This window comes from Sciurus carolinensis, chromosome 11 (assembly GCF_902686445.1).
Source record: "Sciurus carolinensis chromosome 11, mSciCar1.2, whole genome shotgun sequence".
NCBI classification, from domain to species: Eukaryota; Metazoa; Chordata; class Mammalia; order Rodentia; family Sciuridae; genus Sciurus; species Sciurus carolinensis.
Window position 1 is genome coordinate 91,777,255 of NC_062223.1, and position 72,089 is coordinate 91,849,343.

The window sequence follows — 72,089 nt, forward strand, 5'->3', positions numbered from 1 at the left end:
GATTAATCTTAAGTTTAACAATACCACTTTATTGCTGAAATCTTTCATCATTGTTACTTCAATTTAAGCAGGAGAATGCAGCTTATATTATGAAATTCTTATGAATAATTAATTTTGGAAGTCTTAACTATTTCAGAATGTACATCATTTGTCATCTCAACTAATACTGTAGATTTTGACTATTACTAAATGTGTTTTGATATTGTATTGATGTCACATACCCAACTTTGTACCCCTTACAATAATGACAGGTGCACAACTGTGAGTAATTTTAGGATAGAGAGAAAAAATATGAAGTGTAGATAGAGGGAAATAAATAAGAAGTATAGAAAGCAAAGTATTTCTTGCATTAAATATTATGAGATTGCCCCTCCATATGAGTTCTAGGAAGTATCCCAGGAATTTGCATTCCAAGCATTATTTTCTAAGTGAAGGACTTTGGGAACCTAAAGTGAATTTCTGAAAGGTCAGTTTTTCATTGCTTATGGTCATCTGCCTTTCCTTGCTCATACCCTTATTGCTGACATTTAGCAAATCATGGACAATGTTTAATTAAGAGTCTTGCTTGGCATTCACCTTTAAATTCTTATATTTTATCTGTCCCTTAGCATGTTTGTAGTGCCACCATCTCAGAACCTTTAAGACATATCATCTTGATTTTTTCCACTCTCTAAGGAAATAAATATTCTAAAATAAAAGGCAGGCCATTGTGAGAAAACTATTTATACTTCCACCCACCATCAGGATCACTACATACTGTCTTCAGGGTATCTTTTCCTAGCCTGTATTTTCTGACTAGAACATTAGCATAACACAAAGCACATTTATAACTCAATCACTCGGGATTCTTTCAGCCCAAAGTTTCTCAAACCCTAATGATTTTGGTGGTTTATATCTAGTCAATTAGAGAATGAGAAGAAAGCTGATATTGAGCGAATCAATAATACCAAGAGCAAATAGACAGTGAGCTCAGTACTCACCTAAAGAGAATTTTGTTTAGGATGAGAATTCAGAGGGAAAGTTTGCAAGTTGTTCAAAGAGAGGTGTCCCAGTATGATTGCCCTTTAAAAGTTACATTTGGAAATATGAAATAACTAAGGAACACTGGCATTTTGTTAAAATATTCAATAAATCAAAGAACCAAAGTGATAAGAGAGATGCTAACTTATTTTGAATTCCAATAAAACTGACTTTTTGTTCTAATGATTCCCATGGATGCTCTTTATAAAGTATACAATTTCTTTTGCCAGAGTGCTATTTTGTCTGAAAATATTAGAAAATTTATTTTTGATATTTTTTGTTCTTTAAAAATGAACAATATTTTGTGTTTAAAAGATTTATATTAAGTACTGACAGTTTCTAGATATTTAAATGCAATTTTAGACTCAAAAAACTCTATCCTAAGTCTGCTGGCATTTGATTTGACAAGATATTGACCAAAGTGGAACTGGGGTCATCACAACTGAATGAAAATAGTTAAAACTCATTTTCTGTAAAGTTATTCTTTGCCCTCTACCTATATCCTCACAGTTGGTAATTATCAAAAGTTCATATCTAAGAACCTGCTAGCAAATCCAGTCATCTTGACACAAATACTGCCAAGCAATTGAAGACCGCTTCAGGACTGTAGACATACACGATTTGGATCAATATTTTAACACTGAACCTCATTACAAAGAAGATCTCTAAGATAACAAAAATGCTATTATTGTGGGTCAAGTTTACTGAAGGAAATTAATATTAAGATTGAAGAAATAGAAGCAAGAGTGAATAAGGAACATATATTTTCAACAGACATTTTGTTCTAACAGGCCTGTGTATAATGTTTAGTGGTTTTATACACAGCAATGCTGATAATTTATCAATGGAAGAGGAGACAGACCAAGAATACCTGCTTTTTAAATATTGCTTTCTTGGTGCTGTGATTATAAATTCCTGTTATCCCTATAGTTTTGTTGCATTTCATTAGGATTCAACTGATGTTACTATACATATCTTAGGAAAAATATCTTCTGGAAAAGTGACTAGAAGTTGAGAAAAATCAATAGACTATGATTAAAGACTAATTTCAGTGAAAATACCAAAGAAATTATGTCAGAGGATCTGGTTTGGGAGACAAGACACTCAATTAGGAAAAGATGATTGACATGAATAATTGTATGAAAATGATGACATGACTGGTGTGTTGTGGTTTTTGTACTACATATTCTTTCCTTTTTGCATATACATCCCTGGTTTCTCTTCTAGCATGCCCAGATTTCTTCTTCTCAGAACAACAGTCACATTGGATTAGGGCCCAATTTAATGACCTAGTTTTAAATTAATGACTTCTTTAAAGACCCTCTCTTCAAATATAGTGATATTCTGCAGTACTGGAGGTTTAGGAATTAAATATAATAATTTTGGTAGGAATCAGTTTAACCTATAACACACATATGTCAAGTTTGGGAAAAGTTTTCAAAAAGAACATTAGCAATCTGGGATCTAGTTTTATTTGGGTCATTCTTTTTCTTTGTGGCCTTCAGTACACTGTGAAACCATTTTAAACCTATACATAAAATGAACTAGTTGAACTAGAAAATCTCTGAAATTTTGTAATTAAAGTTTTATGTTTGGAAAAACTCTTAAAAATATGAAGATGCATCACACAGTCATAAATCATTTGATATCATGAGTTAGCTTATTTTACAAACAATTGTGTTTTCCAAACTATTTTTGGGAACATTGGTGTCTCATGAGACACTAACAAACAGATGTTACTAAAACATTGATCTGAGGTCATACAATTTCAGGGAATTCAGGAAATTATTTTAACATAGGACTTCTTTAAGCTTTTAGGTAAGCCAGTGCACACTGTGGAAGATATGGGAGCTTGTCCATTGCTCTTTACCTCCTGAAGGAACATGGTTGTCTTTCAGTGTTACCTCTCAATCTGTGTGACTTTTATAAGGAACAAAATCAGTTATTTTATTGAAATAAATAAGCCTTTTCTCTCCAGCTGTTTGTTTTTTATTTCATTCTTTTATGCAAAGTCATTTTCTGAGAACTTCTACAATATAGGGAATGGTCATTAAAAGTACATATTGAAGAAATTCAAATAAAAATTAATACTAACCAGGGATAAAATTAATACTAACCAGGGATAAGGAAATAGAAATCCAGGAAAGAAGTAAATATTGCTTAAATTTTCTTGATTTCATAAACATTTAATGCTTCCCTTAAAGTCATAGGACATCCTGGAAGGATATAGAAGGGTCTCATGATTCCATAGGAAAAGTGGATGGAGAAAAATTAGTTCTGAACCCATAGGAACCTGAGGACTGTAATCAACTCAGTCACTAATCTTCCTTCACTCCTTTCCATGGGGAATTTGAAAGGTGACAGCATAATGTTTAAGAGTTCATTGAAAAGACTGGCAGTTAATTGAAAAGACTGGAAATGGCAGAGTAGATCGGGGTAGCAACCCTTACCTCCTCCATAGCTCAGAAATGAAGTAGTAAAAGTACAGCTGGCAAGAGGCAGTAATAGTTTTAGAGTGTTTTTCTACTCTAAATTAGACACCTTGGGACTCAGAGGAACTTGGAATTTGGTTACTGGAGCAGAAAACAAGGACAGAATTCCTTGACCCAAACCATAACCAGGGTAGGTAGGATCTGGGGGAGAGGTAACAAAGACAGGGTAAGGAATCAGACTAAGTTAAAATGGGACAAGAACAGCAAAGACAGAGAAGGATATCATAAAGTTTAGCCCAAATTATGGACTGAAATCTGTGCTTGGAAGAACAATCATTTGGTCAATCCACAGCTACCAGCACCCCTAGGAGAATTAAATCAATACCGTTTCTTTACACCTACAGATAGTTACAAATAAAACCATAGGGAATGCCTCTGAAATGGTTTGTCTTGGCAGTCTGTCCATAAAGAACTTGTAGTGGGATCTCTGTTAGCTGAAGACTACCAAAACCTCTCCCTCCTCATTGAAGACAAGGGAAGTGGGGAGGATCTGACCTGGGAGCAAATCATTCCCAGGGAGTGCTAACCCCAACCTAGTGCTCCCTTACACCTCTGCAGGAGCTCAGGAGAAGATAGGCCAACTGACATCCTATCCCCCTCACAGTGAGTGGGTAAAATGTTAATGATCTACAGTAGCCAGAGAGGCTTCCATACCACTGACTGCCCACAGAGAGCCTGCATTCACAGGCCCTAGAGTTGCAGACAGTTACCAAGTGCTTAGAGAACACATCTATAAAGAAGGTCCAGTGGAGGGGAGTAGGCATTCAGCAATTCACAAATCCCAGCTGTAGGAGCTCAGACAAAGGCAGGTCAACTGACACTCCACCACAATCGTGGGGATGGTACCCTGGTGATTTACTTTAGCCAGGTTGGAAGCTTCTGGAAAACAGGATACCCACAAAGAGCCTGCATTCACAGGCCCCACAGTTGCAGACAGCAACCAAGTTCTATGGCACTATAGAGAAGCCCCTGTGAACTGGAGCAGGTTCTCAGTTTTCCACAGTAGTCAAAAACAGCCCTGAGTCCTTCAACCTGTGCCCCTGCATCCAACAGAAATAACCACAGATGAAGAACCCTATAAGCACACATCTCAGGTCTCTAGGATGATGAATAAGCCCTGGCTGGTGAGAAAATCATAGCAACCAGGGAAGTAGCTCCTCTGCCCCAGCACCTCTAGGAGGGTCCACAGCTGTGCAACTCAGAGTTGACAGTTAACTTAATTCTCATTTAGACTCAAGACACACAGAAAACATTTTCTGAAGATGACCCCAAGTGGATAGTGAAGAACCTTGGTGCATACTTAATGGCACCAAGGGACTTACAGAGGATTGTTCAATAGATACTAACAACCACCCATTGTGTCCAGATACAAGTACACAAAACTGTGTCCTGTGTACTCCAGAGATAAAAGCAGTTTCTCCCCACCACAGACCACCTAGTGCCACATTGACGAAACTACAATATCTCCACCTTATACTTCCACATCCCACCCTCTCTGAAATATACTTGGGGAAGCCTACACTACATTTGATAGCACAGGATACATGGAATTTTCTTCAGGAGAGCACAGAAGGCTGCACTCCCTAACAGGAAGCAACTTGGCTGGTACATCACATAAATTAAAGGACTGTCTCCTCTTACCCATAAGGAAACTAGTAAGTCATGTATATTTAAAAAGAACAAATAATAAAAAAGCAAGTCAGTAAGTACCTGAACACAGTAAAGATCAGAAGGATTCTCATAAAATTGTATCAGAGTTGAGATGGTGTAATCACTGCCTCCACACTCAAAAAAACTTGGAGGTAGAGGTAAGGAATGGTGGGCATTTTCTGAAGGTCCCAAATTAAGATGAAATTCAAGTCAAAAAGGCTCAATAAGAAATATTTCCACACTAACATGGAATATCATACATAGCTCTTTTGTTAATTTTGATCATACAAATATTACTTTTCATACTGAATCAATAGATATTTTATATTATTTGATATTGTAGCCCTCAACCCAATTGTTTTTAGTTATTTTTAAATTTTTATTTATTTAAAAAAAATTTATGGACTGCATTTTGATTCATTGTACACAAATGGGGTACATAATTTCGTTTCTATGGTTGTACATGATGCAGATTCTATATCATGTTTTTAGTTCTTTTAATGTTTTAAAGCATTAATTGGAACTATTCTATCTTTGCTTTTTTGAGAATTGCACTTGCTCTTTTAGTCCCTATTTTCCCTTTTGTATTATATCCTCTTGCCTCAAATACCCCCCATTATTTCTTCTTTTAATCTTATTTGGTATTTTTTTCTAACTTTTCTTTTTTCTTTATCCATTTTTCCCCATACTCCCATTTTAAGCCTCTCAAGTAATAGTAAATTTTCTATATTTGATAACTAATTTCTGAACTATTCAGGAATATTACTATAATTTTATTCTTGGATTAGAGCAAATGTGGAGAATAATTTCAATAAGTTTTTCATCTAATATTGAACAGTACATGGCTTTGATCTGAAGTGATTGCAATTAATTGAGTTGGATATCTTCTCTCAAAGTGGTGCTGAGATTGGGCATAACAGATAACACATGGGAGTATTAATACTTGGATATTCACCTATGCTGAGGAACTTAAGAGGAGAAGCTCACTAAATAGCCCTTGAGTAAAAGTAGAAAAGAATATCATCCTAGAAGATGGGTATACATACAAATAATTTGAAAAAGTAAGGGAACAAGTCACTCCAAGCAACCCGCAACTCAACAACTAATCCCATTGACACCACAATAGAGAAAATGTCAGATAAAAAATTTAGAAAGTCCATAGTTAAAATATTCAGTGAACAAAAGTAAGATAAAAGGAATGAACTAAGAGAATAAATAAAGGAAGTGAAAAATCATTTTAGTACATAGAGATTCTGAAAAAACACCAAATGGTATTGACTCAATAAATAAAACGAAAAAGTCAGTTGAAGCATCACCAATAGATTTGACCACATAGGAGACCTCAAAGACAAGGTATATGCTTTTGAAAAAAAAATGTTGGCAATAAAGAAAAGATGTTAAGAGACCATGACCAGAATATTCAATAAATTGGGATAACATCAAAGACCAAATATAAGAATCACTGACATTGAAGAACACACAGAATATTAACTAAAGGAAGGCACAAACATTTTAATGGGTAATATTGGGAAAATTTTGAAATCCTAGGAGTGAGATGAAGCTCCAAATACAAGAAATATTTAGTACCTCAGACAGGCAGGAAAAAAAATCCTCTCCAAGACAAATTGTAATTACAATGCCTAATATGTAAAACAAGGACAGAATTTTAAAAACTGCAAGGGAAAATGGCTGGTCATATTTAAGGTTAGGCCAAATTGACTTTCTACTGATTTCTATGAGCAGACTTTAATGTCAGGAGGGTTTGGAATAATATATACTAAACCTTGCAAGATAATGGGTGCCAACCAAGATTGGTATAGCCAGTAAATCTCTCTTTCATAATTGAAGATAAAAGAAAATATTTCCATGGTAAGCAGAAACTAAAAGAATTCATAACCACTAAGCTAGCGATACAACACATAATCAATGAAATATTTCATGGAGAAGAAATGAACAGGAAAAAAAGAAATCAAATTTCTTTTGTTAGTTGATAACATGATCCTATATCTAGGATACCCATTAAACTCCACCAGAAGGTTACTAGAACTGATAAACAAATTCAACCTAGCAGGATACAAGATCAACACTCATAAATCAATAGCTTTCCTATCTACAATAATGAATCTACTGATAAAGAAATCAGGAAAATTATTTTATTGATGATAACCTCACAAAATAGGGTTGGGGCTGGAGCTCAGTTGTAGTGCACTTGCCTAGGATGTGTGAGGCACTGGGTTTGATCCATAGCATTGTAATAAAACAAAATAAAATAATTGGGAATAAATCTAACCAAGAGGTTGACAGACCTCCATAATGGAAGTATAAAACACTGAAAAAGAAATTGAAGAAGACCTTAGAAGATGGAAAGATCTCCCATGTTCTTGGATAGTCAGATTTAATATTGTCAAAATGGCAATACTACCAAAAACCTTATACAGCTATCCCCATCAAAACACCAATGGTTTTCTTCAAAGAACTGCAAAAAGCAGTTCTAAAATTTACTTATTACTCTAAAATTCACTTATTACTCTTAAAATGTACTCTTATTCAAGAGACCCAGAATAGTCAAAGTAATGCTGAGCAAAAAGAATGACACTGGAATTATCACAATACCTGAGCTCAAATTATACCACTACTGAGCTATAGTAACAATAGTATGGTACTGGCATCAGAATAAACTTGAAGAACAATAGAATAGAATAGAGGACACAAACTCACATAAATACAGTCATCTGCTATTCAAAACATGTCAAAAATTTATGTTGGAGAAAAGATAACCTTTTTTAACAAAAACTACTAGGAAAACTGGAAATCAAAATGTATAAGAAAGAAACTAACTCCCTGTCTCTTACCCTGCAAATCAAAGTAGATCAAAAACCCAGAAATTAGACCAGAAACTTGGGAATTGCTAGAAGAAAACATTGGGTCAGTGTTCTAACATATTGGCAGAGGCACTTGTGAGAAATAGAAAGTCCAGTGGTTCATTTTCAAAATACAGTATTTAGTTTTAAATGCAAATTTACTTGGGATGTAAGAAAGTCAACTTGGAATGGGTCCACCTTTTGACCCAGTTATCCTACTCCTCAGTTTATACCCAAGGGACTTAAAATTAGGATACTATAGTATAGTTAGAATAGAGATCATCCAGAATACTACTACTAATAATACTGATGAGGTTGCGAGGAATGTGTTACACTTGTACATTATTTATAGAACAGTAAATTAGTATAACCACTTGGGAAAACATTATGGAGAATTCTCAAAATACTAGGAATACACCACCATTTGACAGAGTTATCCCACTTCTTGGAATCTATCCTAAAGAACTAAAATCTGCATAATAGAGTGGTACAGGCACATTGATGATTATGGCAGTGTGGTTCACAATAACCAAGTTATCAAACCAGTCTAGGTGCCTGTCAACAGATGAACAAAAAAAGAAAATGTGATACACACACACACACACACACACACACACATGCACACACACACACACACACAATTGAGTTTTACTCAGCCATAAACAATAAAAATATGACATTTGCTGGTAAATGGATGGAAATGGAGAACATATGCTAAGTTTAAGCCAGACTTGGAAAGCAAAGGATTGAATGTTTTCTGTCATGTGTACTTTCACAGCAAAACAAAGAAAATAAAAAGGTTGGGGGAATCCCATGAAAATAGAAAAACATAAGGGAGATCACTTGATGTAATGATTAATTTGAATTGTCAACTTGATTGGATTAAGAGATGCCGATGATTAAGAGGCTTCTGGGTGTGTCAGTGAGGGCATGTCTGGGAATGATTGGAATGTGTAATAATGAACTGGAGATCCACCCTAAGTGTGGGCAGCATGACTCAATATGATGGTGGCTTGGATGGGAAAAAATTGGAAAAACAAGGAAGCAGATGTAGATGCAAGCTTGACTCTTCTTGAACGGATTCTTGATTGCTTCTTCTATAGTCTGAGAATATCGAACTCTCACTTCTTCACTCTTCCAAATCAGACTCTGCCAGTGATTCTCTGCCAGTGAGTTTCCAGAACACTTGGTCTTGGACTAGGGTAGCACTGTTGATCCCTCTTGTTCAGGGGCTTCTGCCTCTTGGATTGTGCAGCTACTGGTTCTTCTGGCACTCTAGCCTGCAGATGGTCATTGTAGACTATCCAGCGTCTAGTCGTGTCAGTCAATCTAATAAATCCCCTTTTGTAATCATACTTACTGTTGATTCTGTTCCTCTAGAGAACCCTGACTAATACAGTTGAGTATGGGAAGGGAATAGAAGGGGAGGGAAGAGAATTGGAAAAGGGAGGAATTGGTGAGAAAATTGATGAAATTATGTTATGTATGTGTATGAATATATGATGGTGAATTTCACCTTTGTGTATATCTATAAGGCACCAAATAAACCCAAAGAATAAATAGAATGAAGACTAGTAGGATAGAGGAAAGGGAGCAGGTGGATGGAGGAGGAGTAGAAAAGAGGAGGTGCTGGGGACTGAAATGGAACAAATTACAGTCAATGCATGTATGACTATGTCCAAAAGAGCCCCACTGTTTTATATAACTATAATACACTAATAAAAACATTTAAAAATTGTCATTTGGTGCTGTGTTCATTATGGGGCTGATGAGAGTAGTACTTATTAAGAAAGTGTCTATTTCCTGATTGAACTCAGCAGGAAATCCTGTACCTAGTACTCTCGCTTGAAAAGGTAGACAAATTATAAAGTAATTTCTAAGTATATTTGATCATGTTGTGTGTGTGTGTGTGTGTGTGTGTGTGTGTGTGTTGTGGGGTGATGTAGGAGAGACAGAGACAATTTTTCAATAGACTATTTTTAAAGCAGCTTCAGGGTCACAGGAAAATCAAGCAGAAACTACAGAGTTCCCACATGGTCTCTCCTCCAACACCTCCAACACAGTCACAGCTTCCTCACTGTCAACATCCCACCCTAGACTGGTATATTTGTTACAACTGGTGTACTACACTGACACATCATTATTACCCAAAGATTACTTTAGGGTTCAAATGTATAATCATGTGTATCTGCCAATTTAGTTTCACATGGAAATTTACACTTCCATAAAAATCCTCTCTGCTGTGCTTGAAAATTATTTTTGCTGGTATTTAGTGGTGTTGCAATAGATACTGTCTGGGAAATGCTGCTTCATAACAACCATTGTCTATATGATTGAATAGGTAAAAGGCTTGTTTCTGCTTTATTGAAGTTCTCATGATGAATGATTCAAGCATTAAAAATATATGCTACTTCATGATTTGCTACAACTCTCTTGACAAAGTACAGTGGGTCTCGTGTTATGCTTTGCTAATACAAATTTAGTATTTAGGTGGCTTGCACATCTAAGTACCTAACTTATTGCCCACTTACATTTGGTAAGTACTTTAAAGAAATGTTTATTTAGACTTTCTGTAATGTGAGAGTTTGCAGCAAGAAGCTACTAAAGAGATTAATATGTTCTCTTTTTAAATTGACCCTCATGAAGAATTTTATTTGCAAAAACACAGGATGAGCATAATCTTTGGAGCAAGAGGTATGTGATGTGATTATAGAATATGCTTCAAATAAACTAGAACATGAATTTATATCTTCAAACTTAAGAGAAATAGACTGATAAATGTTATTAACATGCTTTTTATTTCAAGAAAATTATATGTCATCAAAGAAAGGTACAAGTCTTTCAGAAATAACGTGGAAAATATTTATAAGAGATATGGCATGTCTTAAAGAAAATTTAATTCCAAAGTAGGAAAACCATATGAATTAATGGGGACTCTTTTGCCAGTGGGATTTGATTTTGTTTTTAAAAGTTTCAGGGAAGTAAGAAGATAATAATATTAAACTTGACCCAGGAACTTCAGTACTTTTCCCAACTACATGATACTGGAAAAATACAAATTCCTTTGAGTTTCTGTATCTATGCTTATAAAAGGAGGAGACTGGGTTAAATGATCTTCTTGTGTTTGTACTGTACACTTTCTTATATTTTTATCCAAGAGAGTAGAGAATATTAGTAGAACCTGAACATCTTATTCTACAATTTGTCCTTCTTCACTCTTTCCTATTTTCCTTCCTTCTTTCTTTCTTATTTTTGTCCTTTCCCTTATACAAATATTTGTAAGTTTTTCTACCAGGTTCTGGTCTCTATGTCAAGTGCTGGCTTGATAGTGATAAATAAGAAAAGGCCCTTAACATCAAAGAGCTTTTGTTTTAGTGAGAAGTATAGACAGGTTAAGTGGAAATTATAATACAGTGTGACAAGTGAGCATAGTGGTAAATACCATAGGAGAACATAAAAGGAATAACTAACTTTTTCAGAAAATTAATAAAATGGAAACATTTAATTTTTTACAACAGTATGGTTGAACATATATTTAAAAACAGTGAAATACTTTTTTTCCAGTTTGCTAAATAGACTACCCATGCTCCCAAGCACCTCTGCTAACACTGTGGTCACCCAATCTTCTCTGAAAGACCTCCCTTCCCCACCTTGCCATGACTTGGTAACTAAGGGGTTAATATTTGTTATAAGAGCCTTTTAGGATTCTATTTTGATACTGAACACTGTGCCATTTGATTAGTCCTCGGTGACTAAGCCAAGTTTGTTAAACATTTTGAATACCACTCTTGTTTAATTGATCATCTTTTGAAGAATGGATGTATGAAATCTATTTCGGCAAGCCAGCATGTCAATGCACACCTGTAATCCCAGTGACTAAGGAGGCTGAAGCAGGAGGACAGCAATTTTGAAGTCAGCCCCAATAACTTAACAAAACCTTGTTTCAAAAATAAATAAATAAATAAATAAATAGTACTAGTGGTATAGCTCAGTTGTAAAGCGTCCCTGGGTTCAATCCCCAGTAACCACACTACTGCCAAAAAAAAAAAAAAAAAAAAAAAAAAAAAAAAAAAGGAGTTTTAGGAACAAAAGAGAAAAGAGTGGGAGAAAGTGAATTAGTGTTTTAGACAAAGACACCACCGAATCTATAGGTCTCTTGGTGTAAAATAGATTACTGTGTTTATGAATCTGAAAATAGTTTAGCAATGCTGGATTATGAAGGAAGTTGTGGGAGAAAATTCTAGTAAGCTGTGCAAGGCAATTTATAAGTTAGGCTAATTAATTTTTACCAAGGAAAAATGATATCATTTGTATATTTCTGAAGATGGCATCACTGCGGATAAACTAGGAATTCAAGGAAAAATACTGCAGAAATGTCTACACCAAGAATACAAATAACCCAATCAATAAATGAGCTAAGGAAATGAGCAGACACTTCACAGAAGAAGATCTACAAGCAATCAACAGATATATGAAAAAATGTTCAACATCTCTGGTAATAAGAGAAATGCAAATCAAAACTACCCTAAGATTTCATCTCACCCCAGTTAGAATGGCGATTATCAAGAACACAAGCAACAATAGGTGTTGGCGAAGATGTGGGGAAAAAGGCACACTCATACATTGCTGGTGGGGCTGCAAATTGGTGCAGCCTCTCTGGAAAGCAGTCTGGAGATTCCTTAGAAAACTTGGAATGGAACCACCATTAGACTCAGTTCTCCCACTCCCTGGTCTATGCCCAAAGGACTCAAAATCAGCATACTACAGTGATGCAACCACATCAATGTTTATAGCAGCTCAATTCACAATACCTAGATTGTGAAATTAACCTAGATGCCCTTCAATAGATGAATGGATAAAGAAACTGCAGTTTATATACAAAATGGAACGTTATTCAGTCATAAAAAAGAATAAAATTATGGCATTTGCAGTAAATGGGTGGAGTTAGAAAATATCATGCTAAGTGAAATAAGCCAATCTCAAAAAACCAAAGGTTGAATGATTTCTCTGATAAGTGGATGATGATACATAATGGGGGCGGTGGGAGGGAGGCAAGAATGGAGGAAGAACAGATTGTATAGAAGAAAATGATGGGTGGGAAGTGGGTGGGGGGAAGGAAAAATAATAGAATGAGATGAACATCATTACCCTATGTACAAGTATGATTACGCAAATGTTGTGACTCTACTTCGTGTATGAACCAGAGAAGTGATAGTTGTACCCCATTTGTGGGCAATGAATAAAAAAAAAAAGTCTGAATACCAATGTCATATCTATACCAAAAAATGGTGTTTTAAATAAGGACTGGTATCCTCAGATTCATGTGACTCTTACCAGCTCATGCCAGAAGTGCCAGTATCTACTTTAGGACCACAGAAATTGTAGTGTATAACTTTTGGGACTCTTCAACTTCTAGCCATCACTCCAGAGGGGAAGGGCATCTAGAACACAGACAATAAGTTATCTTCAGATTTTAGTCATTTTGAACTTGGTATTAAGACTGCCTATGGGAGTGAACACAAGAAATATCTAGATCAGTCTGAAAAGAGATCTTTTTAAGGGCCTTTATATTAGTAGTGTGTAATAAGTATTTGTGCATGGATAAATGAATGAGAGGAGATATTCTCAGGTATAAGGTAGGAATACATATCTTTCCTTTTCTTGATTTTTTTTTAACTCATGAAAGAATCCCTACTTGACTAACACTCTTAGCATCTTTTGCAACTTTTCTTTTCCTTGGTAGAAGGGGTGAGTGACTTAATATTTTTTGTGATTCCTGAGGAGTAATAATAAATCATGAATTGCCCAAATAATAATCCTCTCTCTAGTTCTAGGTTTTTATTACTACCAGCATGTAAATCATTATCTCTCACATTTCCTGGGCAGACTATTTGTTCTGAGGGGCTGGAAGGTGAAAGCCTGCAGGGAAAAGTTGGGAGAGACCTTCCCTGTTACCATGTTTTCATGTCTGTGTAGAAATTTTGTCTAACTTGGAGTTGTCTTAGGAAGCCCGATTGCTAGCATGTATCAACTACCTTTTCCAGAATCACTTTCATCAGTTGTAAAGGTGATTATTTTGCACAACGATTGCTGCTCTTTTTTTCCCCATTTTTTAAAGAATTGGTGCATTACAGTTGTATGTAATGGTAGGATCTGTTGATTTGTTGTTATATAGTCTTACATGCACACATTATAACAATATGAATGCTCCTGTATCATTGCCCATTATATCTTATATCTCAATTGGTTTAGAAATGGTCAAAAATGAGAAGACTATTCATTATATTACTTTCAAATGCTGTGATGTATTATTCTCACTCAAGGTGTAGAAGTAAATTTTCCTATTAAATTTAGAAAGGAGATTGTTTATATGTTACCATAACAACATGTTACTTTTTACTTCATAAGGTCATAAACTGCTTTAACAATGTTTAAAAATCCTGTGCAATGATCAATGGTTAAAGGCTTCCCAGCTTTGTAAATTGAAAGATCACCAATATAATTATCTTTTCTCAAGGGAAAAAAATTGCCAGGGAGAGCAAATGTTCCCCTTTGAATTTTCTAAAATTTTCTATTCAGAAGACATGAAATAGTAACAACTGTGCAAATATTTTGTCTTTTCTAGTTTGTAAGCAAATCGGAGGTAAAATGATATATATCCATTATGTTTCCATATGTTCTCAGATCACAAATTAAAATACATAATGAAATTATACAAGGAACAAAAGGAATACTCTATGAAATGTCTATGGAAACAAACCAAAACTAAATTAAAATAACTTAGGCAAACTAAACTAAACTATTGCAAACTATGGAACAATTAAAAAGAACAACTTGCAAAAATTTGAAAACCTATAAGAAATGGAGTATTTCCTAGCAAAATATAAATTAAAAAATTAATTCAAGAGACATAAAAACTTGATAGACTAATTATAAAAAAGATTTAGGAAATACCATTAAAAATGAAAGGTATTCAACATATAAATAAAAGATGTCTCCAATGCTATCTAAATTATTCAAGATTGTGGGAAATGTAAAATATTCCACTTTATTTTGTGTAACCATTATAATCTTAACATCAAACGTTATCATAATAATACTACCTCATTTTTAATTTTAAAGTACAAGTTTTAGGAATATATATGATATATATATGCCAAATAGAGCCCATATATATAGAGTCCATATAGTATAATACATAGCCTATATATATATATTTGTATTAAAGAGAGCCATTATTATTTCAATGGATTATGACAAGCTCCAATATAGTTTATTCCCTAAGTGCTAGGCTTATTTGATGTTGATTGATTAGTATAATTAATTTCCTTAGTGAATTAAAGGAAAATGTATTTTTTTTACTGTAATGCTGAAGTGTATTTGAAAAAACTTCAGCAATTGTGTCTAATAATTTCATGTCTAATAAATTGAAGTAAGAAGAAATTACTTAAATATGATAAAATCTATAAAGTCTAAAAGTAAATATAAGTATAAATTGTGAGTTATTAATAAATACCATTTTAATTTAAATTAGAGACCTAAGAGGGATACCTGTCAATGTTTCAATACTGTGCTGAAGGATGTAAAATATTCAATAAGAAATATAATTAAATAATCATAATAAATTTTGAAAAAATTAAATAAGAAATTACATATTTTTGTTGATTGGGTGACTATGTAACAAGAAAATGACATTCTGGGAATAATATTACTTAACATAAAATACATTGGCAAAAGTCATTGTATAAAGCACAAATGATAAAATAACAACTTTAATCTATTCTAACAATAAATAGGTTGGAAAGAAATTAGAAAAATATTCCTCATATAAACAGAAATCTTATAAAGTTCTTAGAAATCAATTTAACAGAGGAAATCTGGAACAATATGAAGAAAGTTATAAAATATTACTCAATAAAATAAATCCCATGTATAACCTTATGACAGACCTGAAAGGAAAATTTTAATATCATGGGAGAGAGATCTCCTAGACTTGTTAGAAATTTCATGTAATTGTAATTTTAATTTTAATAAAATTTTTGAAACAGTAGATAACTTTATGAAGTTAACATGTAGGCATTAAGACAATCCAAGATGGCGGACTAGAGGTTGACTGCATCTCCAGTTGCTCCAGAACCCAGGATTCAAGAAGTGGAGGCATTGAGAGACTTGGACTAAAATAGAGCCACAGGGTGAGTCTCCCCCACCGGGTGAAGCTCGGCCTGGGCAGCAGGCCCAGATAGTGGTGGCTTATCAGAGTAGGGCAGGGCAGCTAGAGTCTTCCCCAGGCAGCCCTGCACACTCCGGCAGTGGGCTCCTCCCACATGGCCAGCTTCTCCAGCTTCTCAGAGCAGGCCCCCCAGTGAGAGCCTTTCTGCACAGAACCAGCTCCAAGTCCCGGAGCCAGCACAGCGAGCTCTGACCGCAGGCAGCTTCAGGGACCAGGACAGGGCAACCAGGGACTTCCCCAAGCAGCCCGGCTCCCTCTGGCGGGAGGCACATTTCAAGGCTAGCTTCTTGGAGCAGACAGCCCAGTGAGAGCCTTTCTACACGTAGCCAGCCACAAGTCCCCGAGCCAATGGAGAGCTCTGACCCGCAGGCAGCCTCTGGGACGAGGGAAGGACAGCCAGAGACTTCTCCAGGCGGCCCTGCCCCCTTTGGCTGCAGACTTTTTCCACGGGATGATCCAAGATGGCAGAATAGAGGGTGACTACATCTCTAGTCGCTCCAGAACCCAGGATTCAAGAAGGGGAGGCATTGAGAGACTCAGACTAAAATAGAGCCATGGGGTGAGTCTCCCCCACCGGGTGAAGCTCGGCCTGGGCGGCAGGCACGGATGGGGTGGCTTATCAGAGCAGGGCAGGGCAGTTAGAGTCTTCCCCAGGCAGCCCTGCTCACTCCGGTGGTGGGCTCCTCCCACAGGGCCAGCTTCTTGGAGCAGGCCCCCCAGTGAGAGCATTTCCACATAGAGCCAGCTCCAAGCCCTGGAACTAGTAGCAGGCTAGGAGCAGCTTCCTTCGGAAGCACTGCATTTTCAAGCTCCTCCAAGACTTGAGGCTACTGAAGGCTGGGAGGTGATACACTGGAAATCTACAGGGACACTATAAGCCAATAGAGGAATTCTGCAATATCTCAGAGTCCCACTGACAGCTGACCAATATGAGAAAACAAGGGAAGAAAATGTCCCAAACAAACCTAGATACTACATCAATAAAACCCAATGACAGCACAGCAGAAGAAATGTCAGAAAGGGAGTTCAGAATGTACGTAATTAAAACAATCAGGGAAGCAAACGATGAGATGAAAGAGCAAATGCAGGCATTGAATGATGAGATGAAAGAGCAAATGCAGGCATTGAATAATCGCACCAATCAACAGTTAAAAGAGCAAATACGGGAAGCAAGAGATCATTTCAATAAAGAGTTAGAGATATTGAAAAAAAAAAAAAAAAAAAAAAAACAGAAATCCTTGAAATGAAGGAAACAATAAACCAAGTTAAAAACTCCATAGAAAGCATAACCAATAGGATAGAACACCTGGAAGACAGAACCTCAGACATTGAAGAAAAAATATTTAATCTTCAAAACAAAGTTGACCAAACAGAGAAGATGGTAAGAAATCATGAACAGAATCTACAAGAATTATGGGATATCATGAAAAGGCCACATTTGAGAATTATTGGGATTGAGGAAGGCTTAGAGAAACAAACCAAAGGAATGAACAATCTATTCAATGAAATAATATCAGAAAATTTCCCAAATCTGAAGAATGAAATGGAAAACCAAGTATAAGAGGCTTATAGGACTCCAAATATACAAAATTACAACAGACCCACGCCAAGGCACATTATTATGAAAATACCTAACATACAAAATAAAGACAGAATTTTAAAGGCCGCAAGAGAAAACAATCAAATTACATTCAGGGGGAAACCAATAAGAATATCAGCAGATTTATCAATCCAGACCCTAAAAGCTAGAAGGGCCTGGAACAATATTTACCAAGCCCTGAAAGAAAATGGATGCCATCCAAGAATCTTATACCAGCAAAACTTACTTTCAGATTTGACAACGAAATAAGATCCTTCCATGAAAAACAAAAGCTAAAGGAATTTACAAAAAGAAAACCACCATTACAGAACATTCTCAGCAAAATATTCCATGAGGAAGAGATGAAAAACAATGATGCAAATCAGCAACGGAAGGAACTAGCCTAAAGGAATAGACAAAAAAAGGAGAAACCAAATCATGTCAAAAAACAAAAATGAGTCAAATGACTGGGAATACAAATCATATCACAATAATAACCCTGAATGTTAATGGCCTGAACTCATCAATCAAAAGACATACACTGGCAGATTGGATTAAAAAGAAAAATCCAACAATATGCTGCCTGCAAGAGACTCATAGAAAGAGATACCCATAGACTAAAGGTGAAAGGATGGGAAAAAACATACCATGCACACGGACACAGCAAAAAAGCTGGAGTATCCATCCTCATTTCAGATAATGTGAACTTCAAGCCAAAACTAGTCAGAAGGGATAAAGAAGGACATTACATACTGCTTAAGGGAAGCATAAATCAGCAAGACATAACAATCAAAAATATCTATGCCCCGAACATTGGCTCATCCATGTACGTCAAACAAATCCTTCTCAATTCCACAAATCAAATAGACCACAACACAATAAAACTAGGCGATTGTAACACACCTCTCTCACCTCTGCATAGATCCTCCAAATAAAAATTGAATAAAGAAACCATAGATCTCAATAACACAATCAACAATTTAGACTTAACGAACATTTACAGAATATGCCATCCAACAAAGAACGAATACGCTTTCTTCTCAGCAGCACATGGATCCTTCTCTAAAATAGACCATATTTTATGCCACAAAGCTACTATTAGCAAATACAAGAAGATAGATATACTACCTTGTACTCTATCAAATCATAATGGATTGAAATTGGAAATAAATGACAGAATAAAAAACAGAAACTTCTCCAATACCTGGAGATTAAATAATACACTATTATATGATGAATGGATAACAAGACATCAGGAGGGAAATAAAAAAATTTTTAGAAGTAAACGAGAACACAGACACATCATATCAAAATCTCTGGGACACTATGAAAGCAGTACATAGAGGAAGATTTATTTCATGGGGCGCATTCAACAAAAGAAGTAGAAATCAACAAATAAACGACTTAACACTACAGCTCAAAGCCCTAGAAAAAGAAGAGCAGACCAACACCAAAAGTAGTAGAAGACAGGAAATAGTTAAAATCAGAGCCGAAATCAATGAAAGTGAAACAGAAGAAACAATTGGATAAATTAACAAAATAAATAGTTGTTTCTTTGAAAAAATAAACAAAATTGATAAGCTCTTAACCACACTAACAAAGAGAAAGAGGGAGAAAACTCAAATTACTAAAATTCGGAATGAACAAGGCAATATCACAACAGACACGAGTGAAATACAAAACATATCAAGAAGCTAATTTGAAAATCTACACTCCAACAAAACAGAAAACCTCGAAGACATCAACAAGTTTCTAGAGACTTATGAATTACCTAAACTGAATGAGGAGGACATGAACAACTTAAATAAATCAATTTCAAGCAATGAAATAGAAGAGGTAATAAAAAGCCTACCAACAAAGAAAAGTCCGGGACCAGATGGGATCTCAGCCGAGTTCTACAAAACCTTTAAAAAAGCTCATTCCAATACTTCTCAAAGTATTCCATGAAATAGAAGAGGAGGGAACCCTCCCAAACTCATTCTATGAAGCCAATATCACCGTGATACCTAAACCAGACAGAGACACATCGAGGAAAGAAAATTTCAGACGAATATCCTTAATGAACATTGACACAAAAATTCTCAACAAATTTTAGCAAATCGCATACAAAAATATATTAAAAAGATAGTGCACCATCATCAAGTGGGTTTTATCCCAGTGATGCAAGGTTGGTTCAACATCCAGAAATCAATAAATGTCATTCACCACATCAACAGACTTAAAGTTAAGAATCACATGATTATTTCAATAGATGCAGAAAAAAACATTCTATAAAATACAGCATCTCTTCATGCTCAAAACACTAGAAAAAATTGGGGTAGTGGGAACATTCCTTAACATTGTAAAGGCCATGGCCAAAATCATTCTAAATGGTGAAAACCTGAAAGTGTTCTCCCTAAAAACTGGAACAAGGCAGGGATGCCCTCTTTCACCACTTCTATTCAACATCGTCCTTGAGACTAGCCAGAGCAATTAGACAAACCAAAGAAATTAAAGGGATACGAATTGGAAAAGAAGGACTCAAACTATCCCTGTTTGCTGATGACATGATTATATATTTAGAGAAACCTGGAAATTCCACCAGAAAACTTTTAGAACTCATAAATGAATTCAGTAAAGTAGCAGGTTACAAGATCAGTGCTCATAAATCCAATGCATTTTTATACATAAGTGATGAATCTTCAGAAAGAGAAATTAGGAAAACTACCCCATTCACAATAGCATTGAAAAAAATAAAATACTTGAGAATCAACCTAACAAAAGAGGTGAAAGACCTCTACAATGAGAACTACAGAACACTAAAGAAAGAAATTAAAGAAAACCTTAGAAGATGGAAAGATCTCCCATGTTCTTGGATAGGAAGAATTAATATTGTCAAAATGGCCATACTACCTAAAGTTCTATACAGATTCAATGCAATTCCAATTAAAATCCCAATGATGTACCTTACAGAAATAGAGAAAACATTTATGAAATTCATCTGGAAGAATAAAAAACCCAGAATAGGTAAAGCAATCCTCAGTAGAAAGAGCAAAGCAGGGGTTATCGCAATACCAGATCTTCAACTCTATTACAAAGCAATAGTAACAAAAACGGTATGGTATTGATAGCAAAATAGACAGGTAGATCAATGGTACAGAATAGAGGACATGGACACAAACCCAAATAAATACAATTTTCTCATACTAGTCAAAGGTTCCAAAAATATGCAATGGAGAAAAGATAGCCTCTTCAACAAATGGTTCTGGGAAAACTGGAAATCCATATGCAACAGAATGAAATTAAACCCCTATCTCTCACCCTACACAAAACTCAACTCAAAATGGATCAAGGACCTCGGAATCAGACCAGAGACCCTGCATCTTGTAGAAGAAAAAGTAGGTCCAAATCTTCAACTTGTTGTCTTAGGATCAGACTTCCTTAACAGGACTCCCGCAGCACAAGAAAGAAAAGAAGAATCAACAACTGGGATAGATTCAAACTAAATCGCTTTCTCTCAGCAAAGGAAACTATCAGTAATGTGAAGAGAGAGCCTACAGAGTGGGAGAATATCTTTGCCACTCATACTTCAGATAGAGTGCTAATTTTCAGAATCTATAAAGAACTCAAAAAACTCTACACCAAGAATGCAAATAATCCAATCGACAAATGGGCTAAGGAAATGAACAGACACTTCACAGAAGAAGATCTACAAGCAATGAACAAACATATGGAAAAATGTTCAACATCTCTAGTAATAAGAGAAATGCAAATCAAAATCACCCTAAGATTCCATCTCACCCCAATTAGAATGGCGATTATCAAGAATACAAGCAACAAAAGGTGTTGGCGAGGATGTGGGGAGAATGGTACACTCATAGATTTCTGGTGGGCTGCAAATTAGTGCAGCCACTCTGGAAAGCAGTATGGAGACTCCTTAGAAAACTTGGAATGGATCCACCATTTAACCCAGCTATCCCACTCCTTGGCCTATACCCAAAGGACTTAAAATCAGCATACTACAGAGATACAGCGACATCAATGTTCATAGCTTCTCAGTTCACAATAGCCAGATTGTGGAACCAACCTAGATGTCCTTCAATTTATGAATGGATAAAGAAACTGTGGTATATATATACAATGGAATATTACTCAGTCATAAAGAATGATAAAATTATGGCATTTGCAGGCAAATGGATGAAATTGGAGAATATCATGCTAAGTGAGATAAGCCAATCTCAAAAAACTAAAGGACGAATGATCTCGCTGATAAGTGGATAAGGACATATAATGGGGGGTGGGAGGGGTTAGCGTTAAGGTTAGGGTTAGGTTTAGGGTTAGGGATAAGGACAGTGGTAAGCATAGAGGAAGGAAGGACTGTATAGAGGGAAAAGAGGAGTGGGAGGGGTGAGGGGGAAGGGAAAAAATAACAGAATGAATCAAACAACATTACCCTATGTAAATGTATGATTACACAAATGGTATGCCTTGACTCCATGTACAAATAGAGAAACAATATGTATCCCATTTGTTTACAATAATAGAAAAACCATGTAGCATTAAATATAGAAGAAGGCAAGAAAATTATGGAAGTAATTAATTAAACTGAAGTAATTAATGAATTTGGCTTTAGTATGGAAACAATACAGATTCTGAAATAACTTTATTTAGAAGAAAATAGTATCTGTTTTTAAACAGCAAAATTTAGTCAAAGGATATAAGTTATTCTATGTGGTTAGTAAATATTGTAAAAGGTGATCAAACTCACTCATCAGAAAACCAAATATCAAGCACAAATGAAATATTATTTAATTCTATAAGTACCAGAATTAAAGTATACTCTAAAACTTATTGTTAACAAACATGTGTGAAGAATTTCTATCATTTATCATTGGTGGAATACTTTTCTTCCTTTACTGATTTCCCACAAAGCAAATCAGAAACATTTTTAAAAATTTATAAATCTCTTCAACTCCATTTATAGGAATTGCCCTAAAAATAGCACATAAGATTATGTTTTCATACAGTCATTGCTTCAGGGGACAAAAAACTAGAAACAAAATTGATCATCATTTATAAATAAATAATTGAATAAGTTGTGCACAAAATAATTTTTCCACATTTACATAATGAAAAAAATTTCAAAATATCATGGAGGGAGACACGAAAAACAGAAAATTTTGATAATTTTCAGTAAAGAAAATGCAGGTATAATTATATACACATGAATAAATATTTCTGTGCATAGATAAATGAATCTGTATTTTATATAGATATAAGCACATAGAGAAAAGTACAGAAAGATTGTAGGGAACATTCCTCAAGCTTATTTGACAGCAGTTGCTGACACCATGGTTTAAATAAATCTAAGAGTCTGGATGGAGAAACTGAGGAAATGTTAAAGACTCGCCATGGATTGTAGGTCTTTGCAGTTATTGAGGCTGAGCTACAAGCTGAGGGAAAGCCTTGCTCAACAGGCATCACAGAAAGCTGTGATGTGAGTTTGCTGGCCCCTACCGCCTCACCTCATATTGTGTGCTGGAGCCTTGCCTTTCCCCTAGTCCTTTGTCTCAGACTTGTTGCAAGACAGAATCACTTAGGGATACTTGGTTTATTTACGAAGTAGAGATTACTATAGATTGGTTCTGTTATGTTTTAACAAGTGTCTTAACCTGATTGGATAATGTGCCTATATATGTCTTGTGCAATCATAAGTAAAATTAGATCTGTGCCTTCTGAGCCTGGTCTCTGATGTCTGTGTTCATTGGGTGACATCACTGTCCTCACCCTCAGCGTGACCTCCATTCGAAATAACTACAGAAGATATTACACCAACAGATTTACATAGCTTGGAGGATAAAATGGGGAAAGGTACCACAGGTAGAAATAAGAAGTGTATGGAAACAAAATAATTGAAATGAAAGTACTCTACTGAAGAAATTCAGGTTGAATTATATAAATGCATTTGTTTCAAACCATATCATTTTATGCAATTGTGTATACACACAACATACACATAAAATTGCTAGGGAAATGCTTACTGACTGTAGAGAACTAATGGGTACTTTGATCTCATTGATTTCTGGCTTTCGGTCACATTAGCTTTTTATTTAAATAAATGGAAATGTTTATAATTTTTGTTGATGACAAAGTTTTACAGATACTATTGTTAGTAACTATGTCTTATACATCCATAGTTGAAGGATATGTTAAATTATAGTTAGAGGTCAGTAAAATAAAGATGTGATTTTCTTTTTATCCAAATTCACAGACCTCTGAATTCTGTCACATGGAAAGAATAAGAACCTCTTGAGCTAGGAGTATTGATAAGTAATTCAAAATACATGTTAACAATTGAATGTTGAACAGAAGTGGTGAAAGAGGGCATCCCTATCTTTTTCCAGTTTTTAGAGGGAAAGATTTCAGTTTTTCTCCATTCAGAATGATGTTGGCCACAGGCTTAGCATAGATAGCCTTAACAATGTTGAGGTATGTTCCTACTATCCCTGGTTTTTCTAGTGTTTTAAGCATGGAGGGGTGCTGTATTTTATCAAATGCTTTCTCAGCATCTGTTATTCTTAAATTAAGTCTATTGATGTGATGAACTAGCTAGTGTCCATCACTTCTGGACCCTGGAGACTACACCCACCTGCCCCCAACTGCTTCCAGACCTCAGTGCCCATGCCACACAGATTCAGCACCTGTGTTGCGTCACCCCAGAGTGTTGGGAGGCTGGTGCAGACATTTTGGATTATCCCTGAGGGCGTGGTCACCATTTCTTGGTGCAGCAGCTCCCATCCTGAGACACCTACAGGAGACTAGAGGCCCTTTGGCAGGTACCCCACGCACATCAAGATACTGAGGACTGGGAGGTTTGAGTGGTGGATGACTGTGAACCATAGATTTTTTCTTTTAATTTTTAATTTTTAATTTCTTCTTTTTTTCCCTCACTGTATTTTTCTTTCTTTTTTTTTTTAAACCAATTCCCTTGAAGTCTCTTTCTTCCTTTTCTCATGCTAAAGACAAACCACTGTTGATCCCACTCTCACTCTTCCCTTGATCAGGTACCTCTATTTACTCACTTCTTATTCCATTAGCAGTTACATCCTACACCCCTCCCTATCTTCTTCATCTACCAGTAGAAGTTGTAGAGCTCATTGCAAACCTATAGCTATACTGTAGATAATAATTGAACTCATCCTATCTGTTTGTTGCAATACTGTTAACATCTTTGTAGGGGCTACATGATGTAGGGTTGCATATAGTTTGTGTGGGGTGGTACTGATATTGATCTTCCTTTTGTGGAGAGGTGTTTAAACCCTGCATGGTCACAATAAGTCTACAGGGGGGGAAGCTACAGTACCTCAGATCTTCACTGCTAGAGGGGAATAAACAGAAATAATATGAAAAAACAAGTGAACAAAGTGTCCCTAACAAATCAAGATGCTATTTTGATAGAATCCAATGACAAATGGCAATATGAATGACAGAAAAGGAGTTTAGAATCTACATAATTAAAACAAACCATGAAGCAAAAGATGAGATAAGAGAGCAAAGGTAGGCAATGCATGATTACTCCAATGAACAGTTAAAAGAGCAAATGCAGGAAGCAAAAGAGCACTTCAATAAAGAGATAGAGATTCTGAAAAAAAAAATACTTAAAATGAAAGAAACAATAAACCAAATTAAAAACTCAATAGAAACTATTACCAACAGAACAGATCTTGTGGAAGACAGAATCTCAGACAATGAAGACAAAACATTTAATCTTGAAAATAAAGTTGACAAAACTGAAAAGATGGTAAAAAATCATGAAAAGAACCTCCAAGAATTATGGGATATGAAAAGAGCAAATTTAAGAATTAGTGGGATTGAGGAAGGCACAGAGAAACAAACCAAAGGAATGAACAGCCTGTTAATGAAATAATATCAGAAAATTTCCCAAACCTGAAGAATGAAATAAAAAATCAAATACAAGAGACTTACAGAACACCAAATGTATAAAATTACAACAGATTCACACCAAGGCACATTAATGAAAATACCTCACATAGAAAAATAAAGACAGAATTTTAAAGCCTGTGAGAGAAAAGCACTAGATTACATGTAAGAGGAAACCAATACAAATATTGGCAGACTTCTCATCCCAGACCCTAAAAGCTAGAAGGGCCTAGAACAATATATTTCAAGTTCTGAAAGAAAATGGATGCTAACCAAGAATCTTTTTTTTTTTTTTTTTAAGATTCTTTTATTTCTTCAAATTTGTTATTTATCAGGAGTGACTGAAATAAAAAATATAATTGAGTACCATCATTATTGTTATCATCATCATGGAAATGGCTTTAAGAGAAAACTGGCCAGATGAATATTATTGCTTCCCATTTTCAACCAGTAAATAGTTGCCATTGATAAACAGCCAAGAGTCTGTCCAGAATGCTCAAGATATGTTATATAATACAACATGCCTGTTCACAGGCGGGGAAAAACCTAGGAAATAACTTATGTGAACTTCTTGATTTCATCGTACAAGACAAGTACAAAAGCACCACCCATGCCTCTGAGAACATTGGACCCTGCACCCTTGAAAAAAGCTTTGCCTCCTTCATCGCGAGCAATCTTCCTCCAGCAGTCAATCGTGCCTGTGTACATGATGTCAGTTCCTTTGCGCCCTGACTGCATCATCGTGCGGTGGCGAACGGTATCAAACGGATAAGAAGTCAACCCAGCAACAGCAGTAACAGACTGTGCAATCATCCAGCTGATAAAGATGTGAGTATTCTTGGGATCTGGAAGCATTCCTTCGCAGTGTCATAGATACCAAAGTAGGCAGCTCGGTAGATGATAATACCCTGCACAGACACATTAAAGCCTTGCTACAGGCCCTTAAGCCCATCAGATTTGTAGATCTTAACCAGGCAGTCACCAAGGCCTTTGAATTCCCTTTCCGCTCCGGCTTTTCCCACATCAGCTGCTAGACGGGTTCGGGCAAAATCAAGAGGATACACAAAACACAAGGATGTGGCCCCTGCGGCACCACCTGATGCCAGGTTCCCTGCAAAGTAGCGCCAAAACTGGGTCCTCTTGTCCACACCGCCCAGGAAGATCTGCTTGTATTTATCTTTGAAGGCAAAGTTGAGAGCCTGGGTGGGGAAGTATCTGATGACGTTGGCCAGGTTACCACGCCAGAAGGACAGGACCCCCTGCTCCTTGGGGATACGAACCACGCAGGCTATAATGCCCTTGTATTGCTTATCTGCGGTGATTTGGTTGCTGGCATGCTGTACCTGCAGCAGCAGTTTGACCCGCTCGATGGGCGCTACCGCAGTCTTGGAGATGCCCGCGGCCACTCCACCAGCCAGGAAGTCCTTGGCGAAGGACACAGCGGCATCTGTCATGTTGGAAGAGGAGGAGGCGGGCGACTGGGGCACAGAATTGGTTTAGGAACCGGCTTTGACTCCTGGGCTCTGGGCTAACCAAGAATCTTATACACAGCAAAACTAACCTTCAGAAATTGATCTACTTAAATTATGTATGTTAGGTGCTAAGTGTCAGACAAAGGTTCAGACCCAGGAAACAGATTTGGGATCTCAGAAGGCAGAAGATACAAGATGCAGTTGGGAGAGTAGACATGCTTTATGCAGAGGTGGCAATAATCTGTAACCAGTCCCCATTTCCAGCTTCAGCCCCCAGCCATTACCATTTAGCCTCTAGCCAGTCCCATTTTGCTCTGCAAACTGTTCCCATTTTACCTCCAAGTCAATTCCACAGGGCTTTTTAATATCCAAGCCAGACAAAAGTGGCACACTGCCAACAGGTTATATCAGTGAGCACACGCCCACAAGGAAATGTTATGGATTTGAGTACACATGCTGAATCAGGGTGTTTATGACCTTGACTACACACTGAAAACAGTCCACTGGCAGTTTTGGTGAGGGAGCCTAACTACAGCCATTTTGGACCTGCTGGGCACTAAGGCTGGCCTGCCTCAGCCTCCTGAGCCAATGAGATCACAAGCCTGGACCACTGAGCTGGCTCTACATTCATCACTTTAAGCAAGGAATTGTATTTCACAACAATTATGAAGAAAAATAAAAGATTTTATTTTCCCTTCATTTTTTTTTTTTTTTCCTTTTCTGGTTGTTCTCTTAAATTTAGACCAAAATTTCTGAAAAGATTTTTCTAATTCTCATCTTGAGAACATAGTGGATCTCTTAAAAGAAAGTCAGTGAACTTAGATGAGCATTTCTAAGACTGAGACCCACTCAGAGTCCATTATTATATCAAATTTACTCTTTAGACATCCCTACCACTTGATAGATCCAGCAGCTTTTGTTCCAGATAAGCAGATCATAGGTAGGCTATGTCTTTGGGTACACCTGTCTCTTTAAATTTTGGAGTGCCTTGAAACCTCCAAAGTCATTTATTTTTATTTTTCATCACTGTTTCTTGTTGTAGAGGCAGGATTAATGATATACAAGCTTTTTATAAATAGTAGAGCTGTCATTGATATTCCAAAAAGTGATACATCCAAGTTCCAATGAATTTTATCTAAATAATTTGTCTTGGGATAAAAAGACAAAATGCAAAGATGCTGAATTCTTACATATTTGGATATACACTTCTCTTACAAAAAAGATTAGTGAGATAGAATAATCGCAAGGTCATTAATACTGATCATTTTATGTGATTGGATAATTAGGGATTAGGGAAATGATTAGATTAGCTGTTGTAAATTTTTGTGCTGTTGTATATTTCTGTTACAAAAACACATATCACTTCTCTAATTTGATTATTATTTTTAAAAAGTTGTACAGTTTACCAGGAGCATTTATCATATGCATGAAAAATTATTGTAAATCTTTATAAGTAGGAGAGTTCTAAATGCCAGACTAAGAAGTATGACCTTTATTTGATCAGCATAAAGATCCTCCTAATGAATTTTGAAAAGGGATATAGTACAACTTGAGTTCTGTTTGTAGAAAATGTATTTATCCGCTGTGTGTTGAATAAGACAGAATACTGAGGAACCCGTTTAGGAGGTTATCAAAATTATGATAACAGTGATGTTTTTCTATTTGTATAGTGCTTTAAGAATTATTTAAAGCATATATTTCCCAAGATTTTATTGTGATCCAAGATCAGAGATTTATTTATCTTACATTTGTAGAAGTGGACACACTGACTCTAAGTAAACGAAACAATATATCTTTGCCACCTTGTTTTCTTCACTTTTTCTATACTATCATATAACTTCTGCACAAAACCAAACAGAAATAGATCGACACTTTTATGAAGCTTGGAGTTTATAAAGCACATTCCTGGGACAATATTAAGGTTGTAATAATAGAATTGAAAACAAATCCATACAAAAACAAAACTAACAAATATATATGAGAGAAGTGAATAAATAAAGGCGCATGGGAAAAGGAATTAACAGAATGTTTAATCTTGAACTTTTATTACATTATTACTTCCCTGTATCTTAGCTACTAAATCTGCATTTTGTATATGAGAAAACAGTTTTAGAAGTTGAGTGACTTGCTAAAAGTCACATCACTTCAAAAGGCATTGCTGATATGTGGGTCTGTCTGATTCCATATCTGATGTACATTGTCTCCTGTGAAAGACCAAGGTGATATATTCTCTTGGCATCATATGTATCTGTTGGACCTCTTTTCAAAGAATTAACCTGTAGGGAGAAGGGGGTGCTGCCCAGCCATGAGAGTGCCATCAGCTCTTCATTTGTCCGCAACTTCATGGTCTGTTTCAGCTGCAGAACTGCCTTTGGAATCTGAGGCAGTTGCATCACAGCCTGAGTTCTTCTTCTGCCAAATATGACTTCTTTTCCCTTCCTATTACAGGTATTGACCCCTATTGAATACCTTACATCCCAAACTCCAACCCTGCATCTTCTTATAAAGAAACAATCTTATTATAGTTGATAACAAAAGTGGCCCAAGTAAGCAGATAATTAGGAGGGATTTGGGAATAGGATCAAGCCCCACCTTTTTGGCAAGTGACAAGCCCATCAGTCAGTAGGTACAACATAGAGAGCCCTCCGCACAATATGACACTCTGATTCTTATAGTGGTGAATTGTGATGAAGTGCCAGTGGAAGGAAATGTACTGTGAGTGTAATGCATTAGGCTGTTGAGAGGTATGGAGGAAATGGTAGCTAGAGAGATAATGGCAATCATGTTATTGTATTATTGATGTATTTGAGAAGATGATGATAAGAGCTGACTTGAGTAACATGCTATTGACAATCAAAATGTCTTTCTGGTTTTATCAATGAAACACTCATTTCCATTAGCAATGGGGTGGAGAAAGCCAAGGACCATTCCTAGGACTTAGCAGAATGGATATTCTTAAAGGACAGTTAAGTGCCTAACTATAGATTTCTTATGTCAAGTTGAAGGGCCTGGCGAGCAAAACCTATTACCCTAATATTTGGGATAGAATTTCTGTGAGGATGCTTTCAAATACTTTGCTACCCTACTGAAAAAGTTCATCCTTCTGGATTCAGAGTTAGAATATCTTGAGGAATCTAATTCCAGTTAAAAATCCTGTGTGCAATTTTTCAGGCCTATTTCAAGGGTATTATAAAGCTTTGCCTCTGGAGAAAGCTGCACTTGCCTCTCTAGAAGTGGTGGTGGTGCACACAAGAACTCAATGCTCAAACTCATATCTGTATTTGAACCAAGGTATTTCCAGCAAGACTCCTTATGGGAGGGTTGCCAAAGATGCTTTGGCATAGGTATTTTCTGAACTTTGAGTAAATACCTTTCCATTCCTAGCTTTTACTCTTCTTCCTATATTTGGCCCTTGTACCATAAAGATATAAGAGGCTTTTTTCAGGCCTTCTTGGCAATGAGATGATCTCCCACTCTCATATACCCTACATCCTCTTGACATCTGGTGCTGTTTTGTGGGGGAAAATTCAACATTGAAATGTCAGTGCCTCTGTTTCCCTTTTGCTTGGGCTTGTATGGTAAGTGAATAAAGTCTTGATTATTTTACTTTCATTGTGGCACATTGTTCTAATTGACCACTTCAATAGTTAATTGCATGACAAAATAGGTACAGTGAGCAATGGGTACAATCATATATAACAGAATCATTGAAAAGTGAGAAATTTCCCATGGAGCATTTGACCAGCCATGCCATGGGTTTTCCTTGAGTAGTGCTAGTGGATTCTTTCTGAAAACTTCATTTCCAATGGGGACCATCTGTCTTTTCTTTTGACTCAATTCAGTGAACTCTTTAAGTAGGTCAAAGTAAAATTTTCTAGAGTTAGAACACATGGAGAGCTGCAAAACCTTCCTTAGCTTGCAGTAGCAGATGAAATCAAGGATAGAATACTAGGAAGCTGAGGGCAGTTTCCCAATTAAAATTATTCAGTAGTAATCTTCCCACTATTCACACTATGAATGACATAGTTTGCATTAGAGCAACATCCCTGAGAGAATTATTATATAATTATAATATATTATAGTGATATATTATTATAATATATTTATATGTATTATAATAATATATTTATATATAGTATAATAATAATATATTATAGTATATTATAGTGAGAAAGGCCAAGTTGATCCCTTTGAAAGTCTTCCCAGTCTGATAAGTAATTGAAAATAATATATTATTGAGGGGGATGAATGAGGTGGAAATTTATGATCTTAAGAATTCAAAGGATGCAAGGATGATTAACCTTAGCCTATCTATGTTAAATTCACCAGAATGTCTCCTGTAGAAATATATCCTGAAAAGTAACTACAATCTATGTATTCAACAAAGCAATAGTCAAAAGTTTAGCTGCTGTAGCAGATATGCTATCTTTGCTGGAGCAGATCAATTTGCTTTAAAATGCCATCTCAGTGTCTGCTTCTAGAGAACCCAAATTACAACAGAGAGAGATGTTGGTTATTTTTATTCTCATTTCATGGGGAAAGCCAATACAGTTATGGTCTAGAGTTCTAAAAAAAATGTAAATGTGGTTCTCAATCTTCCTCTGTAGCTTCCAGATGTTAGAACCAATTGGAAATGTAGTTATATGCATATGTATATGTATACATACATATTATATAGATGTATACATCTATACATTTCCATACATATAATATACATCTGCATACATATGATATACATATATACATCTCTATATAGATGTATGTTATGTATATACACAGCATAATGTATATGTATACACATATGTATAGAATAGAATATATGAATATATTTTCATACAAATACCATATATATCTACATATGCACATCCAAACTTGTTATTATAAGCTGATTATTCACACCCTCTTTCTGGCCATTGTTATTTATGAGATGCAGCATGCATGAAGTATCAATACTAAGCTATCAGATAAAAATGAATCTTAAGCAACTTACAAAATATTGAGTGCATCATGCTTTCCTTCAACATATTCTAGACTTACATGTGTGTTACATTATTGCTTGGTTGCATATTATTTATAATGTTAAAGAAAAAGCCTAACTCAAGTGCTTCCTTCAGTCTGGGAGTCTAATAATAACTGAACACTTAGAGGCTTTGACAGGAACCAGAAGGACTTTTATGTGCTAATCATAAAGGAATATGACATCTTCCACTTCTTTATGAATGAATATCTGAGCAGTAAATATGGTGGATGACATATTTATTTCTTTAGTCAAAGTCACCCTGTCATTGTATTCTTTATCTAGAAAACTAGAAACATTTTTCTTCCTTGTAGAATGGTTATGTATTTTCCAGTATTTGGCTATTTCATCATTGTTAGATACCACTCAGCATATTTCTGATTATCATCCTTTGAACTGTTTGCCAGTAATAGTAAGTAGGGCTGCTGCATAGGTTTGTTTGCTTTTTTGTATGGTTCCCTTAACAAGGGTCCCTGGAGAAAGAGCACATGGGGATTGAAATCCACCCATGACCCAACTTGTTACTGTGTCAATATGAGGAAAGAGGTGCCCTTCTATGATTCTTTAGACCAAAGATGGCACATTTTTCTAGTTCACACACAGGTGTTTTATATACTAATGTTGACTTTGCCACTTAGTTGGTTCAAGCAATCAAATTGCTATTTGATATTTCTTTTTAATAATAAAAATAAATCAGGTTTTTATAATTTCTACTTGTAACTTGAGAATTTTATCTCAAAATGAATAAAACCTTAAAAACACAATTTTAAAAGACAGGTTTTCCTTCATTAATCTTTTCTTCTTTGTAATGTTTACATTTTGTTAGCTTACTTTCATGTGAAATATTAGCTCCTAATTTCATAGCTCTTCCTTGGGCCTTTCTAGACAATTCAAGCTTTAGTTGCTGGTAATAACTGAATTTTACAAGTAATTTACTCTTTTTCATGTAAATTATAAGCTCAAATACACATTCATTTTAAAAAGACCTTACATATTCTAATTCTGAGGAAAGATAGTATCAATGATACGGGGTTTTTGACAGGCAGAAGGGAGAAGAAGACCTTATGTGTATTTATCATAAGGGAGTCTGACATCTGTCACTTTTTCACCTCTAAAAGCCCTTAAGCACCAGATCCAATATGGCATGAAACAGAGTTTTTTATTTGTTAGCATATAGAATAGTGCCAGCACCTAGCACCTAAATATTTGTGACATAAATATAGTAAAGCCTTTAAGCACTATGCCTCAAACTTGAAAAAAAATTTAAAATTTTATAAGTTATGTTTTCATAAGGGTTTCTATTTTTCCTTTAAAAACTAAGCCTCAATAAAACAGACTTTTCCTTCTATGTATCAAAGGATCTGGGAAGTAGAACACAGCATTTACTGCAAAAGACTGTTATAAGAGTAAATTTTGTTATATGAAATAATGTGTGTTTCAGACATTATCCTTGGAATATTATTATACTAGCTATTTAATTTGTGTTAGAATCCATATGGTAAAGTAATAATGCAGATTTAATACAACACAATTAAATTTTACTTTGTTTTCCTCTTTCCTTTTCTTTGACATTAAAAAGAGCCCACATCAATTTGAGAGACTGTCACTAAACTAAACAAGCAAACTTTTTTTTTCTATATAGTGCTTTTTCTGTTATATTTTAGAGCTTTCCACTATTTTGTTGGAAATGCTTTCCAATATTTATTTATCATCAACTTAAGTTTAATGAATTATTTTAAAATCATACTCTCAGATAATAAGAGAAGCAGAATGATGAATTTGTACTACTATTTTTAGGAGTTTGAACCACTGTTGAGATTAGAAATGTCATCTATAATAATGGGAATTACCCATTTCTAAATGGGAGAAATATGAATGTTTTCTTGGCTATGTATACCACCTATTATTTGTATGTATATGGATTAACACAAATACATGTCAATGTTGTTAATTTTCAAGTCTATATTTAATGTATTTTAGCAATTTTTTGCATAAACATATCAAATCAATCAATCGTGTAAATCTTAAGAGTAAAGAGTTAAAATATTGATACACAAATTAAAAAGTAATTGTTTTATTCTGTCCATAGAAAATATACACTGAAAACAGGGCATTTCTTTCTCTTTGATCTGCTACAGAAAAGAGGTACTATAGCATCAGAAATCACAGCCATTGAGAGAGGGAATGAGTGGGATTTTGATTTTGATGACTAGATAGAGGCAGACAGGGATGCTTATAAGAAAATGAATGAACATGAAGGAAAGATTATGCTTTATTTCAGAAGATATAATTTTGTAATGGAACCCATTCTGTATTCTTCTATAAACAAATATAAAAAGGAAAATAAAAAAGAAGGAAAGTCAGAAAGTCATTACTAAGGCTCCTACATAAGTCAATAAGTTGATTTAACTCTAAATGTTGCTTTCAGTGGGATCCCAATTTTAATCTCAGGAATAATTGCAATATTTATTTATTTACTTATTTGCTTATGATTCCACTCTGCTTTTAAGGCTGAGAATCTGTAATACTATTTATGTTTCTTTTTTATGCATGAAAAAGATTTTGATGATTTAATTTTTAAAAATATTCTTCTTCCAAAACTTCATAAAAATTCTCATTTGCTGCTGATGGTAATGCAAAAGGGTACAACCACTTTTAAAGAAAGTTTGGTAACTTCTTAATAAACAGTTTTGCCATACAATAATTGCATTGCTAAGCCTTTAGTCAGCTAATTTGAAAAATTATGTCCACACAAAAACTTTCACACAAATGTTTAAAGCACCTGTATTCATATTCAATGAACACTGAGAGCAACCAAGACAGCCTTCATTGTGTGAGTAGATAAACAAAATGTGATAAATCCAAACATTGTCATACTATTTGGCAATAAACAAGAATGTACTAGTGAGCCATGAAAAACATGCATGAAACACAGGGGCCAAGATGGCGGACTAGAGGGCGGCTGCATTTCACGCTGCTCCAGGACGCAAGATTCAAAAGAGGAGATAGTGAGAGACTTGGGACCAACTTAAAGCTGCTGGGTGAGTCTCTCCTGTTGGGGAGGCGTCCCGGATGGGGCGGTAGCCCCGGAACGCAGGGAATTTGTGAAGTGGAGTTGCTCGGTGAGACGCCCCTCCCCCCGCTGGAGCGGTAAACACGGACAACTGGGATCATCGTAGAGGAGGCGGCTCAGCATAGCGCTTGGACTCGAGCAACCGCTGGGGCTCCGGGTGGCTGCCTGGGGAGGAGCTGCGTGGCGAGCTGTTTGGACCCAGAGTGACCGCTTCCGAACACCGGGGGGTTGCCCGGAGGAGGAGGAGAGGCCCGGCGGGTCGCTTGGGTCTAGGAGTGACTGCATCAGAGCCACGGGCAGTTGCCAGAGGAGGAGCTGCGTGGTGAGCTGTTTGAACTCAGAGTGGGCGCTCCTGAGCGCCGGGGGACTGCCCGGAGGAAGAGGAGGAGCGCGGCGGGACGCTTGGTCTGGGAGTGACTGCATCAGAACCACAGGCGGTTGCCAGAAGAGGAGCTGCGTGGTAAACTGTTTGAACCCAGAGCGAGCGCTCCTGAGTGCAGGGAGGTTGCCCGGAGGAGGAGGAGGAGCGCGGCGTGTTGCTTGACCTGGGAGTGACTGCATCAGAGCTGCGGGCGGTTGCCGAAGGAGGAGCTGCGTGAAGAGCTGTTTGAACTCGGAGCAGCTGCTCCAGAACACTGGTGGCCTGCCTGGAGGAGGAGAGCGGTGGGACGCTTAGCCTGGGAGTGACTGCATCAGAACCACAGGCGGTTGCCAGAGGAGGAGGCGAGAGGTGAGCTGATTGGACTAAAAGCAACCGCTCCTGAACACCGGTGGCCTGCCTGGAGGAGGAGCGTGGTGAGTCACCTGGTCTCGGAGCCACCGTTCCTGAACACCTGGGGGGCTACCCCAAGGAGGAGGAGGAGGAACAGGGCGGGTCACTTGGACTTGGAGTGACTGCCTAGGGCTACAGGTGGTTGGCGGGAGGAGGAGACCCGAAGTGAGTTGTTTGGATTCCTAGTGACTGCGTCGGAAACCGGGCGGCTGTCCGGAGGAGGAGGTGTGTGGCCGGTCTCTGTGTCTCGGAGCTATTGTACGGGGCTCCAGGTGGTGGCTCAGGGGAGGGGCTGCATAGCCAGGCGATTGGTGCAGAGCAGGGTCCCAGGAGCTAGGTGACTTCTTGCTGGAAGAGCCGCACAGAGACACGCCTAGGGGCGGAGCGAAGTTTCCAGGGCGACGGGCAGATTCTCTGGGAGAGGCAGCCTAAGGAGACTCGCCTGCGAAGGGTGAGGCTCCCAGGCCCAGGACGTAGGTCCGGGCCCCTGGGATCGTTGCAGAGGAAGACAGCCCAGCCCAGGTGGTAGTTGTAGATTGAGGGGAACCTCTAGGAGGGCAACTGACCAGCGAGACGTCCCCACCGAGTGACTCTTCCCGGCCGGGGGAGGTTTTCCCACAGGGACGGTAAAGCCAGAGACATAGGCACAAACAGGCCTTGCCTCAGCCCTCAGTCTAGTTCCCCATTCGATGACCATTGGTCAACAAGTGGAGGCACCTCCGCCCACTAGCAGGGAATATACGCCACCTGAGGGTTACCACCCCTAGAGAGGCAGCTTCTTCGTGGAGCTCTGCATTATCAACCTCCTCCAAGACTTCAGGCTACTGAAGGATAAGAGGGGATATACTAGCAATCTTCAGGAACATTATAAGTTGATAGAGGAAATCTGCAATATCTTAATGACCCACTGATCCCTGAACAATATGAGAAAACAAGGGAAGAAAATGCCCCAAACAAATCTAGAAGTTACATCAATAAAATCCAACGACAGCATGGCAGAAGAAATGACAGAAAGGGAGTTCAGAATGTACATAATTAAAATGATTAGGGAAGCAAACGATGAGATGAAAGAGCAAATGCAGGCATTGAACGATCGCACCAATCGACAGTTAACAGAGCAAATTCGGGAAGCAAAAGATCATTTCAATAAAGAGTTAGAGATATTGAAAAAAAACCAAACAGAAATCCTTGAAATGAAGGAAACAATAAACCAAATTAAGAACTCCATAGAAAGCACAACCAATAGGATAGAACAGCTGGAAGACAGAACTTCAGATATTGAAGACAAAATATTTAACCTTGAAAACAAAGTTGAACAAACAGAGAAGATGGTGAGAAATCATGAACAGAATCTCCAAGAACTATGGGATATCATGAAAAGGCCAAATTTGAGAATTATTGGGATTGAGGAAGGCTTAGAGAAACAAACCAAAGGAATGAACAATCTATTTGAAGAAATAATATCAGAAAATTTCCCAAATCTGAAGAATGAAATGGAAAATCAAGTCCAAGAGGCTTATAGGACTCCAAATACACAAAATTACAACAGACCCACACCAAGGCACATTATAATGAAAATACCTAACATACAAAATAAAGACAGAATTTTAAAGGCTGTGAGAGAAAAGAACCAAATTACATTCAGGGGGAAGCCAATACGGATATCAGCAGATTTTTCAATCCAGACCCTAAAAGCTAGAAGGGCCTGGAACAACATTTTTCAAGCTCTGAAAGAAAATGGATGCCAACCAAGAATCTTATACCCAGCAAAACTTACCTTCAAATTTGACGATGAAATAAGATCATTCCACGATAAACAAAAGCTAAAAGAATTTACAAAAAGAAAGCCAGCATTACAGAACATTCTCAGCAAAATATTTCATGAGGAAGAGATAAAAAACAAAGAAGCAAATCAGCAAAGGGAGGAATTATCCTAAAGGAACTGTCAAATAAAGGAGGAACCAAGATGTGTCAAAAATTTTAAATATGAACCAAATGACTGGGAATACAAATCATATCTCAATAATAACCCTGAATGTTAATGGCCTGAATTCATCAATCAAAAGACATAGACTGGCAGATTGGATTAAAAAGAAAGATCCAACAATATGTTGCCTGCAAGAGACTCACCTCATAGAAAGAGATACCCATAGACTAAAGGTGAAAGGATGGGGAAAAACATACCATGCACATGGACTCAGCAAAAAAGCTGGAGTATCCATCCTCATTTCAGATAATGTGGACTTCAAGCCAATGTTAGTTAGAAGGGATAAAGAAGGACATTTCATACTGCTTAAGGGAACCATAAATCAGCAAGATATAACAATCATAAACATCTATGCCCCAAACAGTGGCTCATCCATGTATGTTAAACAAATCCTTCTCAATTTTAGAAACCAAATAGACCATAACACAATAATACTAGGTGATTTTAACACGCCTCTTTCACCACTGGACAGATCTTCCAAACAAAAATTGAACAAAGAAACCATAGATCTCAATAACACAATCAATAATTTAGACTTAACAGACATTTATAGAATATACCATCCAACCAAGAGCGAATACACTTTCTTCTCAGCAGCACATGGATCCTTCTCTAAAATAGACCATATATTATGCCACAAAGCTAATGTCAGCAAATACAAGAAGATAGAGACACTACCTTGTATTCTATCAGATCATAATGGATTGAAGTTACAAATTAATGAAAGAGTAAAAAACAGAAACTACTCCAACACCTGGAGATTAAACAATATGCTACTATATGATGAATGGATAACAGAAGATATTAGGAAGGAAATTAAAAAATTCTTAGAGGTAAACGAGAACAAAGAAACAACATATCAAAATCTCTGGGACACTATGAAAGCGGTACTTAGAGGAAGATTTATTTCATGGAGCGCATTTAATAAAAGAAGTAAAACTCAAAAAATAAATGACCTAACACTACAGCTCAAAGCCCTAGAAAAAGAAGAACAGACCAACACCAAAAGTAGTAGAAGACAGGAAATAGTTAAACTGAGAGCTGAAATCAACGAAATTGAAACGAAAGAAACAATACAAAAAATTGACAAAATAAATAGTTGGTTCTTCGAAAAAATAAACAAAATTGATAAACCTTTAGCCACACTAACAAAGAGAAGACGAGAGAAAACCCAAATCACTAAAATTCGGAATGAACAAGGAAATATCACAACAGACACGACCGAAATACAAAACATAATTAGAAGCTATTTTGAAAATCTATACTCCAACAAAATAGAAAATTTCGAAGACATCAACAGGTTTCTAGAGACATATGAATTGCCTAAACTGAACGAGGAGGACATACACAATTTAAATAGACCACTTTCAAGTAATGAAATAGAAGAAGTCATCAAAAGCCTACCAACAAAGAAAAGTCCAGGACCAGATGGGTTCTCAGCCGAGTTCTACAAAACTTTTAAAGAAGAACTCATTCCAATACTTCTCAAAGTATTCCAGAAAATAGAAGAGGAGGGAACTCTCCCAAACTCATTCTATGAAGCCAATATTACCCTGATTCCTAAACCAGACAGAGACACATCGAGGAAAGAAAATTTCAGACCAATATCCTTAATGAACATCGACACAAAAATTCTAAACAAAATTTTAGCAAATCGCATACAAAAACATATTAAAAAGATAGTGCACCATGATCAAGTGGGTTTCATCCCAGGGATGCAAGGTTGGTTCAACATCAGAAGATCAATAAATGTCATTCACCATATCAATAGACTTAAAGTCAAGAATCACATGATTATTTCGATAGATGCAGAAAAAGCATTTGATAAAATACAGCACCGCTTCATGCTCAAAACACTAGAAAAAATAGGGATAGTGGGAACATTCCTTAACATTGTAAAGGCCATCTACGCTAAACCCATTGCTAATATCATTCTAAATGGTGAAAAACTGAAAGCATTCCCTCTAAAAACTGGAACAAGGCAGGGATGCCCTCTTTCACCACTTCTATTCAATATCGTCCTTGAAACTCTAGCCAGAGCAATTAGACAGACCAAAGAAATTAAAGGGATACGAATAGGAAAAGAAGAACTCAAACTATCCCTATTTGCTGATGATATGATGGTATACTTAGAGGAACCAGGAAATTCCACCAGAAAACTGTTAGATCTCATAAGTGAATTCAGTAAAGTAGCGGGATATAAGATCAATGCACATAAATCGAAGGCATTTTTATATATAAGCGATGAATCTTCAGAAAGAGAAATTAGGAAAACTACCCCATTCACAATAGCTTTGAAAAAAATAAAGTATTTGGGAATCAATCTCACAAAAGAGGTGAAAGACCTCTACAATGAGAACTACAGAACACTAAAGAAAGAAATTCAAGAAAACCTTAGAAGATGGAAAGATCTCCCATGTTCTTGGATAGGAAGAATTAATATTGTCAAAATGGCCATACTACCAAAAGTGCTATACAGATTCAATGCAATTCCAATTAAAATCCCAATGATGTACCTTACAGAAATAGAGCAAGCAATTATGAAATTCATCTGGAAGAATAAAAAACCCAGAATAGCTAAAGCAATCCTTGGCAGAAAGAGTGAAGCAGGGGGTATCGCAATACCAGATCTTCAACTCTACTACAAAGCAACAGTAACAAAAACGGCATGGTATTGGTACCAAAATAGAAAGGTGGATCAATGGTACAGAATAGAGGACACAGACACAAACCCAAATAAATACAATTTTCTCATACTAGACAAAGGTTCCAACAATATGCAATGGAGAAAAGATAGCCTCTTCAACAAATGGTGCTGGGAGAATTGGAAATCCATATGCAACAGAATGAAACTAAACCCATATCTCTCACCATGCACGAAACTAAACTCAAAATGGATTAAGGACCTCGGAATCAGACCAGAGACCTTGCATCTTATAGAAGAAAAAGTAGGTCCAGAGCTTCAACATGTCGGCTTAGGACCAGACTTCCTCAACAGGACTCCCATAGCACAAGAAATAAAAGCAAGAATTAATAACTGGGATAGATTCAAACTAAAAAGCTTTCTCTCAGCAAAGGAAACTATCAGCAATGCAAAGAAAGAGCCTACAGAGTGGGAGAAAATCTTTGCCAATCATACTTCAGATAGAGCGCTAATCTCCAGAATCTATAAAGAACTCAAAAAACTCTACACCAAGAATGTAAATAATCCAATCGACAAATGGGCTAAGGAAATGAATAGACACTTCACAGAAGAAGATATACAAGCAATCAACAAACATATGGAAAAATGTTCAACATCTCTAGTAATAAGAGAAATGCAAATCAAAACCACCCTAAGATTCCATCTCACCCCAATTAGAATGGCAATTATCAAGAATACAACCAACAACAGGTGTTGGCGAGGATGTGGGGAGAAAGGTACACTCTTACATTGGTAGTGGGGCTGCAAATTAGTGCAGCCACTCTGGAAAGCAGTGTGGAGATTCCTTAGAAAACTTGGAATGGAAACACCATTTGACCCAGCTATCCCACTCCTTGGCCTATACCCAAAGGACTTAAAATCAGCATATTACAGAGATACAGCCACATCAATGTTCATAGCTGCTCAGTTCACAATAGCCAGATTGTGGAACCAACCTAGATGTCCTTCAATTGATGAATGGATAAAGAAAATGTGGTATATATATACAATGGAATATTACTCAGCCATAAAGAACGATAAAATTATGGCATTTGCAGGCAAATGGATGAAACTGGAGAATATCATGCTAAGTGAGATAAGCCAATCTCAAAAAACCAAAGGAAGAATGATATCGCTAATAAGTGGATGATGACACATAATGGGGGGTGGGAAGGGTTAGTGTTGGGGTTGGAGTTGGGTTTAGGGAGGGGGGCAGGAATGGAGGAAGGAAGGACTGTATAGATGGAGGGGAAGGGTGGGAGGGGAGGGGGGGAAGGGAAAAAAATGGCAGAATGAATCAAACAACATTACCCTATGTAGATTTATGATTACACAAATGGTATGCCTTTACGCCATGTACAGACAGAGAAACAACATGTATCCCATTTGTTTACAATTTTATAAAAAAAAAAAAAAAAACAAAAAAAAAACATGCATGAACCTTGGAGACATTTGCTAAATGAAAGAAACCAATCTGAGATTATAAACTGTGTGATTCCATTTATGACATTCTAGGTAGGCAAAGCTATAGTGATAAAAAATAGCAATTAGTAAGCATTTAGAAAGAGGTTTGAAGATTTGAAGGTTGAAGGTTGAAGGTTGAAGGTTGATGGTTGAAGGTGAAGCCCAGGTGTTTTTTTTTTTTTTGTTATTGTTTTGTTTTTTAAAGGGTGCTTTAACTATAACACTTGATACTATAATGCTGGTATATGTGGCATTGCACGTTCATCAAAACTAATAAAACCATATAGCACAAAAACTTATCTTAATGTATATATCTTTATTTATGGTGTCTAAATAAATCATTTAGGAAATTGAGGATTCCAGAGTGTCATTCAGACTGGACTGGTCAGAGTTCTTCAGAGAAACAGAATCAATACAATGGATAGCTACATAAATAGAGATTGATTACAAGGAATTACTTGCTCACATGATTATGGAGGCTGTTGGTATAAGTTCTAGTCTGAATCCAAAGGTCTGAGAACTGGAAGAGCCAGTGGTCTAAGTTCTAGTACAGAAGCTGGTAGCTTCAAGGTCATAAAAAAAAGCTGATTTTTCAATCTGAATTGGAAAAGATAATATCTCCATCCAAATAATCAGTCAGAAGAAGTTCCCAGTAACTCAGCTTTTTTATTCTAATCAGATCTTCTCAACCTATGAAGGAGATTCTACCTTACTTAGTGTACTAATTCAAATATTAATGTCATCCCAAAATACCTCCTTAACACAATCAGAATAACATTTGATGAAATGTTTGGCAACCTGAGACCAAGTCAAATTGACACATAAAAACAACCAAATAACCATCATTTATGTACAGTTATTTCAGCTGAGTGTGCTGACAGTTGTGGTTAAAAGCATCATCAATAGAGATAAAAGAAAAAAAATAATCAGACACTGGCAGAGAAACAATGATGGCATGTTATGAAGACAAATACATGATGTGCGTTTGTATTTTCCTATCATTCAGTTAATAATATTTATTGATGTCCTGTTATATTCCAGGCATGGTACTCAGGGTTTACACATATTTTCTTCTCTTACAATCCTCACAACAATGCCATGAGGTGCTGTATAATTCCGTGTGGCTACTGTGACAAACTATCACAAATTTAGTGACCTACAACAACAAGGATTTATTCTCTTGAATTTCTGGGGATGGAAGTCTGATATCAAGATGTCAGCAGGGTCACCCCCTTCTCTTCAGGCTCCAAGGGAGAGTCCTTCATTACCTACTCCAGTTTCGGGTGGCTCTATGCATTCTGTGACTGGTGTATACATACTTCGAATCTCTATTTCCATCTTCACATTCGTGCTCCTCCTTTGGGTCCTTTTGTCTTCCTCTCTGTCTCTTATAGAAACACTGTCATTGAATTTACATTGAGTTTCTTTCTATTCCTGTTGGTGTTGCACCAATAGTGCCTCTTCACCTTAACAGTAGCAGTTATTGCTAATCTCCAGTTTAATCCAGCTGTTGGACACACTTTATGGTGGCTCTCAGAAGTAAGTGTAAATAATGACTTGTCTCTGCTTTTTGAGTCCTGGCTCCACACATCAAACTTCTAGGGTCAATAACTATGATCTCTCACCTTTGGTCTCCAACCTAGGGGCAGTTTGTGTCTTGATGAGCCATCTTTGTGTTTCCTCAGAGTTCCACTATTCATTTTTTCAATTTTCTAACTTTTATTTAACCTATTCCTTATAGTAAATTGTGGCTCAATTTCTAGTGCTGTTTATTATGGTAGGATGGTGACTATAAGAGTGAACTTTAAAATGGAAAAGGTGGGATTTGGCAGCGCGATGTATCACTGGACGTTCTCTGCTCCCAGACATGCATCCATGGGCTTCTTGCCTCCAAAGCGCAGCAGCAGGCATCGCTGGAAGGTGAAGAGTTTCCCTAAGGATGACCCTTCTAAGCCTGCCCATCTCACAGCCTTTCTGGGCTACTAGGCTAGCATGACCCACATCGTGCGGGAAGTCGATAGGCCAGGATCCAAGGTGAATAAGAAGGAGGCTGTGACCATAGTGGAGACACCGCCCATGGTGGTTGTAGGCATTGTGGGCTATGTTGAAACCCCTTGAGTCCTCCAAACCATCAAGACCATCTTTGCTGAGCATATCAGTGATGAGTGCAAAAGGTGCTTCTATAAGAATTGGCATAAATCTAAGAAGAAGGCCTTCACCAAATACTGCAAGAAGTGGCAGGAAGACATGGGCAAGAAGCAACTGAAAAAGGACTTCAATAGCATGAAGAAGTACTGCCAGGTCATTTGGATTATCGCCCATACCCAGATGCGACAGCTTCCTCTGTGTCAGAAGAAAGTCCCTCTGATGGAGATCCAAGTGAATGGAGGCACCATGGCTGAGAAACTGGACTTGGCACAGTAGAGGTTGGAGCAGCAGGTCCCTGTGAACCAGGTGTTTCAGCAGGATGAGATGATTGATGTCATTGGTATGACCAAGAGAGAAGGCTACAAAGGGGTCACCAGTCACTGATACCAAGAAGCTGCCCCACAAGACCCACAGAGGGCTACTGCAAGGTTGCCAGTATAAGAGCCTGGCATCCTGTCTGTGTGGCCTTCTCTGTGGCTTGGACTGGGCAGAAAGGCTACCATCACTGCACTGAGATCAACAAGAAGATCTACAAGATTGGTCAGGGCTACCTCATCAAGGGTGGCAAACTAATCAAGAATAATGCTTCCACTGATTATGACCTGTCTGACAAGAGCATCAACCCTCTGGGTGGTTTTGTCCACTATGGTGAAGTGACCAATGACTTCGTCATGCTGAAAGGTTGCGTGGTGGGGACCAAGAAGCAGGTGCTCACCCTCCGCAAGTCCTTGCTGGTACAGACTAAACGGCGCGCTCTGGAGAAGATCGACATTAAGTGCATTGACACCACCTCTAAGTTTAGCCATGGCCGCTTCCAGACTATGGAGGAGAAGAAAGCATTCGTGGGACCACTTAAGAAAGATCACATTGCCAAGGAAGAAGGTGCTTGATGTATGGAGCATGAGCAGCTGGCTGCAGCGAATAAAAGCTTTCTCAGTGGAAAAAAAAAAAATCGAAAAGGCCCCATCCCTTGAGTCACTGCTTCAACGACAGTTGCTCTGGGCAGCCATTGTACATGGGACATCCCTGGGGAAAATACTCTGATTAGGTTAAGCCCGAGTGGGTGGTTTGAGAAGTGGAGAGACTGTCAAATTAGAGATACAGAGTGTGAAAGTTAATTAACTTAAAGGTTGTACTAAGATTTCAGTGACCTGAGTAAATAATTCTTATCTGCACTTTTCTTACCAGAGTAGTACTTAGCTGTCCAGGTCAGTCACTGAGAAGGCAAGTGGATAAATTCAAGATTTGAGTTTCTGCTTGATGAATGACACCGGAAAACAAATGAGGAAAGGAAAAATTAATGAAGTATAAAACAGTTTTTTTCTTGTGATCTGTTAGATGAAAATCAATATATATCCTTTAGGGTTTACATACATTTCTTGGGAATCCTCTTCTATTGTGTGTGTGTGTCTGTGTGTATGTGTATGCTTAATAGGGTCTTACTATATTGCCCAGACTGGTCTCAAACTCCTGCGCTCAGGGATCTTTCAACTTGAGCCTCCCAAGTACTGGTATTACAGGTATGTGCCACCACACCAGGCTTTCTGTAATTTTTTTGTAGAAAATTAGATATTTACTTTTTTAAAATTTAGAATCCACTTGGTACAATTCGATAGTTGATCATTCTTGCTATATAGATCATTCTTGCTAGTTTTTACATTTTTAAAAATTAAAAATATACATTAGATGGAACAGTTTAAAATATAAATACAAATATTAAAGTATTGATCTGCCTGGTCAATAATAAACTTTAAGAGTTTGTTGTCTGTGTTTGTAAGTTTTTTTTTCATTTGGTTTGAATATTTTTTAGGTTTTGTTAGAGAAATATCCTACTTTGAATTGATTTTAATAAAACTGCATGAAATAACTTATTCATACCAAAAATTTACATTAAAATGGAGAATATTAAAATATAGTTAAAATAGGTACAATATCTGACAGATGTAGTAACCCTGGGAATATTTAATTTTACATCCCATATCAGTCTGTATAGATATTGTTCACAGGAGTTGAAATTTAGGTCATGTCAGTGAACCAGATGGAGGGGTATTTTTCTTTAGTCATGAGGCAAAGTTAAAAGTAAGGCTGTCATAGACTATGTCATCAGCCCATCACACCACAGACTCCAGTGAGAATTTTCATTATGCATAATGCAAGGTAGCTAAGCATTCTTATTTCACAGCTTTTCAATACATATCCAATTCAATGAGAAGGAATTCAGAACATTATAGGTTTTCCTTATGGCCCTAGAGCATACCAATATCAATTCAAAGTGATAATCTTATTACGAGTTGGTAATATACTGTGCATGTTTATATGAAAGATTCTATTACAGAATGCACTCATAAAATAGATTTTCAACAAATCTATGCAAAAAGAAAATATCTTCATCACTATTGAAATAAACTATTCATAAAAATTCTGCAAACTATTGTGGCACTAACAGTTTTGACCCTTTTAAAAATCAATCATATTGTCAGCTATATTCAGCACATGCAATAATGTATTGCAATTCTGTATATAATTGCTGGGTAGGATTAGAGTTCCTTATAGCTAGGGTATATATTATAAATATCAAGAGTACAGCATTTGTTTTAGTGACACAAAACTTAAAAAGCTAGTAAAATATTTATGGGACAAAATACTTAAAATTTTTTTAATTATCAACTGGAATTTAGACTTAGATTTGTGTGTGTATATACACTCTAAATATAGCATGTTGTTAGGAAACTGCCTACCTTTCTATTCATTGGTCTTTAAAATATTTGCAAATAAAAATAGAGCTAGGTGGAACATCAAATAATCATTGAGTTGAGTTACCTGTGAAAGGATTGGAAATTGGAATAATAATAACTAAAAGCATATATCCTCAATATGTAATATCTTATATTTAAATTAATTAATTCATTTATTATCTCTATCCACAGTTAAATGTCATCTAATACCATGGTTTCTTCCTGATGTATGTTACATACTCATTGCCTTATTTATCTATTCTCTTTTCATTTACAAAGGTAACTTGTTTTGAAACCATATTTTTTACCATTGAAATTTTTAAAATTCTCCTTTTTATTTTTTGGAGGACTCTAGGAGTACATTATAGAAAGAAAAACATGGATTGTTCTATAATTTTCATCTGTAATAAATGATTATTGCAGAATCTTGTTTACCACTAAGTATCAGTGTGCTTTAATCACCATGAATTATGTCCTTTTATCTATTATTTCAAGAACTTCTAGAATCCCATTGAGTAATAAAAAATGTCTATAATTTGTGAGATTAATTTTTGTCAGACATTATGCTAGACACTTTGTATTACAATATTTTTAATCCTCCCAACTTCTCTTCAAAGTAATTATTTTTGTACCACTTTACATATAAAGAAGCAACAGTGAACATATTGCCCCCAACCTTCTACCTACTCTGAAAGGGAACTGGAACACTTGTTGTTTTGTCTCCTGAATTCCTTAATATGTACTGTCACTTACTTTGTCCCAGGTAATAAATCTGATTTTTTCTTGTAAGCAGTTTGTCTTAAATTGAACTTCTCGGGGATTCTGACCCATCTTAGGAGCACCTCTGAAACAGAAGGAAGATCGACTGGCTATCTCCAACTTTAGTGAAATATTATCTTATAAGAACACTTGGCATGGTTTTGTTATTTCTATAGGTAGGTGGTTCTTCCTACCAGGGATTTTGCAGCTAATAAACTTGACTTGCTTTAAATTTCTTTAACCTGACTGGCCATCTTGCCCCTTCTGCCAGAGTAGGCTTGTGGGCCATAAGTAGCTTCAGGATTCTCTTTAATACATAAAAAAATGTAAATTGTTTGAGTTTTAATTATGTGGTGGCTAGCACCGATAGCAGGGCAGGGAAAAAGAGAAAAAGGGAGAGATTGATTTGATTTAGCAAGGCAAGGTACTTTAAAATCTAAATGATCTGGCATACATCAAACCTTTTGTATTACTAAAGATATGAGGGAAAATTTTTTTTGTCATTTTCGATATTCTGAAATTTTGCAAAAAATTGTAACTCATAATAAAATGAGGATTGTATGTAGCAGGAATATTTAAATATTGGTTTTCAAGTGGCTTCTAATGCTGTGTCAGATTCTGACATCTTCTCATTTTCATGGTGCTGGGAACCCCTTCATGAGATGGAGACAAGCGATTGAGTGGCCTGCATAGTTATGAATATCCCTTTGAATGTTCATGTAAATACACCATATTGTTCCATAGAAGTTTCTCAGAACTGTATATTGACATTATAATTACTCTCTACTCTTTGTGAAGTATGCTTCCATGCTGACAGCATATTGAGCAGCCTCAGAAAAATGTTCACAAATGTGATTACCAACGGAAGTGTGATATTCTCTAGGCCTTTCTCACTTTTTCTCATTCTTTAAAATATTAAATGTAGAAAGCCTATGTTTGTTTACCTTTTCTACTTACTTGTAGTCTATTTAATCCAGGTACACTGAAATTGGGATTAGAAAAACAGTTCTTTACTTACTACCAGTGGAGCATTTGATTTCTCAATGTATCAGTTTCCTCATCTATGGAATGAAGATAGAAATATTAATGCTGCCCACCTTACAGGTTTAGTGGGCAGCTCAATATAGTGGTCAAACACAGACTTCTCAGTTGGAACTTCTATATATGTGACTTTGGCAAAGTATTTAATCCATTTGAGTCACAGCCACTTTATCAAAGCAAATATAATTCTGTATCATCCTTGAGAAAAATAAAAATGAAATTTGTATAGTACTTAACAAAGTCCCTAGCTATAAAATATCAAATAAATAAATGATAGTTAATAATAATGTTAGTGATTTAGGAGACTAGTCTTTAAAACAGTAACATTTTATTTAAGTATACAGTATGTAATCTTAATTTTTATAATTAATAATTGAATTATTTGGTTTTTAAAAAATTCATGGCTTTTAAACTCATGTATGAAGAAAGATAAAATTAGTTGAATATTTTGGAGAGCTAGAGTAACTCTGTAGTTGATTTATTGGTACTTCTGAATGAAGAAAATCTAAAGCAATCATCAAAACTGAAGAAGAAGAATTTGAGATTTTGGAAATGCTGCCATCTCAAGGATAATAATGACAACTCCAAGGATCATTTTGTGGATTAAATGAGATCATATACATGTGCATCCCACGTGTTTTTGCCTTTTATTAGCTGCTCAATAAATGTTGTTGCTTTCATCTATAAGTTGCTTGAGGGGAAAGATATTTTACTGCTCTTTGCTTCTCAAACCCAGTGCCTATAAGACTAGATGCTTAATGTAATTTCCTAGCAGTTGCTGTTTATTCACCACTAAATGGATGGTACTTGTTGGGACAGTACAATTGATTTTTTTATTCTATTCTATTTATTCAGTCAAGCCATACTAAGTAGCTACTGTGCGATGGGTACTGTGCTAAATATTAGAGACTCTAAAATTAATATGTCAAAACAGAGTTCCTACCTTTGAGGAAGTAGTAATAGCATACTATGAGAAACACATATCTGCACAAATGCTTATAATACACTTGCAAACACTTCATGTTATAGAGGGCTGTCTTGGGGCCATGATCATTTGTTGTATTACTGTTACTTTCATGGAGCTCCAAGTTTTTTGTTGCTATTTTATGTAAGTATTATAACATCTTGGCCCTTTTGGATTTGGCAGAATAACAAATAATAGTTTTGATTTATCTTTCTCATTTACAAACTCTTATCTTTTCCCCATAGGCATTTTTATAGGTATTTTAAAAAATAATTCAGATACACTGTTTATATTTTTTTCAAGATACAGTTTTTCCAACTTGTGATAAAATGCCATAGACAAGTTTTTTTGGTACAAATGAACATTTTCTTAAGAGCGATGTTTTTATTCATAATTTATAATAATACAAATATTTATGCTTAATTTTTATATTTTATTTAAACAGCCCATGCACATTATCTTTTTTAAAATCAAAGTGTATAAAGTCTTACAATGTAAAACACCCATCCCTCACCTCAACCTTTGCATCTCTTAAAGTCTGCTCCTGAGGCAAATCCTATTACCTTTTACTGGTTTCCTCTAATAGTTTTCTCTGTATGTATAAATAAAAGGTTTGTTTTGCTTCTTAATTTATCAGCTTTAAGATTATCTTCTGACTTTTTCCTGCAAAAGTTGAAGATTAAACTCTCTTGAATCCGCACGTGTAGTGGTAGATGTCAGTTTAGTGCCCATAGCATCTGCGGACTCAGGTCTTTTTTTTTTTTTTAATGATGGAACATATTTTATCCCAAAACACAATTGCTGAAAACATTTTATGCAACCACTCATTCTCATGGCATTGGCAGGAATCCAAGAGAGAACACAGAAATGTCCCAATGCCTTTTCAAGCCTCTCCTTGTACCAGTTGTGCCAGAGTACCATGTAAAAGTGAGCCATATGGACAGTTAAGAATGATACTTTTTGTTTGTGAACATAGCAAGGTGTAAAACTTGAGTCCAAATGGACTAGCACTGCCACCCCAACTTTTAAGCCCATCTTTGGTGATCTGGGTCCATCTTTGTCTGTGCCTTGCTTGCTATCTTTTCTTTCAAGTCAACAACTCCTGAGACTGCTGCTGCAGCCCCAGCTGACCCCTCTCTTGCTGGCCTGGCCACTGCCACCTCTGTCTTGTCTTCTTCCACCACTGCCAGTGCGTCCACAGACGCTTCGAACCTGCATTTGGCTTTGGGGTCAGCAGGGTGACCAGCACTGGGAGCAGCACAGCTGGCAGGCAGCATGACCACAACTCTCAGTCCTTCCCCTTTGGGGAGGCTCCTCCCTCTGCCACCATCTTTGCCCCAGCCATAGGCTCTGTATTTCTGTTTGGCAAGCCCCCTTCCCTATGCCAACGTCCACAGCAGTCACCACCTTTAGCCAGTCCCTGCCCAGTGCTGTTGAGACTGCCAGCAGCAGCAGCAGCAGTAGAAGCAGCACTTCTGGCTTCAGGGCTTTGGCAGCTCCCTTGGAACCTCAGCCCCTGTGACCACCAGCCAGCCCACTCTGACTTTCAGTTACATGAACACCCACTGCATTCAGCATTCCCTTTGGCTCAAATGCCAAGCCTCCCCTCCCATCATACCCAGCAACCACCCCCAGCCCACATTCAGGGCTGCAGATGGGCAACAGCAAGGGTCCTACAAGCCAGCCCTTGTCCCAAGCTTTGGCAGTGCTCTTTCATTTTGGGGAATTCAGCGGCCCCTATCCCATCTGCGTGCCAGTGCCAGTGCCTGCCCATCCCACCTTTGGCAGCTCAGTGCAGTCAGTTTTGGACTTGAAAAGCATGACCTCTAACTTCGGCACACCTGCCAGCTTGCAGCCAGCCTTTGCAATTTTTCTCATTCAGTGCAGCCACCACCTCTGGCTTTGGAGATACCACCAAGACCACCCTCAGTGGCAACCAGTGGCTCATTGTTTGGCAACTCAGCTCCATCCCCTTTCACATTCAGGGAATTTGCAGCCAGTGGGGGTTTCAGACTCCAGTGTGGCTACCCCAGGCTCCAGTTTCACCTCTTGGGCATTCAGATTTGGAACTGGACAGGGTGGACACCACCACCCCCTTTTGGGGCTGGGTCTTGAGTCAGAATGCCCAGGGCACACCCAGCCAGAGCACACCCTTTGTCTTCAACTTGGCTGGCACACCCGAGAGTAACGTGTTTGAAGGCACCTCCACACCCACTTTTGGGCAGAGCATGCTAACTGCTGGAGTGGACACCATGGGCAGCAGCCTGTCCTTTGGGGTTTCCTCAACACCCACCCAAGTCTTCATTGGAGTTGGACCTTTCTGACCAGCATCCCTTTTGTTTTCCATTGGTGGAGGATTCAAGACCCCAGGGGTTTGACAGTGACTGCAAGCTCCAAGGCAGCACACCTTCAAAAAATAGTCTCTGTCCCTATCCCCATTCCCCTGCCCTTGCCCAAATCTGTATCACAGCACCTGCTAGGAAGGGTCTCTGACTCTTTGAGTGCCATAAAACAGAACTACCCTAGACCTTTGATTTCAGTCACCAGGTTGGTGGTGGCAGTCCTTGGGCACTTTCCCTTCCAGAAGAAATAGGTGCCTCAGGGAGATAGGCAGGGGCAGGGCTGAAGTACGATACCTGTATTTGAACAGTTGCACTGGTGAGACTGGAAAACTAAAGAAACATATGTACATACTGTCCTCTCACTTCTCTGACTCGTTCAGTGTGTCGCTTAGTCAGGTGGCCTCCCTTCCCACCTGTTCTCCCCCAAAGTCATCCTTGCCAGAGGGTGTGCCATGCACCCACTTGAATCTCTGTTACATTTGGTGGGATTCAGGAAAATGGATTATCCCTAAGCTTTCCCTGCTTGGCTAGGCTATAAAAAGTGGTTCTCTTCATCTGGTCCCTTTTGGGGACTTTTATTTCTTACTGCTTTATCCCTCATTGGTCCCCTGCAGTATTTATTCCTTTTTAAATGACCTTGAACTTAGCTTTGTCTTGGAGACTCCAGTGGGTGTTGGTCCTGCTGCCCCCTTTCACCCTGCCAAGTCTGAGTCAAGTTTGGTTCCTTCTGCCAATTTGGCTCCTAAAAGTTTGGTAGCTCAAGTCTGTTAGTCTGGCAGAGCCAGGAGTGAGACCCTTCCTCCAGGAAGAAACTCCTGCTTTCAGCTGCCTCCTCCTACCTGCTGGCCTCACTGACCTTTGTCTGCCTCTCCAGGATTGTACACCCCATGCCTTGTCAAGTGTTAGTTTGTCCGAAGCCCATATCTGTTGCTCTTTGAATCTAGTTTGGAGGAAGAATTGAATTGTATGTGTGGCAGCATTTTGGTAGTGCTGGCCTTAACTGTCTCAAGTTTCCAGGCCCAGGAGTGACAGCCCAGGAGATGGGGCCTTGGGGAAGCAAAGACCTTTTTCTTCTACCATTTCTCTCCCACCTCCCTGACCTTATGAGGCAAGGCAACCCCCGTATGTCCAAACTACACCAATGAACCCTTCCTTGAAGTCAGACCTTAGTTTTTTCCCAAACAGGGCCCTCTCCAACCCTTCCCTCTCCTTTTCTCCCCTGGTTCCAAAACCACAGTCCTCAGGCCCCAGAGTCTTGCAGTCTGGTTGATCTTCTTTGGGAGAAGTATGAATGTGTGTGTCTAGATTAAAAAAAATATTTAAACATTTTTTAACAAAATAAAAATGTATTTTTGTATTTAAATGAAAACACTGATTTGCATTTATCTGATGATTAGTGATATTTAGCATTTTTAAAATGTATTCACTGGTCATTTGTATATATTCTTTTGAGCAATGTCTATGCAGTTCTTTAGCCCATGTTTAGTTGGATATTTTTTGTGATCTTAGAGTCTTTTTTAAATTCCATAAATAAAAGTTTTAATAATGTACGGTAGAAATCGGACAGGCTCATTTTTCACTCCTATATTAAAATAAAAGAGTACCAACATTACAATTTATTTACATTGTATACTGAAAAGGTAAATTGTCTAAGTGGCTACTTTACAGTCATTTCTAATAAAATGTACAAAAACAAGCAGAAATACCAAAAATGTGGTTCAGGGCTCTTCATGGCATAAGAATGGGCTTGGACTTTGTCTATGACTCCAGAATCTAGAGTTGCAGGTAGCCCTATGAATCAGGGTTAACCTCAGAGTTCCAAAAACACAGCTTTAGGTTTTCTCCAAATTTCACTTGGTGTTAAGAGTGGTGGATGTGGAAATTTCCCCAAAACCTTCTGTCTTCCCCAGAGGTTCCAGAACTGGACTGCATGTATGGTGAGAGCAGAAAGGCTCCCTGGGAGTGGTTTGGGAGACAGTGGGTGGATGTGTGCTGGCAGCTTCCAGAGGCTAGTTGTGACTTGGGGCACAGAAGCCCACGTTCTATCATCACCTGTAACCTCCACAGTTCTGTTGCAGGTTGGGTAAGAGGGAGAGAGCAGAGGTGGGAAATAAGGTCCCCCTAATGACACAACTGATATTTAAGGAATATTAATTCGTGGTCAGTAAATTAACCCAAGGATTAGAGGAAGATTTCCTTTATGCAAGGAAAAAAGCAATACATCAGAAAAATAAATGGAAAAAGCAATAGTATAGGGAGACCAAGGAAATGAGGGGGCTCTCCTTCCTCCTTAGGCTTTGGCCCAGAATTGCTGGATTGGAGGCAGGTATGCTCTGTGGCTGCATACATATTGTGCCTCCTCTGGGGCAGGAAGGGCACTCAGAATGAATGCAGTGCTTTGGGGTCCCACCTGTGATTCTAAACCCCCAGGCCTCACTACCCACCAGTAGCCTATCTTTGCAAAAGAGATGGGGGGAGGTCCTTAGAGTTCCTTAAATATTCTGAATGTCAATACCGTTTTGGATGTGCCATTTACAAATATTTTCTCCTATTCTGTAGATTGTTTCATTCTATTTTTTTCTGTGTTGTGCAAAAACTACTTAGTTTGATGTAATTCCATTTGTGTATTTTTACTTTCATTGCCTCTGCCTTTGGGGTCCTATCTGAAAAATCATTACCAACACCAATGTTTTCCCTGTGTTTTCTTGTAGTAATTTAATAGCTTCATGTTTTAGATTTTTTTTCTGTGACCCATTTTGTTTATTTTATTCTATTTATTTTCTTTGACCCATTTTGTTTCATTTGTACGTGAAACCAGCCAAACCAGATGCATACCACATGTTATCACTCATTTATGGAACCAAATAAATCAACCTTATAGAAATGTAATAAAATAGAGGTCATTAGAAATGAGAAAGGGTAAGAGGAGGGAGGACAGAAAGAAATTCAATAAGGGGCACCAAAACCATAGAGTCACTCCTGGCTATTTTTTAGTGCAGTAGGGTAATTATTGGGCAAAATAACCTATGATATATTTCAAAATGACTAGAAAAGAAGATAAAATTCCCCAAACATAAAAATGATTAATGGTTGAAGACACAGAAATCTTCATTACCCTGATTCTGTTGACAACACATTTTATATTTGTATTGAATTACTATAACATGTACCCCATGAAGATATTCAAATTTTTTAAAAGGTTGAATTTGGTTATATCATAAGTTTTGTTCACTAAAAGATGCTATAGACAAAGTTAATAGATGACACGTGAATAAGATTTTTGTAATGTTCAAAAGGAAATAAAATGAAATTAGAATATCAAATATTTAAGAAGTCATGCATTCAACAAGAAAAACCAGTAAATCTCATCAGGATAATGGGTAAATGATGTGAAAAGATTTAAAGACAAAATAAAAATCTATAAACATATTAAGAGATGCTCAAAATTGTTAGTAAAAAAATTGGATTGAAGTATAATATTACTTTGCTGGTATTAGATCCTCAGAATTAAAACTGAATAGTGCTAAGCATTAGTCCAGATTTTGTGGTACAGAATTATCACACTCTACTAGTGTAAGTTCAGACATGGACGCAGTCAAGACAAGTATACCAATACTATTTGATCCGACAATGGTGGTTATTAGAGTGATAGGAATTCTAACATAGATTGATAGAGGCATGTAAAAACATGCTCATTGAAGAATTATTTGTATTGGTGGGGATATGGAGACAATGTGGAAGGTCTATAAGCATAAGTAGATAAATAAAATGTGGCAGATGCTCAACATAGAATATTATGAATAAGTTGAGGTAATAGATTGCATGTACATATTGTTTCTTATATAGAATTTAGAAGCATAGTGCTTAAGAGTTAAGAGAAGTAGAGTTAAATATATAACAAAATAACTTTTTAAAAAGCTATCTCATCTAACCTAACCTCATCTCTTCCCTATCTCTCCCTTGTATGCAACTCATGCCTTCTTATGCCTCCAAGGGAATAGATGCCTGTAGTTACCAAATCACTTAGAGGCTCTGTATGACTTTTGATTCATTTATTTTTCTCAATGAACTTTAGATATTAGTTAGTGAACTTTTGAGATGAACAAAAATTTACTTTTTGTATGCTTCATAAAAATTACATTTTATATTTGAGGTTTAATATACCATAAACTAAGACGATTAAAAGTTCAGTAAATGTTTAATGAACATCTACTATGCCTTAAGCATTATGGCAAACTCTGAGAATATAAAAAGAATATGACAGGCAAAAACCTTGACTTCTTGAAAGTTACATAAAAATTGTGTGTGTGTTGGGAGGATATATGAAATTTACTCATAGCATCACTTATTCAATAAGTACTTTTGACTATTTACTTTGGACCTGGCACTGGGATTACAATGAGAAAAAGTGACATGGTCCTTGCACACTGAGTAAGCATAACTTATTGATTACAACTTTGCTTGATATCAGTGAAAGTAATCATCTCTTTCAAGATTTCTTTTAGGATTTTATTGGTAATTTTGATATTTCACTAATACTTATTCCCTAGTTATTTGTCTATTGAAACAGATCTTGTGAAAAACTCAATGTACATCTCCCTTAGGTTGAGATTTGTCTGGACACAGTGGGGTATGTTTAGTGGACTGTGGGCTGTTGCACAGGAAGTCTTTGAATATGATCTTGAAGATCTTTGAGAAAGAGAAATCAGCTTAAGTATGCAGAGAAACTTATCCAAATAAGCAAACAACCAAACAAATATTAATTTGTCTTTTGATAAATTTTCAGACGCAGATTAGTATAAACACATGAGAATATGGCTATAAGCATTTTTTATTCAAATGTTTTTGAGGTATTGACTGAGGCATCCATAGCACTGATTTATTGTCAGTGGTTCAAAGTATGTTATCAAGTTGGGGAGTCACTCTTCCCATGTCTAATCAGAATATGTTATGAAAATGACATATGAAAATGAAATGAAAATGTTGTGGACTCTAGAGAACAGTTTGCCACAAATTATACATTGAACAATACCTGAAGCAAAAACAGAATCCAGTGATGGCCAGAAACTCCTTACTGGAAGCAGCTCAATGACAGTTCCAGGAGGCACCGAGTCCACTTGCCCCTTCCTTCTCTTAGCAGGGGTTACCTCACTAGATGGTGCAGCATAGGATGAAAAGAAGAAATCAGTCAATGTCAAGTGGATTTAGATAGGATTTATTCCTGAGTACATATGAGACATCCCAGGATGCAGATTCTTCTTGTTTCTGTCTAGTTTTAAGAAACTTGTTTAGAAGCTAGAAGTCCTTGATCAGCATATAGCAAGCACAAGAACAATTCTATAGGTATGTGATTCTTATGTCTCCTTCTTGGCTAAGGTTCATTGAGAGAAGCCACTGGTAATAATACAAACTTTTCTGTCTTCTACTACAGCATGTAGTAAGTACTCAAATGATTGTTAAGTGGGGGAATTTGCAATGAAAAAGGGATTGATTGTTTTGTGAAAAATTTAAGAAATACATAGAAAAATTTTTGAAAAGAATATTTGATTAAATGTGAGAACTTGAAACTTTTTGAAAAAAACAAGTCAAAGCACTACCCTGCAGACAAGTTAAGGAAGTGGGTGACATTCTGACATTGTCTCCTTGGAAATTTCAGAATTGTGTTATATGCAGCTGTAACTGAGTTTTAGAATTGTAAACATATAATAAATGAAGGAGAACATTCCTTCCATTTTATTCTGGGCCATAATATTAGATCATAGGCTTAATAGTAGAATGAGCTTATTTCAAATAAATTTAAAATAAAAAAAGGAAATTCATTTAGAGACAGAGGGTGGTCAATATTGAGAATGCACTGTGACACCTGAAAGGGTCAAGTATGATGACACTTTTTTTAGGAGATAAGTGTTTAAAGACTGAACTTTGAGTTCATAATGTCACAAAGACAATAAATGGCACCTTTCCTTAGAATGAAAAATCGGTGATTATGGTAATTTTCATTATTTACTCCATATGGCAGTCTATTTGGCACTCTCCCTTTGTGATCCATTGCCACGTTTCATGATTATAACCTGAGGAATGATGGGGCTATGCAGTAAGAGGCAAGAGAGAAATGTATTTTTACACTTCTTTCCTTAAACAATCACTATAATGTAATTGGGACTAATTTTGAAAACTTACCTTTAAACATACACACATCTATAAACACAAGTGATGAGGTTTCAGGACCTCTTTTAACCTCAGTGACATCTCTATAGAGAATCTGACTCTGAAAGTCAGATCTCTTTTATTGGATCTTTATTTTGCAATGAAACATCACTTATTTGTAATGTATGATATTAGATAACCTTTGAAACTAAAATTGGGTGCTTACATAAGTCCTTATTCAAGTCCTTCTTTTAAGTAAAAAATAAAGGAGGATAATTTGCAGGAGTTAGGAAGGTTAAGGAGTACAAAACAGAGAATGAAATTAGGTCTTTAAGTGATTGGCAGCTAAATTCCATAAGATTTCATAAAATACCTAGTGAACATTAGAAGAAAGAGAAGTCTTTAATGAAGGAAGAAATGACATTTACCAAGTCAGCCTACATGATGATGGCATTGTATTTAATGAAACAGGGAAAGTGGCTGAGGATATAGTTCATACTTATCATATGGGAAGTAAAAAATTCAAAATGACCAGGGAGAGGGATGAACTTCAAGTTCATTAGCTAACTCCTTCTATTACTAGAAAAAGGATCTTTACACATTATATTTCTATAGAAGGCCCTGCTAACAAATATGAACAGAATTCTTGGCATGTTCCTTAAAAGACAAACAACATGACCTAGATTTTAATAGTTATCTTTATCACCTGCTAAAAAATTCCTTAATAGTACTTACTCTTAAGATGCACATAATAATCCAAACTACATTCATGATTGCCTGTCCTTCATAAGTCTGCTCCTAAACTCACCATTGGGACTGACTTCTTGGATATATGTGCTGTGCAATTGCACAGGGTCTTTGTTAGAAGGGTCCCACACTTAGTTTAATGTTCAGCTGTTTTCATCCTGAAATTCTTAGTAATTTTTGAACCCTGCAGTTTTATTTGGCAATGGGTACTACAAATTCCCTAGCCTTGCTCACCATTATCTCTCCAGTTGGAAACCAGCAACTGTATACTCTCCTGAATTGCCAAAAATCACTTAAAAAATTAGATGAAGCAAAAAATCTTGTTAGGATTGGTAGTATACTAGTGATGAGACTTCACTTATATTCATTCTGGGTTATTATCAAAAAAATGGCATGACATTATGACCTCAATTCTCTTTAAAAAGTGGGACTTCCTTTTCTTTTCTCTCCCCTTTCCCATGCGACCAATTCTCTTTGTTTTTACATTCCATTTGCTTTACTTAAAGTACATAAAATCACATTTTATTAATTGTATTTTAATTATATAAATGGTACCATACTAAAGATACTTTATCTTCATTGGATTAAAAAGTAAAATAACAATTTAGGCTGAGAATAAATAGCCTATAATATAATATTTTTAATTCTCTTATAAAATTTTCAAGTGTAGAATTTTTTAGTCAATTTAAAAGTATCCTGGGGCTCCTGTAGGCAATAAACATCCTCCTCGTATTTATGTACTTCATGATTCTCTCTCATTTTCACAGCTTTTATATATTTTGGAACAGTGATATTAGCTGAAGTTTTATTTGCAGCACTATCTTCTCTTTTAGGCTAATCTTAGATAAGTGGACTTCATTTCTCTTAATAAGTAGTCTTAAGGTATGAAGATTCCATTCTTTCCCCTCCTTTGGGGCCATCCTTTCCTCTTCCCGGCCTCACAGATGCTTCATGTTTTTGTTGAGTCTCATCCTCCCCTAAGGGCGCCACTTAAGCTGGGTTTATTAGTTAACTGTTTCCACTTCTACTTATTCTTCCCTTGTGTTCTCATTATTGGCACAGTTAGAATATTTCTCCATCTAGATCAGGCCTAGGTTTCAACATGCAGAATACAAACATTAAATGGAACCTGAGAAGATCAGCAAAGTTTAAAGCATAAACACATAAAGTCTATGACATGGAGGTTGGTTGGTTGATTTCTATGACTCTACAGTAGTGATATATTTGTGCTGAAGAATCAGTCAAACGTGTTTAAAATATTTACCTTTGAAATTTCTAAAACTTTTGGGCCATCATCTTATCTGAGAGTACTAAAAAATTATAAAACATATTTTTTTGGAGTTTTGTGAACTTTTCCTAGGTAAACCCCTATTATATTACATCAAGCAATCCCAGTATCTGATATTTCTAGATGAATCAATTTTAGAAGTTGAAACTCTGGAGATCAGTGTTACATTTTAATGATACTACACATTTTCATTTTCTTTAGTAAAGGTTAATTGGGTGTTTATTCTGTAATTCTGGGTTCATATGTTCTCTAGTCTATGTGGCTTTACACTTTTCCAGACTTTCATCAGAAAGAAAGCAAAACACAGCTACAGTATGCTAGATTAATTGTAAGAATTCATCCCATCCAGTCTTTTAAGTTTTGGGGAGGTTAGACTGAAGTTCTGAAGGTTCTCACTTCAGGACATGGCATTTATTTTTAAATATTGCTATTAGATCAACCTCTACTCCATCTTCTTCCTCTACCTACTTGAGTATTTCCTCTTCCCAAACCCCACCATGCTATAACAACTTCTCTGATATTCCCTCTCTACAAAAAGAATCACATATTATTTTACCTATGAATTTCAAAATTCTTACCCTTTCTTTTTCTTTCTTTTTTCTTTCTTCCTTTCTTTCTTTCTTTCTTTCTTTCTTTCTTTCTTTCTTTCTTTCTTTCTTTCTTTCTTTCTTTCTATCTTCCTTCCTTCCTTCCTTCCTTTCTTTCTTTTTTTTTTTTTAACCAAGGTTGAAGCAGGGGCGCTTAACAACTGAGCCACATCCCCAGCCCTTTTTTAATGTATTTTATTAGAGACAGGGTCTCACTGAGTTGCTTAGGGCCTCACTAAGTTGCTGGGGCTGGCTTTAAAGTCATGATCTTCCTTCTTCAGCCTCCCGAGTTGCTGGGATTAACAGATGTGCACCGAGCCCAGTCCACATTTTCATTCTTTAGAACAATTTATCAATAGCATGATTTTAGAAACTTCATGTTCTCTATTCACCTAAGCAGATATCTACATGTTTTTTTCAGAAAGACAAGTGATTTTCCCCGAATCTCAATCTGTTCAAGGTTGTTTTTTTTTTCATTTTGCATTAATTCATTCAATATCTATCAATTGATCTATCATCTTTCTATCCCTCCTCATTCATTCATCTGAAAATCATTTTTCTTATTGCCAACTTGTTATTATTATCACTGAGTCTTTCAGATTATGTAATCTAATCCAATTCCCTCAACCTATGGATAGAAATGAATTGACATAACCTGAGGAGAAAGTAAGCATTTTTACACAGTCATTAAAACCAGGAATGAAATCAGACATTGTTGCTTATTATTGACCATTCTACATCTTTGTTGCTGTTATTACACAAAGACTTATTGTTTCTATTAAATTAAGACAATAATGGAAGCAGAAAACTGAGATAGACAATTTAAACCTATATGCACTTACTGAAGTCCAAACCTGTTATGGTATGGATCTGGAACATATGCCAAAGTCTCATGTGTTCACAGATGGAGCTTGTGGTGAAGTAGTTGGATCATGAGAGCTCTGATCTTATCAGTGGATAAATTCATCAATGACTTAATGAAGTACTGGAAGGTGGGAGTAAGAAGGTCACCGGGGGCATGCACTGGAAGAGTTTATTTTCTCTCTGTGCCACACTTTTCTCTCTCACTCTGCTTCCCAGCTTCCATGAACTGAGCAACAGTTCTCTACTGAACTCTTCCACCATGATGTTCTGCCTCATCTCAGTCCCAAAACCATTCCATTGAGCTGGTCAAATGGAATGAAATCTCTGAAACTGTGAGCCAACCATTGCTTTGCTCAGATACTTGTTAAAGCAATGCAAAGATGACTAAAACACATCTACCCTTCAAGTTTTACTCAAGTCTGAGTGCTCTCTAACCTTCATAAAGAGTTATGTCTTTCTTTTCAACTCTCTAAGTTTGTTACTCTAAATATCACTGTATTAGTTAGGGGTACTAATTGCAAAGAAAACCACTAGTTATGCTTCAAATAAAAGCAAATAAGTTTATTAGAATAATCAAGTTCATGCAGGAAACAAGAACTGTTGAATATTTTGCTATAGGAATGACTTGCCTATGACATGAAGACTGGATTTGTTGTTGGTGGGCATTTGTTACTACAGAATACCTTACTCTATACTGCTAGACTCAATTTTGCTCTAGCCACAATAAATTAACTCTAATTTATTAAGATTTTGATTACTTTCTCAAGATTCCAATTCTTGGGTGGGAGCATCTATTTGGTTTTGATAAAATACTATGCCCATGCTCTAAGTTATGCTAAAACTAGCCTCTGAAGGAACATAACTATTGAACATTTGAATTGTGGCTAGTTTGAACTGAAATGAACTATACATGCAAAATGCACACTGGAAATACAAAAACAATGTAAAAGATCTCAATAAAAAAAACTCTACATAAAAATTTTTGTTGATTGTGTATTGCAATGACAATATTTAAATATATCAGATTTCTATTTTAATATTTTATTGTTACTATCATTATAAAATCATATTAAGGTGATTTTAATCCTGTGGCTTCTGGAAAATTTTAAATTCCATATGTGATTCACATTTATACTTCAATTTATATACTATGAAATAATGCTTTCATGTCCTCATGTTTTCAGTGAGATATTATCACCTCCCTTCGGGTACTTTACCAAGTAAAAAGAGAATTCACATTCATCCACGATCTCATAGGAAAGTTAGTGTCATATTCCTATCTCCTTCCTGGAACATTCAAAACCATGATACACAATTTTTATCATTTGTATGAATCCTTCATTGTATATTATAGTGCTGGAATGACAGATCCTCATTAAATGTTTGCTGAATTTTCTATGTTTGTTTGTGATATTATAGGAATACCTAAATGTTTTAGAATCCATAATTGTGGTAAGAATGATTTAAATACAACAATAAAAGGGTTACTTAGAATTTGGGAAATAGAAGTGCTCTGAGAAGGTAACATGTGTACTGTCATTATATCTGCATCTGTGGTTGAGGGTTGAGGAGAGAATGCCAGGTTTTCACAAGATAGTTTTACTTATGATATAACCTAGTATGCTCAACAGTCTTGAGTAAAAGCTCTTGTATTCATTTTATAGATTGGCTAATGGGTAAGTTCACTAACTTTGTTAAAATTACTGTCTTAGTCCATTTATGCTGCTCTGACAAAACACCACTGATTGGGTAATTTGTAAAAAATAGAAATTGATTTCTCATAATTCTGGAGGGTGGGAAGTTCAAGATGCAGGTGCCACCAGGTCTGCTGTCTGATAAGGGCTGCTCTTGGTGTCCAGATACTGTCTTGTTTTATATTCTCTGGAGGGGACAAGCACTGTATCCTCCTGTGGCAGAAGGAAGAGATAAACTTCCTCTTCAGGTCTTTGTACAAGGTGTTAATCCATTCCCGAAGACAGAGACTCCATGGCCTCATAAAGTCTCCACCTCTTTAAAATGTTGCATTGGGTATTAAATTTCAACATATATTTTGGAGTTATACACACATTCAGATCATAGCAATTATAGAACCCTTCATTTGGCAAGACTAGGTTTGAATCCAATCTTGTCAGACTTTAACTCAGGCCCTTTCCATTGAACTGTGTAACCCATAAGATGAAATTTAAATTTCTCATGTTCATTTTTTGCATTTTTAAAATGTCTTAAACAGGTTACCTTTGGGGAAAAAATCTATAGTGATATCAAAGACTACATGAATATCATACAGAAATTTTGCTGAGAAACTTTTTAAAGTAAATTTACATAACCAGAAATGCTCTGTCTTCAGTTTTCTTGTAAACTGATTTTAAATTAGGGAGAAAAGACATAAGGAAACATAATTTGAGTATTTCGGAGCCCCTAATGCCTGAATATATCTTGAGATTTCTCGAAATTCTGAAACACAGCTGGGTAATGTATCTTGGCATAATTTATTTTTCTAAAGTCACTCACACCTGGTTCTATTTTCAATGCATTGGGTTTTGTGGATTTATTTTTCACAAAAGTACTTATGCCTAGTCAGAATTTATCCTGCTCTAAATAAAGAAATCCCTAAGGTTCACAATGAATATGGCATCATAGCAATGGTTTGTACTCTGATTAAAGCAAATTATTTTTATATGACATTCATTTAAACAGTATAATTTTCATTTCATATTCTGGAAGTAATTTTTAGTGAGGTTTTTGCCATCTCCATTAATGATGAAGTAATGGAGGATTCTGATGGAGATTTAAACATGTCTGGATTTAAATTTCTCATTAATATGGCATTTTAAAAACAGATAGCACTGTGCCCATGTCTGGTGAGGGGGATTTCTTTTTCAAGCTATGAGATCATATTTCTGTGCTTGTAACACATAAGTGTAGGCATGTACTCCTATGAAAGAAACTAAAAAATATTTTAGGGTCTTATAATTAAAACCAGTATTTTCCAAAGTGTATTCCATTACTAGTTAATATATTTTCCCTCTCTGGGGAAAAGCACAACAAAAACCTCAAGTGAACTTTTGTTGATTTGAATCCTTTGTTTGGAAGTAACAACAAAACCAGTTCAAACTAGAATAATCTGGAAAAGATGATATCATCAAGACAGGCAAATCTTCAGTTCATTTGCTTTTTCTGTCTATGGTTTTTACTTCTTACTCTTATATTGAACACTCTCTCAGGGCAACTTGCACACAATGAGGACAGTAAGGTACACATTCTTGAGGTTAGAAACCAGAAAAGATACAGGGTTCTTCCTCTTCCAATTCATAACAGAAAATGCTATTGGAGGGTTTTAATGGACCCAGTGTGGGTCATAGGCCCACCACTAGACCAATCTTTGTGGATACATATTCCCACCTGTGACCAGCAGCAAGAGACTTGGGCAGAATGAATGTTTTGAAAGTGGTGTCAAAACATTTGAACCAACTTTCTTATTGTAGGAAATCTCAGAATCTTGATATTTTTAAATGAATTATGAATTTATAGAGGAGAACCCTTTATGCCACATTTTCCAAATATTTAAATTGAACTCAGAGTTATATCCCAAGCTTCTTTTTAATTTTTCTATTTCTTAGAATTTTGAAACAGAATCTCACTAAGTTGCCAAGGTAGGCCTGGTCTTGAACTTGTGATCCTCCTGCCTCTGTCTCCTGATAGCTGGAATTACAGTCATGCACTACCACACCAAACTGGAATTTTCATTTTAGTGGAAACTTTTGTGAGATTAGTGTGTTACATGGCCACAGATTTAATAACAAGCTAGTTTCTTTATTGAGCAAACCGTCTCTCTGAGTTCCTGTTACTGAGTAGAGGGTTTGACTAGGGTGTGTATTTAGAGAGTAAGCATGTGGGTGTGAGTAAATTAAACTGCCAGTCAAAAGCATCTCATATTTTCTAACAGTTAAATAGTCTCCTTTAATAAGTTTTTCTCTCTGAGTGAAAGGTTCAATTAAATCACCTTCCCTTCTCTTCAAGTTGGCATCTGACTGTATAGGCATGGGGCTACATGTGTGGTCTCTTGACAACAGAGTCTTGGCTTTACCCTCCAGATTCTTTTTATTTTGGGGGGAAGGAGGTACTAGCGATGGAATTTAGGGGCTCTTTACTAATGTTTTATTAATTTTTTATTTTATTAATAAAAATAACTTAAAACATTAATACCTTTTATTAATGTTTTATTTTGAGACAGAGTCTTGATAAGTTGCTTAGGGTCTCACTGAGGCTAGCCTCAAACATGAAATCCTCCTGCCTTAGCTTCCTGAGTCGCTGGGATTACAGGCATGCACCGACACGCCTCGCTTCCTATGGATTCTTGACAGCCTCTGTTATGGGCTGTCTTTCATAGTACCTCACACCATTTCACTGGAGCTTGGTGAGGTGTGGCTGCCACTTTAGATCTTATTATTTGGCCCTGATAGGAATTTATTTCTTTTTCTAAGAAAAAGACTGTACTTCAATTCTTTGTGCATCTGATATTAAAAAAAAAAAAAAAAAAAAATTTTTTTTTTTTTTAATTCCTGGCCAAAGCTATCTATTCTATAATAATTGGTCATCTCTATCTTTCCCCTGGTCACTCTATGGGAGGAACTTTGATTCTTATTCAGCTACTTTTCACATATTTTCCATCTCACCCACCTTGGGATATATGTGTAAATAAATCTGGAGCCATTTTTCACTCCACAGAGTTGAAGGTACTTGAGTGTAAACTTAGAACTTCTTATTGTCAACTTAGGATTGTTGCTGTTACCTACCCCAGAGCTGGATCTGCCTACTGACACATCAGGGGAGTTTCTGAGTTTCCCTAACTATCAGTAAGGAAACAGAGCCTATAAAGTGCCCTCACTCCCAACTAGGTGGATGCATCATCACGTGTACCTCTTGTTTGTGTCCCTTATTTGAACCCCTTCACCCTCCTTACCTCCCTCCATCAGCCATCTTATTTGTGCTTTCAATGCAGAATCAGCTCAAAGAGTTTAAGAATCATTTTCTTTTATGACAAATCTTAGCTCTCTATCTGTTTTGAAATTTTGAAGGAATAATGTGAGGTATATGTTTTGATTCAATCTAAAGGATTACCTGGTCCTAGGTAGAATTAACTCTCATCCTGAGGATACCAATGATATTGACTGAGTGGGTTGGAGGATACACAGCAACAGCAAATTCATGTTATAAAAGCATATATGAAAAAATTTCAAAGGAATGTTACTATTGCTGTAAATTAGTCATAGCACATACTTTGGGGTTAGCTGACCTAGGCCAATGTATTAATTAACCAATGAAAAAAGACAGCTCAAGAGATATGCTTTGGTTTTGCAAAGTCAAACAAATCTTTAGAGGGTCAGGGCCAGAATTCAAATCTCCTATTGACTGATCATCTTGGTCCCCACTTAACCTTTTTAATTTGTTTCTTGGATATGGTCCTTCATAACTTATTGAATTAGCAGTGTGAAGAGTTATTAACATCTTTGACCTTTCAGAAGATTCCAAATGAAAGAGATATGGAAAAGAACACAAGAGTAGAGAGGTTTTTTTTTCTAGATAATAATAGATTTTACAGTACATATGATTTTACAGTACTTGTGTCCAGATGCTGTTTTGTGCTTTGCTTTTATAAACTCAATCATTTCTCACACCAGTCCAATGATATGAAAACTATCATTACTTCAACTTCACAAATAAGCACGTTGATGAACAACTTACTTTCTGTCACAAAGAAAGTGTGAATTGAACATAAGTTGTCTTCTTCTGGAACCCATGTTCTACTCTCTGTACTTACTGCTTCTGACAGAGCTGTAGAGGAAACATAAGATTTCCTCTTGTCTAAATTTGACATTTCTCAGGGATCTTCAGATTCAAATAAAGGTGAAATAAGCAAGGGCTATCATAAGTACCTTAATACAAATTTGGAAGTATTTCCTACAACTCAGATAGGGAACCAATGAGTTGAAGGTTCAACATCATAGGGATTTACTTTTATTTCATGCCCAATAATTTAAGCTACTCTTAATAAAACAGGATTTGGGAAGTAGGACATAATATTAAGGGAAAACTTAACTGCTAAAAATTTCAACTCTCAGTATTAGTCTATGATGTTATGGTAGATTGTCTAATATCATGGTTTAGGAAAACTTCCCCCCACTGCCAGCCCCGGAGCTTTCCCAGTCTAGTATCTCTATGTGAGTGATATGCAATGATATCTAAGGAATGGAGGCAGGTAAGATTCTTCATTTGAGTAGTGTAGCGAGATAACTGATCCTGACAACAACCTCCAAGTAGATGACTTTCTGCAAACTTCTTGAATGCTGGATTTCAATTGTGATCAGGTGTTAAAGCTTAGGAAGAATCCTTAGCATTTTGGGTAAGAATTTTCCAAGACGTGAGCTCCTCACTTGAGATTCCAAAAATGAAAATCAGCTTTCTCCTGGTGGTCCCAGTCTTTATCCTTTCTTCTTCCCTTCCTTTCCTCCTTGTCTTCCTTCCTTCCTTTTTCAACTTCTATTTTTGGAAGAGCCATACAACAATGGAGATAGAGAAACTATTTTAGAAAATTGTGAAATGTAATATGAGAAAAATATTGCTGTGGTACTCTGAATACCTTGGATTTGGCAAACTGGGCACAAATAACCTCTTACTTCCTATGCTTTGCTCCTGAATCTCATTCTATTCATTTGTAAAATGGAAATAATATCTCTTTGTAGTTTTCTCTGCAAATAAAATAGAACACTAATGAGAAAATAACTGTCATATTAATTTTTACTTTTTAATAATATTTTCTTTGATTTGGGAAAATAATTTTCTTTGATTAAAGTGGAGTTATTGTAAAATTTTGAAGAAGTGAATGGAATAAAAAGTCTTAACTCCTATTTTTTATGTAACGAGAATACATGCAGATTGTGTCACTGAATTTATCAGACGGTCTTCAGTTTGTAAGCCCATATTATTAGAACTCTGTGTATTTTCAAAAATAAACCAAGTGGGACTTGTGCTCTCAAGATTTGTTCATTTGTTTCTCATTTCCCAGTGTCAATAAGCTGTAAGCTTATTTTGGGTGCTTTATTGTTAGAATTTCTGGGAAAACTGTAGGAAATTATTAGTGTGTCACAAAATCTGGACAGAAAATTACCAAACTATATGCATCTCAAATGGCTTCCTTTATCTAATTTTATAAATTCCTAACTATTTTTCTTTTCCTCAAGGTGTATCCCTGTTATCATATCATATAATGCCAATTTTTCTGTCATAACTATTTTAGTGCATTGTCCTGACTAAAAATACTCTAATCCTGGATGTACAGTATCTCCATAGTGTTAGCTACTTGAGATAAGATACCATGCCCTCAGAAGCTGGTGACACCTTTGGCTCTTCTAAGTCATTCACTTCTATTATCTGTTCATCAACGTGGTTTGGATGGACCTTGCTGCATCTGTACCTTCCCCTGTAACTGTCCTGTTTTTTTTTTTTTTTTTCATGTAGTTCCATTTGTTTAAATAGGTATTTACTGAATGCCACACATTGTCCCTAGTGATACAATGTGGGACATGAATAAAAATTTTCCATGCCTTGGGAGAAACTTCAGTATAGTGAGAGAGATAAACAGCGGTTATTCCTGTTTCATTGAGTTTTTCACATTAGCAAACTTGATAACTTACAAAGTTAGGCACATAGTAGGTGGTCAAATTTGGTGACAAGTTATTTCTTTGTGTTTTAGCATTTTCAGCTGTAATGCTAGGAAGATAACAGATTCTGCCTCATGGAGTTGTTGTAAAGAGTAAATCAGTGAGATGGAATCTTAGGGTGGTTTTGATTTGCATTTCTCTTATTACTAGAGATGTTGAACATTTTTCCATATGTTTGTTGATTGCTTGTGTATCTTCTTCTGTGAAGTGTCTATTCATTTCCTTAGCCCATTTGTCAGTTGGATTATTTACATTCTTGGTGTAGAGTTTTTTGAGTTCTTTATAGATTCTGGAGATTAGCGCTCTATCTGAAGTATGATTGGCAAAGATTTTCTCCCACTCTGTAGGCTCTTTCTTTGCATTGCTGATAGTTTCCTTTGCTGAGAGAAAGCTTTTTAGTTTGAATCTATCCCAGTTATTAATTCTTGCTTTTATTTCTTGTGCTATGGGAGTCCTGTTGAGGAAGTCTGGTCCTAAGCCGACATGTTGAAGCTCTGGACCTACTTTTTCTTCTATAAGATGCAAGGTCTCTGGTCTGATTCCGAGATCCTTAATCCATTTTGAGTTTAGTTCGTGCATGGTGAGAGATATGGGTTTAGTTTCATTCTGTTGCATATGGATTTCCAATTCTCCCAGCACCATTTGTTGAAGAGGCTATCTTTTCTCCATTGCATATTTTTGGCCCCTTTGTCTAGTATGAGAAAATTGTATTTATTTGGGTTTGTGTCCATGTCCTCTATTCTGTACCATTGATCCACCTTTCTATTTTGGTACCAATACCATGCCGTTTTTGTTACTGCTGCTTTGTAGTAGAGTTGAAGATCTGGTATTGCGATACCCCCTGCTTCACTCTTTCTGCCAAGGATTGCTTTAGCTATTCTGGGTTTTTTATTCTTCCAGATGAATTTCATAATTGCTTGCTCTATTTCTGTAAGGTACATCATTGGGATTTTAATTGGAATTGCATTGAATCTGTATAGCACTTTTGGTAGTATGGCCATTTTGACAATATTAATTCTTTCCTATCCAAGAACATGGGAGATCTTTCCATCTTCTAAGGTTTTCTTGAATTTCTTTCTTTAGTGTTCTGTAGTTCTCATTGTAGAGGTCTTTCACCTCTTTTGTGAGATTGATTCCCAAATACTTTATTTTTTTCGAAGCTATTGTGAATGGGGTAGTTTTCCTAATTTCTCTTTCTGAAGATTCATCGCTTATATATAAAAATGCCTTTTTATATATACAATGGAATATTACTCAGCCATAAAGAACGATAAAATTAAGGCATTTGCAGGAAAATGGAGGAAACTGGAGAATGTCATGCTAAGTGAGATAAGCCAATCTCAAAAAACCAAAGGACGAATGATATCGCTAATAAGTGGATGATGACACATAATGGGGGGTGGGAAGGGTTAGTGTTGGGGTTGGAGTTGGGTTTAGGGAGGGGGGCAGGAATGGAGGAAGGAAGGACTGTATAGATGGAGGGGAAGGGTGGGAGGGGAGGAGGGAAGGGAAAAAATGGCAGAATGAATCAAACAACATTACCCTATGTAAATTTATGATTACACAAATGGTATGCCTTTACGCCATGTACAGACAGAGAAAAAACATGTATCCCATTTGTTTACAATAAAAAAAAAAAAAAGAGTTGGCAAATCCTAGAAAAAAAAAAAAAAGAGTAAATCAGTTAAGTAAATGGCTAGAATAGTGGCACCTAATTGATCCTCAATAAATATTAGCTGTTATTTGATTGTAGTAATTACTGCAGTGTTTTAGAATGAGGAGTATTAGCAGAGTGGTGTTGGTGTGAAATGTGTGTTGGTGTGAAATGTGTGTTAGGATAGATAATAATTTTGCTTGGCATGGAAAGTTAGGGACTCTTCAAGTAGGAGAAATCAGGAAGGCATTTAAGAAATGTAAGAGAAGAATTTGCAAAGTTCAGGAGTTCTGAAAACACTGAATCACAAAGAAGTTAAGTTCTTCTTATCAAATCTTCTAGTTCACAAGTAGAGGAACTATTTGAACCCAGGTAGTTTGATTCAAAAGCTCAGACTCTTAATCTCTACTGCATAGCATCTTGAGTTATTTAGAAGGGTAAAGGAATGTGTGTGGCGGATAATGAATGCCTTCAAAGTCAGTGGGGTTTGTACTGTGCTGAACAGATGGAAGGATTCAAAGGACAGAGAGGGATTAGTTTGGAAAGAACTAATTAAAAAAAAAAACTTTTTGAATTGTCATCATATTCTATAGGAGATAGGGGTAAGAATCTCAAAAATGGTTTTTGCTAATGATATTATTGGTAACCTTTGAGAATTAAACATATCTAGATTAGTAGGTAGAAAACCAGGCCTAAAGTGGTGGGATATAGAGGAAATAACAATAGAAAAAGAGCCTACTTAGAAGAAAAGTGGAAACTTAAAGCTATTTTAAAGCATATGAAGATTTATTATGTAGAGAATTGTGGCCAGCTGTTTTCCATCCCTAATGAGATACACCACAGGAAATTGGCTTAAATTGCATTAAGAGGAT

The 72,089-nt window shown here is 36.5% G+C and overlaps 3 pseudogenes; 2 read left to right on the top strand and 1 right to left on the bottom strand.

The window, feature by feature from the left end:
* Window positions 1-26,051: 26,051 nt before the first annotated feature.
* On the bottom strand, window positions 26,052-27,260 carry LOC124959010 (ADP/ATP translocase 2-like; annotated as a pseudogene).
* A 16,796-nt stretch (window positions 27,261-44,056) lies between these two features.
* Window positions 44,057-45,258, top strand: LOC124960119 (60S ribosomal protein L3-like; annotated as a pseudogene).
* Window positions 45,259-50,734: 5,476 nt separating this feature from the next.
* Window positions 50,735-52,191, top strand: LOC124959629 (putative nuclear envelope pore membrane protein POM 121B; annotated as a pseudogene).
* The last annotated feature ends 19,898 nt before the right edge of the window (window positions 52,192-72,089 follow it).